Source organism: Gobio gobio (assembly GCF_949357685.1).
Source record: "Gobio gobio genome assembly, chromosome: 3".
NCBI lineage: Eukaryota > Metazoa > Chordata > Actinopteri > Cypriniformes > Gobionidae > Gobio > Gobio gobio.
The window spans coordinates 7,927,635-7,999,723 of record NC_137099.1 but is presented as its reverse complement, the minus strand read 5'-3'; the positions used below and the strand labels follow the sequence as shown (position 1 = coordinate 7,999,723).

The 72,089-nt window shown below is 37.6% G+C and overlaps 1 protein-coding gene across 1 annotated transcript; it reads right to left on the bottom strand.

Annotated features, from left to right (window-relative positions):
• Positions 1-43,676: 43,676 nt before the first annotated feature.
• slitrk6 (SLIT and NTRK-like family, member 6) lies at positions 43,677-62,820 on the bottom strand. Its single transcript, XM_079813349.1, has 2 exons — positions 62,376-62,820; positions 43,677-47,477 (listed from the first exon to the last, which is right to left on the bottom strand). The coding sequence occupies exon 2, from the start codon at positions 47,471-47,473 to the stop codon at positions 44,978-44,980; it is 2,496 nt and encodes an 831-aa protein (XP_079669475.1). The 5' UTR covers positions 47,474-47,477; positions 62,376-62,820; the 3' UTR covers positions 43,677-44,977.
• Between the last annotated feature and the right edge of the window lie 9,269 nt (positions 62,821-72,089).

Below are 72,089 nucleotides of genomic sequence, written 5' to 3'. Positions count from 1 at the left end.
CTTACATTTTCAGTGCATGAGATTGTCTTGTTAATGCCGGTAAGCTGGAGAACAAGCTCTTGAAGCTCCGCCCTCTTCTTGAAAGGGGGCCGGAAGCACCAGCTTTGCATTTAAAGGGACACACACAAAAAACGGCGTGTTTTAACATGCTTTAAAAAATTATCTGTAGGGTATTTTGAACTAAAACTTCACACACACACACACACACACACACACTGGGGACATCAGAGACTTATTTTACATCTTGTAAAAAGGGGCATAATAGGTCCCCTTTAATATGTTCCCATGTTAAACAGTGAAATTCATGCATAAATATATCCCTGAGGTTCTCCCCGATTGGAGCAGAGCTTGCGGCATCAATTAGACGGTGAATTATATTGGCACCAGGTTGCATCAGCAATCATCCCACTGGCTCGTCTTTGCTTCGTCTGACAGGCTTGACATTGATATTCACGAAGAACCGTGGTCACTCAGATCCTGGCTGGGGAATTAATGCAAAAAGTTGCAGAAATATGTCCCTGTCAAACTTTGGCATCAAAGTGCCCTTGAAGTGGTACAACATGCAAGGATCTATGTGTCAACAGAGGTCAACAAAGCATTGTGCACAGTGCACACACACACACAGAAAGATCTAGCTAACACTGTCTCGTCTCGTACGTGTTTATCCCCCATGTAGAAGCACCAGCATCCAAAATTGACCCCTGTCAGCGAGTTCAGGTAGTCACAGCATGGCTTTTGCGTGTCATGCAACACTTTTCGTCTCGCATAAGCATCTGGGATTCTTTGAAAAAGGTCACCGAATGCCTGAATGACGTGCATAATTCATTCTATACAAACTTTCTTTTAAAATGTACTGCACTAATACATATCCAACAGTCATTTGCAGCTTGGTCTATTAGGCAGTGCTCATCCTCGTCTGTCTTGGACCAACATCAGATTTTCAAGCCTCAATGACTCATTGATTTTGAATTACAGGGCATGTTCATTGTCTGGGTGAAGTAATGATCTGATAAGACTGATCCACTTACATCACCCAGCTGACATCAAGACGAGCCTTTTGAATTTTTCAAAGTGAATATCTCATGAATAGGGCACTCTGTTCACAGGAAATGCCAGCATGGCACCCAAAAGATCTTAGACATGGTTACCAAAAATGTGACATGACGCTGACAGTGTTTACTGTAGTTTTCCAATTGGACTGGTCACCACATCAAATGAAAGATGAAAATAGGACGCAAGTAATGAGATAAAAATGTGCTGTGAAAAGTAGTGTTGTCCTTTGTTTTTGGGGGCGCACAAGACCTTAATTCAGAATCACCTGCTTTGATCTGTTCATGTCAGTCATAGAGAAAATATTTAGAAAATCTGCAGTTTAAACTTTTTAGTCGTTTTTTTTATTAATTAGGTCACTAGGATTCAGAAGATTTGGCTCTGTAAGATTTTTAAATGTTTTTGGAAAAAGTCTCTTATACTCACCAAGGCTACATCTTTTTGATCAGAAATACAGTAAAAGTAGCAATATTAGATTAGATTAGATTAGATTAGATTCAACTTTATTGTCATTACACAAGTACAAGTACAAGGCAACGAAATGCAGTTTAGGTCTAACCAGAAGTGCAATAGCAGCAAGTGCAGGATATACAACGTTTGCATAAGTGCAGGACATGGATATGTACTGAGTATATATAAATATGTCTATAAATAGAGAGATGGTTATTACTATAAACAGAATTTACAGGTGAATATGTACAGTGAATAATATACAGATGGTTAATACTATAAACAGAATTTACAGGTGGATATGTACTATGAATATAATATAATATACAGATGGCTATTACTATAAACAGAATTTTACAGATAGAGGTATACAATGATATGTTAGGCTAAAATTAGGAATATGGCAGTGGATTAAGGTAGTGCAATAAATTATGGACAGAAGCTATCCGAAAAAAAGTGTAAAAGTGCAGTGGAAGTGATTGCATATTACAGTTAGAAGTACGGTGCAAAATACAAATGTAAACAGTAGGTACTGTAAATAACAGTCGGCAGTGCAAATGAGCATAATCCAGTTACGGTGTGGTAGTGCAAAATGAATAAGTAAACAGTTGTTACTGTAATAAAGAGTCGGTAGTGCAAATAACAAAGTGAAGGTGGATGTGAGGTAGGAGAGTTATCAGTATATGAGGGGAGTGGATCAGCGGGGGTTTGAGTTCAATAAAGAGACAGCTCTGGGGAAAAAACTGTTCTTAAGTCTGCTGGTCCTGGTCCGGTGGATCCTGAAACGCCTGCCGGAGGGCAGGAGAGAAAACAGTCTGTGGGCTGGGTGAGAGGAGTCCTTGAGGATGCTGCGAGCTCGATGCAGACAGCGTTTCCTCTGGATGTGCTCGATGGCAGGCAGTGGAGTCCCTGTGATGCGCTGGGCAGTTTTCACCACCCGCTGCAGTGCCTTGCGCTCCGCAACAGAGCAGCTCCCATACCATACTGCGACACAGTTGGTCAGGATGCTTTCTATTGCGCAGCGATAGAAGTTCACCAGGAGAGCCGAGGAGAGCTGATTCTTCCTCAGTGTCCTCAGGAAGAAGAGGCGCTGGTGAGCCTTCTTGACCAGGCTGGAGGTGTTGGTCGTCCACGACATGTCCGCTGAGATGTGGATCCCCAGGAACTTGAAACTGGAGACACGTTCAACAGCCATTCCATTGATGTGGATGGTGTCGTGTGTGCCTCTTGACTCCTTCCTGAAGTCCACGATGAGCTCCTTCGTTTTGGTGGTGTTGAGGAGCAGGTTATTTTCGGTGCACCATGTGGCCAGGTGCTGGATCTCCTCCCTGTAGGCAGTCTCATCGTTGTTGCTGATGAGCCCAATCACCGTTGTGTCGTCCGCAAACTTGACGATAGAATTAGATCCATACACAGGCTTGCAGTCGGAGGTGAAGAGGGAGTAGAGAAACGGACTTAGCACACAGCCCTGTGGTACACCAGTGTTGAGTGTGATGGATGTGGAGCAGGTGGATCCTGAACGAACATTCTGGGGTCTGTCAGTTAGGAAGTCCAAAATCCAGTTGCACATTGAGGTATTGATGCCCAGGTCTCCAAGTTTGGCTATTAACTTGGTTGGGATGACAGTGTTGAATGCTGAGCTGAAGTCAACAAACAGCATGCGTGCATAAGTGTTCTTATTGTCCAGGTGAGTGAGCACAGAGTGCAGTGCCATGGAAACGGCATCCTCTGTGCTCCTATTGCTGCGGTAGGCAAACTGGTGTGAGTCCAATGTGGATGGTAGAGAGTCTTTTAGGTGTTCCAGGACCAGCCGCTCAAAGCACTTCATGACGATGGGTGTGAGTGCTACAGGGCGGTAGTCGTTAGGGCACCTCGGGTTAGAGTGTTTTGGCACTGGCACAATGGACGTGCGTTTGAAGCATGAAGGTACAGCTGCTTGGGCAAGAGACAGGTTGAAAATGTCTGTAAAAACCTCAGCGAGCTGCTCCGCACATGCCCTGAGAACACGACCAGGGATGTTGTCTGGTCCAGCAGCCTTGTGCGCGCTGATCCGGCTCAGTGACTTGCAGACATCTGTGGAGGAGAGTGTGATTGGTGGGTCAGCTGAGGGTTTGAGCTTGGTGGCAGTATCTCTGTTGTCTCTTTCAAAGCGAGCATAAAAGTGATTTAGCTCGTTCAGGAAGTTGACATCAGTGGCTGCGGGGGTGGAGTGGGTGGGTTTGTAGTCACTGATGGCCTGGATGCCCTGCCACATGCGTCGAGGGTCAGAGTTGGAAAAGTGACCCTCTATCTTTAGCTTGTAGCAGTGCTTGGCCTTTTTGATGCCCCTCTTCAGGTTAGCTCTGGATGCGCTGTAGGCTTGTGCATCTCCTGATCTGAAGGCAGTATTGCGTGACTTCAGCAGGAGTCGCACTTCCCTGTTCATCCATGGCTTCTGATTTGGGTATGTGGTGATCTGTTTCTGGGTTGTAACACTGTCAATGGTGGTATTGATATGATCCAATACAGAGGAGGTGTAGGAGTCAATGTCCGTGTGAGCGCCACTGGTGGCTTGAGAAGCAAACACACTCCAGTCTGTGTGTAGAAACCTTTCCTGGAGTGTGGAATCAACCCCCGCAGGCCACACCTTGATGGTCTTTACTGATGGCTTCACACGGTTGATGAGGGGTGAATATTTGGGGATGAGGAACAAAGAGATGTGGTCTGACTGTCCCAGGTGGGGGAGGGGTGTCGCAACGTAAGCACCAGCCATGTTTGTGTAAACATGGTCTAAGGTTTTGTTTCCTCTGGTGTGGCAGGAAACATGCTGGTGAAACTTGGGTAGCACTGACTTTAAGTTTGAATGATTAAAGTCACCTGCAACAATAAAAGCAGCTTCCGGGTGATCAGTCTGTTGTTTACTGATGGCTGCATGAAGTTCTTTCATAGCAAGCTTGGCATCAGCATCCGGGGGAATATAGGCTGCAGTTATAATGGTGGAAGTGAACTCTCGCGAAATTTTGAATATTGTGAAATGTTAAAATAACTGATCTCTATTGTGTATATATATATGTGTGTGTGCGTGTCTGTGTGTGTGTCTGTGTGTGTGTGTGTGTGTGTGTGTGTGTGTGTGTGTGTGTGTGTGTGTGTGTGTGTGTTTGTGTTATTGGGAGTTTTAGTTTTTTCTGGTTTGATGTTTAGGTTTTCTGAGTGGTTAAAACCACCAGCCTCTGTGATTTTTCTGGTCTCAAATCCTCCCTTTAATGCAAGATCAAAGGATTTTTGGCCAGTTTATTTGTCCACCAAGCTAAAGGTTCAAGAAAACTAATAACACACGTCCAAAGCACAAATAGTGTAGGGCAAATTACATGTCCCTAACCCCAATTATGAACAATAGTAATAGAGACGCTTGCCATAGCAAGCCCCACTTATTAAACATCACTTAATGTGCATCTACCCATTAGTTCAAATTACCATATTGTGCTACAGTATGATTATGCAAACACATCACATGCCGTTCAAATAACATCCTGGTTTTCTCTGGAGCTCTGGGTTGGAGCCAGTGTTTCTCAGCTGCTTTGGTACCACCACATCCTGCCTGATACATAAACACAATCATAAACCAAGCTGAAGGACTTATTTCAGATCAGTTTGAGGAGGACAGAGCAGCCAAACAGCCTGGTTTGTGTGCTTCAGGCTTGAACTCTTATTGTCTGATTGTTTAAGGTTTAGGGGTCTGTAGACCATCAGCACTCCATAGCTGCCAAGTCTGGTCTGTTTTTAGTTTTGGACTTTAGCCCTGACTTACAGTTCGCACTGGCTAAGAATGTATATACGATCAGTAAGCACCATAAAGGAGAAAGAGTCTGGAAGTCATCCAGATGCAATGAGCTTTTTGGGCAAGCGTGAGCATCTGATACTAATTTTAGAGCCGGATTGTGTACAGTGCTGCATGAGGTTTAGCTGCATGGGTGACTGGGAAACATTCACAAGACGCGATAAACGCAAAGCATGTATGTATTACACCAAACGTAACCGATTCCAGTTGAAACAGTGCCTCATTAAACTGAATAATACGCTGGGCTGGCGGGTTTATGCTGTTTGAAGTTGTTTCATTTGCAGTACCAGTAAAACTAGTTATATGTAGGGCCACTGAAGGTGTGTAGCTCCTATTATGTCTGTTGATTTTATTCTTCTTCTTCTGACAGTCAATAAAACAGTAGGAATGTTTTTATCCACTGTAGGAGAACAATCCCTCTCAGGCTCTGTTGTGCCACAAACTGATGAAATATCACTTTTATATGCTTATAACTCCTGGCCTTGACACTTTAAACTTTAATTTGGATTCCACTGGTTATACTCAAGAAACCAACACTTGGTTTTCAATTGTTTATAAATAGAATGGCGCCACCTTGAAATTTGACTTTTTCTTCACGACGACTCCAACACTGTTTTCATCACAATGAGAACAATGGCAGCCCAAGACAAAGTGAGCATGTCTTAATAATATTTTTGTGCATTGAAATGAAAGGTAAATGTCATTGCCACCGTTTCTTGAGGTTTCCTGAGTAATTTGCTGTTAGTGCCAACTGCTGACTAATTTGAACTTTTAATTTTCCAAATTTTCATACATATGATTGAACTGCTGTATTTTCATAGCAATAGTAAATTATTTTATTTTAGTTTTAGTTTTTAATTCTCACCGAATATATATTCCAAATTTTTTGGAAAAAAATTATTTGGAGAACATTTTCTCAGCTATGTTTTTGTGCCAGCCCTCATGTTATCAATGGATATTTCCAGTTTTGTCAGTTCTGGACTCTGCAGACACGTACTTCTGATTGTATGACTTCAAATAATATGCAATGAATCATTCTTACCAGTTCAGTTTAGATCTGTCTGGAAATATGACAGTTAGTAACCTACAAACCTTTGAGCTCTGTTGAAGTTATAAATCTTTTTTTTTGTTTTCCTATGACAATAAAATCCTGAAATTCTTGTTATTTATGTCACCAGATCTACTCGAATGATTTCTCAGCAGCTGGACACACCACACAAAATCCAGCAGTAGTCGAGCTCTCTAATGATTCCCTATTGTCTTCATTGTAAACTTGTTATTTTGAGGAACACAGAAGTGATGCAACAGTATGAATATAAAACTGGGCTATTTTAAACCCATCAGGCAATGCTACTCAATGTATTCGTTGCCCACAATCCTTTAAAAATGTCTGTGTGTTTATAGGAAACTAGGGAGTGTAATCTGTGACAGCTTCAGCTTCAGGTTTGGGAAGATCTTCTAAGTCTAAAAATAAACGGAAGACCTTGTCCCATATCCATGGAAGCTTGTGGGATAAGTAGGCTGGTGTCAGTCGTGCGTTTACAGCAGTCTCGTCTGCAGGGAACTGGGTTCCTTGCTCATTCATCAATGTAAAACGCACTCATGGCACAAATGCTTTGACTTGAGTTGATCCATTCAGAAGAGAAGCAACATTTGGGATGGAACGAGTCCGCTAGCTTCTGGAACCATCTGCTCCAAAACAAACTGGGAAACTCTTGTGTCACCCAAAGACACGAAAAGAGGACACAATGTGTCTTTAGTATACTTTGTATGTATACAAACCCCTGCAGATGAGTGTGTATTTATGTATGCAGTTTGTTGTTGATATTTATAATTGGTCATAGTTGGTCTTCTAACATTTTTTAAATGCTTACCATCTTACAGATTTTTTCGAGAGGTGAAATTAGGGGCACATCAGTTTATTAAAACTACATGGTAATAATAGGAGGCTTTCAACAGAGAGGGACTGCAAATATAATTTGGCCTTTACTAGGAAAGTAATTTGCTGTTGAAGATAAATGTTTAATAGCATTGGATCGATCCCTCAAAAAGAGGACATGCTGTTCAAATTCATCATGATGAAATGACATAACTGGTACATTAAAATTAAACATGCACTTAACCTAATGTTATTTCCATTAAAAAAAAATAATAATTTATTTGGCCTACTAAAATGTTGTCATGACAAGAAAGTATGGGAATTCTGTGAGTTTATTAAACCAAGTGAAAATATTTCCCTCCAAAGTTGTGAATTTATCTTATGCATAAATTGGAATTTTGCATTAAAAAATTGCGAATAAAACACTGTTTCCATCCTATACGCATAGGATGGAAACAGTGTTTTATTCGCAATTTTTTTCAAGAGAAAAAAATGTGTCACTTCCTGGGAAAGTGGCCGCGATCAGGGAAGAAACTTTGTCTCTTTTTTCCGGCAGACAAAACGCCATGAGCACTGTCACGTTATCTTGCGTTCCGATGCCTGGTGTTTGGGATCGCAATCATGTGAGACTCTTCTAGGAGTGAATTAAACCAAATCATTTTGATGACAGACTTTGGCTCAGGCATTTCAGAATGACCAAACCAACATTTGAGATGCTGTGCAATGTGGTCTGCTGGTGTGTCCAGTTCACATTCCAATCACATTCTCTGTTGAGGCAAAGTCACCTGAGTTTTTTTGTTGCGCATTGAGGGATTTATTTGGTAAATGCGACACGTTCTCACTCCCAACTCGTCCCATATTGACATTTGGTCAGGACCCCTCAGCGTCACTTTGGCCCCTTTAGCATCTTTTTTAGAAGCAAAGGGTACTCCATTGATTTCAGTTCATTGATCAAGACGCATCTTTGCATTTGTAAAAGTAGACATGATTTTATAAATATTTATAGGCTACATTTATATTTTGGAGCAACCAGTGGCGTAACTTTGCTTTGAAAAATGGTGGGGACACCGGGACACCGCACAACTCGTTTTGCTATGTGTTTATTTAAAACACACACGCGTTTATTTAATACGGAGACGCATTTCTGCCACATACATATTATTTTTCCACTCAATTATGTTTCTTATGTCATAAAAACGACAATTTTCTCGTAATAAGGACATGTGTTGTATAGTGGTGTGTATATATGTCTGTATCCATATTAGAGAATTTAATTAGCCCATGCCTTTGTCACACTTGTTTGAAAAGCAGAAGCAAGCTCAGCGTAAAATATCTCATCCGCTGCCTGAATCAGTGGCAATGCCCATAGCACGAAATTGTTGTAGCTTAATTTATTGATGTAGCCTATAGTTCTTAACAGAGCAGGTGGCCATGGACCGCTCATGTGGCGTAACTTCAACCTTGTAATGACGGACCCCGGTGCAGCCACAAATATCATAACTATCTATAAGGCCTACTGTAATTAAGACATTCTAGAAATGTATTAAAAAGAAAGATGCTTTCAGCTTTACTCAACGGCCGCGGAAACAGGCCAGTGGGTTCAATGCATTCCCGGCGTTCTTATTTTGCTTCCGATGTATTAAATATAGCTACAGGCAATTAGTTTATGAAACCTTGATCAAAATTAAAATACAATTCACTTTTCATCATCAACATATAAAAATTAAAACAATAATATAATAGGCTAATATTTAAACATATAGCCTAACTATGAATCTAAATAGGCTACGTTTTGCATGTAGCCTACTCCACTCCAAACGCTTAAAAAATTTATTTTGTTTATTAAACAAAAAGTTTTTAATTTCAAATTTAATTTCTAAATTCAGTTCACATTTCCAACAAACGAAATTCCGAGCCAAAATAACGAAGTGGTAAAAAAAACTGCAACAATGAAAAATATTAAAGAATTCGCGGGAGCTTTAGTCGGCATGGAGTGGGGTCAGACATGATTTCTATTGAGTGTTGTTTTGCAGAAATCATTTATTTAAAGTGAATTTCGTTTTCTATAAATTGTATTTTAATTTTGATCAAGGTTTCATAAACGAATGGCCTTTATATTTAATACATAAGAAGCAAAATAAGAACGGGATTGACGTGCGTAACGAACCCACTGGCCTGTTTCCGCGGCCTTTGAGTAAGGCTGAAAGCGTCTTTCTTTTTAATACATTTCTAGAATATATGTAGCTATTACAGTATAGCATACAATATATTACAGTAGGCCTATCATAGAGTTATGATATTTGTGCACCGGGGTCCGTAATTTTATGCCACTGATGCTAACATGAGCAGGCACCTGTTATCCGTAACGAAGTGGTAAAACTTTGAGTTACCACCATGCAGATTCAAACATTTCGCTGGTCTCTGTATGTGGCAGGCTGGCAGCAATGCGTCACAATAACCTGGCCTAAAAGTCGATCATTCTTTACAGATGGCGTGGTATGTTTGGTTAAACTCATAAAAAAACAATAGAATATAAAATGCCACAATTTATCAAGACCTTGAAGCAGATAAGAGAGAGAAACACCTCGTATGTGCCGCTCAAGTATAAGGGGCTTTCCTTGCCATCAGTGCTTGAATAACACACGCGTCTCCTTCCAGTAAAAATAATGGTGTGCGGTGGCTGGGATATACATAAACCTAACAACATACGTGGCATAATATTTGGAATGACTTATCACGTGAGGAAAAATTTTTTTTTAGCCGCATATCAGTTAATGGAAACGCTGTCATTTCGCAATATTTTATTTAACGACTATTAGGAAATATGGCAAAAGTTTTGCAAAAATCTGTAATGGAAAAAAAAGCTTCTGACCGGCACAAAAAATTGCGATTTGTAGATCGTGCTTTTGCTTTAATACACACCTTCCGCAATCTATTTTTCAATTACTTTTAAAAAGTGGTGGGGACAATATCGAGCCTGGCAAAAAGTGGTGGGGACATGTCCCATCCGTCCCACCCGTAAATTACGCCTATGGGAGCAACTAACCCCACTCCTACCTTAAAGGGTAACTAAACCCTAAAACAACTTTTTTAGTCAATGATCTGCAAGGGGCTTTATTAGTGCTGTTCATTGATTCAAGTAAATGTTTTGACATTTGGGTATAAAGTGTTTTAATTGCTGGCCTCTTAAGGTTGAATGGTGGCTACTGCAGTTGAATTTTCCTATTGGATGTTGTTTGCCATCGGGATATGTTGTTTCTTCCAACGGCTCACTACCCATGCCCCTGGCACGAGCTCACCATGCTCTAGTACCCCTTTTTCACCAAGGCAGTGCTGGTGCTAGTTCGGAGCCAGAGCCTAGTTTCAAATCGGTTCTTTGTGTTTCCACACCCAAAGCACCAGCTCCGAGCCAGGAAAAGTGGTTCTAAAGTAGCACCAAAACATTGCTGGGCTAGAAGTAAGAACTAGAAGCCTGATTACGTCAGGCGCTGGGGGCGGGGTCAACAAGACGAACACAAACTTGAGATCCGCCATTTTTGAAATAGCAGCTAATGGAGCTAACAGCTGCTGCTCGTTTGTAATCTCCGTCTATATAAATTACGGCGAACTGCATGAATGCGTTGGATTCGCTGTGTTTTCTCTGTATTTTGATGCCGATGTAGTATCGTAAAGCCATGTGAATCAATAATAACGCAACGTTTGCATTGTTGATGGAAGGCTTGTTCGCAGCGGTGCTGTGCAGACCGATCGCCGTATGACAACGAGTCCAGAGAGAGCATACGACTCCTTATGTTTTTGATTCACTCATGAGTTTTTTTTATATCATACGTGGATCAGTCTGTGCAGCGCGGATGCATCTCGAACAAGCCTGGTGTGTGTGTGTACCGCTGCCTCGCTACCATTGCTGAGAAAGATGAGACGTATACAGTGACGTAAGACTGGCTCTGTTGTGGCTCTCAACATGTGGAAAAGCAAACGGTTCTTAGAAGGCTCCTCAGTCGAACTAACTATGAACTGGGACTAGCACTGGCTCTGAACTAGCACCCGGTTCATTCTGGTGGAAAAGGGGTATGAGAAATGTTTTCACATTAGAAACATAATATTCTAATGAAGAAAATACGGTTAAATAATGCAGTTGTCAGTACACGTCAGGCTTTTCTTGCGATATTTTTGCCGCCCGTCATGTGCACAGAACCTTTCATACATGAGGCGCGCTTTCAAACCCTGACACGCAAGTGGTTGCCAACAAGAATACCGTAATGTGCTGGTGTATATAGTCTAACTTTTATTTGAGGAAATCTGTTTATAATAAGCTATTAGGTTTGAACTTATTGGTCCTGCACTGCCTATTGATTCAGTTAATTTGAATAAAAATACATTGCATGGATATTATCTATTTTTAGTGGCATTCAGTATAAGGAATTGACTGTTCATAGATTAGGTCAGTGGTCCCATTCTCCCTTGCGCTGCTGCTTCGCTAGCAACATCGGCATCGGGAATTAACGTAGTTTGAGTCAGTGGCTTGAATTGATAAGGTTCCTGCCCTGTGTCTACAGGCAATTCACCCTCCTCCACTTCAAATAACCGCTCTGTTGCAAAGCTACTGGCATCACTGCAGTCACTCTCCATCTTTGTGAGTCTGACAGCTGTCAATCAATCCGTCACTGCGGGTCTCTGGTGCACGCCCCCCGCTCAGTCCCGCCCTTTGTTCGTCCCATCTGTCTCCGCTGGGCTCTGGCCACTTTTCCAGCATTTTTCAAATATTGCAAGTGGGTGGAGTTAGGCTGTGACCTGGGGTTGAGTTACCCTTTAAACCTACCCACTTCTCAACAATATAAAACACGTAACAGGCAAATAAAAGTACAGTAACAGGTATTTATTGCAAAAACTGACCAAAAACAGTATAAAAGTATTAACTAATGTTGTATTCCAAGTCTTCTGAAGTCATACAATATCTTTATGTGAAGAACAGAGTTGATCGCTGAAATGATGATCCTGCTGCTCCATGAGCGTACACACTCAGTCAAAAGATATACCCGATTCTTCACACGAGAGCCATTGACATTTTACAATCAAAGCTGACGTAATGACGCAATCGGTCACGAGACACACAAGAGCCAATGCAATTTCACTATCCAAGCCGCGTATCACTGCTTCGGGCGCCTTTGAATGTGTGCATTGGATGTACGGCGGATGGCCTCATCGTTTGGCCTTGGAAGACTTGGAATATTTGTACTTTTTCAATCAATTGTGCCTGTAGTCGTTTTTTTGCATGTTATATTCTGTGTTTTATATCATATAACATGCAAATGGGTAGGTTTAGGGTTAGGGTTGGGTTACATGCTCAAACGTGACTAAATAGCGTAAAAAAAAAAAAAAAAAACTTACATAAAATGATGCTAACTTGAGAATCACACTCCAACATGTCATAACGGCAAAATTATACCCCAATATACAATTTCATCAAGACGGTAACATTGCCATGTCCAATGCGTCTGTGTATGACGCCAAAGGTTTCTCATTGAAAGCAATGGAGTACCCTGCGTGTCGAAAAATTACTTAAGGGGTACCCTGTGCGATAAAAAGTGACGCCAAAGGGTCCTGACCAAGCGTTAAAGGTCCCCTTCTTCGCGATTCCATTGTTCAAACTTTAGTTAGTGTGTAATGTTGCTGTTAGAGCATAAATAATACCTGTAAAATGATAAAGCTCAAAGTTCAATGCCAAGCGAGATATTTTATTTAACAGAAGTTCCCTTTCAAAGCCTACAGCGAACGGCTGGCTTGGACTACATCCTGGTACTTCCTTCTTTAATTACGTCAGTAGAGCAGTAGAACAGACTAACCTCCGCCCACAAAGAAACGCGAAAAAGGGGGCGTGGTCTTGTTGCTGTCCCACGTGGAGGAGCGGACGGTCGCGTGGAGAAAAGGAACTGTTGCGTTGAGTGTGTTTATCGCCATGTCATCGAGACGCTGTTATTTTCATCCAGGAGGCAAATCACCTTTGTTTGGCTTTCCCAGGGACGCTGTAGAGATTATTGAACGCATACATCTCTCCGTTAAGAGGCGTGACCTTTCCAACGTGCGCTAAGCTGCTGTCAAATTACAACACAGGAACCGCTTTCACGTGCGCTAAGCTGTGGTCGAATCACAGCACAGGAACCGCTTGCACAATCAGAACTCGTTACGTGTTTCTGAAGGAGGGACTTTATAGAACAAGGAAATCACCAGCCGTTTTTAGGACAGTGGAAACAGCGGTATACAGATAAGTAAATAGTGTGAAAAATACTGTGTTTTTTTACACACGAAACATGAACACATGTTATATTGCACACTGTAAACACAATCAAAGCTTCAAAAAAACACGAAGAACGGGACCTTTAATATGTGACGAGTTGGCAGTGAGAACGTGTTGGTAAATGTGTTTCCATTGTAGTTTGTGTTCATGTCTCGTTATCGGATAAAAAACCGTATCCGTCTCAATTTGCGCGCATACAGTACATTTTTTATGTGCATTTTTAGGTATGTTATGCACATCTTGGCATGACCATCAAACATTTTTTTTATGCGATATCCCAAAATGTGCATAAAAAAGGTGGATGGAAACAACTAATGTCAGACTCCAGCCTTTGAGACCATAAAAAAAGTCCTATTCTGTGGTCTCCTATTACCTCTATATTTCTATTTGAGTAGCAGAAGTAGCTTTCACGGCTGTCTGGATCTGTTGTAAAGTTTTCAAAAGATTTGCCACCTCGACTCCATCACACATCACCCAAAGGTGCTTCCTACTGCGACAGTAAAGCCATTTATCCTCCTTTTGAAAACTCCAGCACAAAAGAGTGTCGGATGAAGGTTGTGTTTTGTTTTTTAGTTTGGCACTTTCAGTTTGAGTCTAATACCTCCAAAGCTTTTTTTCTTTCATAATTTATCCTCATTTCACGTATATCCATCCATCCAGGTCTTTTCAGCAGGGTTTATTCATGTTTGTGACTGATTATTATTGCTTGTTTTGTATATGATGCTTTTTTTTCCTGAATGGATAAGCGTTATGTATGTTGTTTGTGGTATTGTCACATTGTGTGCACAGTGCAAGGTAACTCGTCTTTCCTTGAACTCTGTCAAATTGATATTGATTTTCCCTGTGTCTATACAAATGTTGTATAAGAATGCTCTGATCACAATTACCTCCATCCTTTGTGCGATTTGCTTTGTGCCATAGAACTTTTCTTTCACAAGAGCGGGAGAGTATAAATCAAAGTATCATAGGGTTTTAAAGTACTCACCTGCAACAAACCATTTAAATTCCACCCCAGGGGCTAAATGTTATTGACTTCAATTAACTCTCAAGATTGTGACTGTGAAAAATCAAGCTGTGATGCTACAACTCGCAAGAGTGAGCTATTCCAGCACCTCGGAAAATATCTGCTGACCTGGTTGCCTTTTTCATTCCTCTTTGGATTTTATTGGGTGATTCAGCTATTTACATAATTAAATATAATTGTTTCTCTGGACCTAATGGTGCGCTCCATCACACTGTTTATGGATCGAATGTGATTGGAGAGTTATAAAAGCTCTTAAATATCCACGAGCGCATACAGTATAGCCCTGTGCTTATGGATATAAGAATAGCACTGCGGGGGCTGAAGTGCATTTCATGCATAATTTAATTTTTTTTATATGTCATGTGTTCACTTTCAAGGCTTTTTAAAAATGTTCAAATTATAAATTTGTTATTTGCATTAGTGTATAGAATAATTCGTTTATACACTTTAAATGAGCTCCAAAAATAAACATAAAAATAAACACAAGATGCAAATATACTCCTTAGTCTTCTGAAGTCGCTATTTACTGAAAATCTTCACAAAATGGGACAATGACGCTTTGCCCCATTTTCCATCATTGAAGATGTCATAAGATTACTCAGAAATCCCCCATCTGTGTTATTCTCAAAACAAAAAAATAACAGCATATGTGTTTGGAACGACACACGGGTGAGTAGAAATAACAAAATGTCAATTTTTGAGTGAACTTTAATTCGTTTTATTTGACTGAGATCTCACTAGTCATCATTTGGCACCAGATTTAGCGTCCAATCTGTTCAAACATCCATGTGTATAACGTCAACAATTTGATGTTAAAGACAAATATGAGGGTGCAGGTGAATTCGTCCTAACTTTTTTTGTGAATCCCAGATGCCCTTATCCTTATTCAGGAAGGCAATACTGGCATGTCTTTTCTCATCAAGCCACACGGCTGAGCTAGTGTTAATATTGTATGATAGTGTTCTTCTCTGTCTTCTTCATGAGGCATTAATGGGGCTGGACTCTGTGTACAGCTCTGGGGGAACAACGAGAATAAACATCTGCCATTTGTTTATATCCGTCTTCCTCTGAACGTCTTTGGTCTTGCTTGCTTCCTTCCAAATGACTGAACTGCTTGTGGATAAAAAAATAAAAAAATTAATTTAAAAAAAATATTATCAGCAGCATATATTATGGGTGATTCCACAATTTTTTTTGTTTCTGAAAAATCTATCAATACATTTACAATAAGTACTCCCCCTTTATGGTGTTTTATCCATGTTAATGTAAGGGATGTTCCTGCATAATAATAGATTTGAATCTAATTTTAGACCCACGATTGCACGGCTACAAATTTATCCATGCAAATTTGTATGAGCTCATGTACATATAGTTTATATTTATTGTAATACTTGCAGTATTCTGTTGTATACTTTTTTTGTTTAATGATCATTAAATTGTGCAGGTGAGCATTGTTTCAGACAACTGATTTCTTTTTTTAAGGGGGTGTTTACACAACCCCGTTTGCAACTAAATACGGAAAACTTATTTTGCATTTTGGCCGTCCATTTATGTGACAACTGCGTTCTGTGGTTCCTTGAAAACGGGTTTCAAAGTGCAATGATTTGGTTTTTGTCTTTGTGTAAACTACAAAAATGCAAATGTGTGAAAATGACATGTGCATGTGTATTATGAGTTCAGTCTATAGGCACGTAGTGTTTTGTCGGTTTCATGGATCCGGTGTGTACGGGGATCGTTGAACGTTGTCATCTGTAAGTAAAGTGCAAAGGAAAAACATCTATTTTAGTACATTGTTGTTGTGTAAGCGTACCTTTATCTTTTTCTTCTAATTATAAAATAATTCCAACTCAAATCAATGTTTCCCTTCCATTTATTATTTATTTGACAATTAGCCATATAATTAGCAGAATATTGTACAGTTGCAAAATAAACCCTCCATGGTGATTCAAAACCTTCTTGCAACCCTGTCAGTGTTTATTTTGTATTAATGCCCTGTTTGTATATATTCTCTTATTATCTAGTATTTGTATATGTACATGCAAATTCACATGAATGACAAGAATAATACCATATTGGGTTGCAAACCTTCTTTTAGATCTTTTTGGAAGGCACAAAGCCCAGATGTTTACTCTAATCTAATCTAAACTAATCTTTTTTTTGTACATCTGCAGGCCAGATTTGGACTCCCTTCTTTTCCCTGCACTAAAATGTTTTTAGTATTTGACTAATTATGGCTGCAGTGCAGAGATGCTCGAATGGAACAAAATTAACTCCTGTTATGCTTTTTTTCCCCTTGGTAACAGTTTAGGGTCCAATTCTCACTATTAACCAGTTGCTTATTAGCATGCATATTACTATGATATTGGCTGTTTATTAGTACTTATAAAGCACATATTAATGCCTTATTCTGCATGACCTTATTCTACATCCCTTAATCCTACACAATACCTAAACTTAACAACTACCTTACTAACTATTAATAAGCAGTTATAATGAGTTTATTGAAGCAAAAGCCATACACTCTAAAAAATTAAAGGTTCCATATGGCACCAAAAATGGTTCTTGGCTCGAAATCATAGGGGAACCATTTTAAGTGCTATATAGCACCAATTTTTGTGCTTCAGTGGTTCTTCAGCAGTTCTTCAGAGGTGCTATATAGCACCTTAGTCAAAGAACCTCTGAAGAACCGCTGAAGAACCGCTGAAGAACCTCTGAAGAACCGCTGAAGAACCACTGAAGCACCAGAATTGGTGCTATATAGCACTTAAAGCTACACTGTGTTTAAACTTTTTTAGTTTATTCTTAGCTAAAAACACTTAGTTCTTTCAAAAATATATGTGCTCATTAATGTATATTTACTTCTTTCAAGTAATAAAGTATTCTCTTAAGTTTATAATATGCCATTGAAAATACATACGGGTAATGGGTTCGAATGCGGGTCGCCATGTTGCCCCATCATCTTGAAAGTACATTAGCCAAAGAGGGACATACCCGTAAATTCAAGCTTCGCCTTTCGCGTTTTAACACTCGATGGCACCGTGTCGAATGTGGACGAGGTCAAACTGGAAGCCATGTTAATCTTGGACCAAATCGGCCACCGTAGGAGTTAAAACGAAATCGGAATTGAGAGGAACAGAAACTAATATTCATTGGATGGTCATATACCTTTTCACTTATAGATGGGGGAAAATATCACACAGTGTAGCTTTAAAAAGGTTCCCCTATGATTACGAGCCAAGAACCATTTTCGGTTTCTGCGCGAAGCGCCGTGATGAGATTAACAATGTTCTCCACATGGATCATATAGCACATATATAGACCAGAGCAAGCGTGTTTACATTTTTTATGGACCTATTTCATATACTCTAGTGCTCTAAACATAAACCATCATATTTTAATATTCATGTGTGTGTAATGAGCGTGTTGCAGGTTTGTGTTTTATTGGTTGTTGTCTCCCCACAGCATCTTATTGTGGAGCTTTGCAAACCTGTATTAACTCTAGTGTGGAATTTTTCTACAATATTCACTTATCCTGACAGTAAAATAGGGCATTCTAGTCAATCTACTGCAGTATTTACTCTCTCAATTAGTAGAAAATATGGTTAACACCTGGTCATGCATAGGGGAAAAAAACCCCTGTCATATACCGTGAAACTGGTATAATTTTGAAAAATACCGTGCACTATCAAATCCTATACTGAATGCCACTAAAAATAGATCAGATACATGTGATGTGTTTTTATTCAAATTAACTCAGTCAATAGGCAGTGCAGGACCAATAAGTTAAAATCTAATAGCTTATTATAAACAGATTTCCTCAAATAATAGTTTGACTATAAACGCCAGCATGTAACGGTATTTTTGTTCATTACCATGGCAACCACTTGCGTGTCAGGGTTTGAAAGTGTGTCTCAGGTATGAAAAGTATATGTACACATGACGGGCGGCAAAAATATTCCAAGAAAAGCCTGACAGTAACTGCATTATTTAAGCTTATTTTCTTCATTAGAATGTTGATAGTAAGTGTCAAGTAAGTTTCATTCATAATGTTTGTACTTCATGTAACATGGGAGTTAATACTGGAGTGAAGCCGTTCTCATCATGTGATGTGATTGGGGAAAACATTTCTTAGGGCGTGGTGAGCTCGTGCCAGGGGCGTGGCCAGTGGAAAAACCATCATACATCACGATGACCTACAACGTCCAATATGAAAATTGAACTGCAGTAGCCACTGTTCAACCTTGGGCAGCACTCAGACGTTTTTACACCATATATTGTAGAATTAAAACGTTATACCCAAATGTCAAAACATTTACTCAAATCAATTTTGGTCTTGCAGATCATTGACAAAAAAAAAGTCGTTTTAGGGTTTAGTTACCCTTTAAAAAAGAAGCTTTTGTGTTAACACATAGACTATACTTGGAAATTAAATCTGAAAGATGCAATAAGTGATTTCTGAGAAACGCTGTTGAAATTTGAAATCAACCAAAACAAGCACGCCTCCCTTCATTGCTCCGCCCCCAAAATACACGAAAACACAATGCGCGATGTCTCTTTATCATAGCTGAAGCAAAGAAAACTAATGCTTCACCAGAAACAAAACAAAGATGACGAACGACAAGGAAGAACAAAAAAATAGAAATTATACAAGCAAGCATTGGTTGTTAGTTGCCAGCATCTCCAGAAAAACAATGACTCTCAAAACTGTCCGGTTACTATAGCTAACATTATAACAACAGCATATCTTGGTTCTGTGAAACTTAGCAAAACCAATGTTACTCAGTCTTGGAGCAGAAACAGCACAGCCTTGTTGTGCCATTTTCAGGCCTTTGCTCTCTCTAATATTGACCCAGGTCCTAAATTTGTTTCTTCTGCTGAACAAAAAGGAATATATTTGGAAGAATGTTTGTAACCAAGCAGATCCCGGCAGATATTGACTCCCGTAGAGCTACAGGAAAGCCAAATTGGAGACCTGAAATTGGAGACCTGAAATTGGAGACCTGAATTTTTTTTACAGTGTACACAGAACTCTACATAATATTTGCAACTTAAAATGTTTAATTAAAACAATAAATTAGAATTTTTAACTTGCAACCATGCATTTATTTAAGTTGTGGTGACAGGTCCCTTGAATTTAGATCCCCAGGTCCCGAACCATCACAATATATTTACAGTGATTTCAGTTTGCGCTTATTCTCTCTGACCAAACAAACACCTCAATTAAATGCTTTTTTTGGCGTAGTTCATCACTTTACCCCTCCTTTGCAATCAAAAGAGTACTTTTTGTAATATTGTTCCTTTAATGAATCATAGTTTCGTTCCTGTGGTTGGGCGTTTTATGTTAAAACTCTGCCTTGGGAAATCCTGTCACTCAGGTGGGAATCTTACCTTTTCAACGAGGTGCGTAACATGCTTTTAAGCCTGTCTTGAGCTGGAAATGACCTTTTTTATATCTTGTTTTAGAAGCTGACGACGTTTTCCGTGACAGCCAACGCTAAATCGGGTAACTTGAGAGCAGTTGATGTGAATGTCATATGTGCAGTGTTGTTTGTTAAAATAGTGACAGCGTTTATATTGAAAGGCAATGAGCTTGGCGATGAGGAGGAACGCCGAGTGCTATCCGAGCGAGTGTTTCTGTCAGGAAAGTGAAGGAAGACCACTGTCACGAAGCCCTGTGACAGGTAGAGAGGATCCCGTTGAAGGCCATTAAAAATATAGGCAGTGACAGGCCTCCAACACTTGAAGTCATTAGCAGGCACTGGCTAATGATAACTGGGTGTAAGTTAGCTGGCCATCACAACTGTGACTCTGACACATTGAGATATGCTCTTGTATTTAAAAAAAAAAGAAAGAGTTTGATGGTAAAAGAGAGAGAAAGAAGGAGTGCGATGGAGAGAGAGAGAGAGAGAGAGAGAGTTAAATGAGGTTTGTGAGAGGTGGAACATCCTGCGGTAAACTGATGGCTATGTACCTTTTTTGATAAAGCTTGATGAAGAAGTTTAGGCTGGATTGAAGTATTTACTCACCCTCTTGTCGTGCCAAACCTTTATGACTTTCTCTCTTCCGTAAAACACTGAAGGAGAAATTTTGCAGGAATCTCCAGTCTGCTCTTTTCCATAATAAAAAGCTGATGGTTACTAGGGCTGTCGAGCTCTACAAACGTTAAAAAGGTTCATATAAGAAGACCAGACTGAAATTTAAATGATCTTCCCCTCCGGCGTAGCTCTCAAATCTCATTTGTTCCAGAGCACATTAAAATACGTTGTGTCACGACGCATTGCATGATGAAGCTTACAAACGTTATTGTGGGTGTATAACTGTACTTTTACTACCTACATTTTTCATACGTATTGAGCATTACAAATGAAACAACACTTTAACAAAATAAAAGTGATGGGTGAAACCCACAGAGGGTTCTCACATTTTATTTTGCCTCCAAGACCAGAGGAAAGCAAAAACAGATTATAAACTATAAATCAAGTCCTTTGGAATCCCAATTAAGACTCCTTCTTCTTCTTTTTTTTATATTATATTATATAATATATTACAGATACATTGTATGTATGTATGTATGTATGTATGTATGTATTTATGTATTTATTTATTTGTTTGTTTGTTTGTTTGCATTGTGACATTCACATTACCATAAAAATATCTTAAATATATTTTAGAAAATATTTTTGGAAAATGCTCATTCCTTACACTGGTTACCAGTACATTTTTTAGTCTTTTTTTGCATTGTGACATTGTCATTACTTTAACATAAAATGCATATATAAAACAAATATTAAATTATAACTTTCACTTTATTTTCAAGAAAAATGCACATACTGGGTACTATTACATTTTCTTTATTTTTTATTTTCTTTAATTTAGCCTTTTTTGCATTGTGACATGTCTCTTTACTTGCATTCAATTTAACATAAATGTATATATATATATATATATATATATATATATATATATATATATATATATATATATATATATATATATATATATATATATATACTCACCTAAAGGATTATTAGGAACACATACTAATACTGTGTTTGACCCCCTTTCGCCTTCAGAACTGCCTTAATTTTACGTGGCATTGATTCAACAAGGTGCTGAAAGCATTCTTTAGAAATGTTGGCCCATATTGATAGGATAGCATCTTGCAGTTGATGGAGATTTGTGGGATGCACATCCAGGGCACGAAGCTCCCGTTCCACCACATCCCAAAGATGCTCTATTGGGTTGAGATCTGGTGACTGTGGGGCCATTTTAGTACAGTGAACTCATTGTCATGTTCAAGAAACCAATTTGAAATGATTCGAGCTTTGTGACATGGTGCATTATCCTGCTTGAAGTAGCCATCAGAGGATGGGGACATGGTGGTCATAAAGGGATGGACATGGTCAGAAACAATGCTCAGGTAGGCCGTATCATTTAAACGATGCCCAATTGGCACTAAGGGGCCTAAAGTGTGCCAAGAAAACATCCCCCACACCATTACACCACCAGCACCAGCCTGCACAGTGGTAACAAGGCATGATGGATCCATGTTCTCAGTCTGTTTACACCAAATTCTGACTCTACCATCTGAATGTCTCAACAGAAATCCAGACTCATCAGACCAGGCAACATTTTTCCAGTCTTCAACTGTCCAATTTTGGTGAGCTTGTGCAAATTGTAGCCTCTTTTTCCTATTTGCAGTGGAGATGAGTGGTACCAGGTGGGGTCTTCTGCTGTTGTAGCCCATCCGCCTCAAGGTTGTGCGTGTTGTGGCTTCACAAATGCTTTGCTGCATACCTTGGTTGTAATGAGTGGTTATTTCAGTCAAAGTTGCTCTTCTATCAGCTTGAATCAGTCGGCCCATTCTCCTCTGACCTCTAGCATCAACAAGGCATTTTCGCCCACAGGACTGCCGCATACTGGATGTTTTTCCCTTTTCACACCATTCTTTGTAAACCCTAGAAATGGTTGTGCGTGAAAATCCCAGTAACTGAGCAGATTGTGAAATACTCAGACCGGCCCGTCTGGCACCAACAACCATGCCACGCTCAAAATTGCTTAAATCACCTTTCTTTCCCATTCTGACATTCAGTTTGTAGTTCAGGAGATTGTCTTGACCGGGACCACACCCCTAAATGCGTTGAAGCAACTGCCATGTGATTGGTTGATTAGATAATTGCATTAATGAGAAATTGAACAGGTGTTCCTGATAATCCTTTAGGTGAGTGTATATATATATATATATATATATATATATATATATATATATATATATATATATATATATATATATATATATATATATATATATATATATATATATATATATATATATACATGAACAATACTGCACATTTTACAATAGCGAGCATATACAAATTATTAAGTAAAATGTCCTGAAAATAATGTCACAACGCAAAGCATTCTATGAGTGCTGGTAGATTATATTTTCTTTATGCAAATTACATTTTCTTCCTGTATAATTTTTTTTCCCCCTGTACATTTCTTGACAGGTTTTGTGAGAATTATCCAGATAGTTCTGGCTCTGTAATGATTGGATGAGTCACATTTGAAGCAGGCAAGAAATGCACAGCTGGAAGTGCACGTCAATTAATTCTATATTGCTGAGCCAAGTCTTTAATATCAACTTCATTAGCTATATTAATTGGCGGAAAAATTGCTTATTGGGATTAATATTGAACCTTGTGAAAGTTGTTCTCTTTTTATTATTTTTGTTGCCCCGTCTGCTTTGTAAAAGAAATAAAGAATCTTGAGGCAGTGCAGTACAGAGACCGTTATCATGGTTAATTATTTTGCTTTGCTTTGCATCATGCTAAACAGCACCCAAGAACTGTAGTAATGAGAATGTGGAGACTATAGTCAAAATAATACTGGAGTAAGTCTCCATTTAACCTCAAGATATGATGAAATACTTGAGTACTAAGATGAAATTTTGCCACTGTACCGGTCACAATCATTACAAACCTCAAAAAACAATTTCTGATGGCCTGGTGATATGTTGACCTGCCATCAGGGGAAGATGATGGCTTTTGGCAGATCGCGACACGGTTGACCAGAGCGCCATTTCAAACGCCAATCCGTGAGACGGTAAGAATGACCTTTCGGATGGGAATCTCATATCTCGCTTATATCTGCGGCTTATCTACGGGCATCCGATGCTCATTTCCAACTGTAGATGTCTAAATTTACAGCTGCTTGCTTCATCACCCCCATCCCGCCATCAGTGTCCGGCAAATAAAGCAGCGCGTAGGCAACTTTAAGGGAGTCGAGGACTTGACACAGCAGCCAAATGAATCTGCAGGAGAGACATGAATTGTGACATTGACTGTCCACTCGGTTTTTAGAAGGGATATAGTTAGATTCGCATGAGAGACCTTACGACTGGAGCACACACTCACATATACATACAGTACATATCAACCCATAAACCTTGTGAGCTTTTTCTATTTCACTGTATTCCAGTGCAGCCACGCCACAAATTTGACTTTTCCACATGACTGATCGCTCTAATAGTCAGCCGTTCGCTCCTGCACATGAGTGCTAAAACCTTGTAATTTCCACATTGCTTGTTGGAACATTTCTCTCTGTCTTTTCGGATTATTTCTCTGTTCATCATGTTCTGGGGAACGTAATGGATGAAGTAATTATGAAAAGTCAATGGGAAATTCTCTTTATTAACGCTGAGTCGAAACGCTGTTCATATGTAGCGGAGAACTGGCTGTTGATTCAATAATAATGTTAAAAATCACTCTGTGACAATTTGATTGTGTCCTTTTGAATCACAGATACATATAAGGTCCATGGCCAAGTCTCAGCCCAGAAAGTTTTCCCAGAAAAAAAAAAGAAATCCTTAGATGTAGTCAGCAGTCCTTAGTTCTTGAAGGATAATGCCATTAGTGCCGTTTGCTGAGGCAAGCATCTCGATTACTATCACTCCTGCATAGGGTTAGGGGTTTTCAGAGACATTGACCTTAAGTATTAGATTTGGCTGTGTAACTTACCTAACACTGTGCACTACAGACATGAATGCCTCAAATCAAGTATCTTGTTGAGGAGAGATGTGCTGTTACTTTTCGAAGTAATTGGACTTTGTGATTTTTGCCTTGTAGACAGTAAACAGCAAAGTATTCCACCGGATACTGCATTGACTTGAATTTTGTAGAGGGGGATATTGTTGACTCAGGCCTGAAAGCAGTCACCCAGAAGACCTCAGCAACCACATAGTATCACAAAAAAAAAAAAAGAAACACTCAGAACACTTTAGCAATCACATTGCAAAACTTTGGCAACCATGTCAGCATAGGAAACATGCTACATTTGCTTCAGGTAATATACAAATGTAATTTAGGTAAAAAAAAAAAGGCAATTTCAATGCATAAGTGAATTATCCATCCATTCATCTGTAACCAATCCTACGTGACCCGCTCCGAGCGGGATTTGAACCGGTGTCTTTGGCATGTGAGGCGGGCACTAATAAGGACACTAAAGACTGCAGTCGCAAATATCAGACTGAGGTTAACTAGCACAGCTCTTACTCACTTGACTCCGTTACACATCCATCCATCTATCCACCTACCCATCCATCCATCCATTCTGTTAAAAAATGTTAACAGATAAAGAATTAAGAATGCTTTTAAGTTGCTGAATATTTTATAGAGCTTGCAGACAGATAGACAAAAATAGATCTGAATGCCATCTATACATTTTGGACCAATGTGGATCACTTCAATTCCCAGAATGCCATTACCTGTTGAATTTCTTAGAATTGTAATCCAAAATCCACCCATCCATCCATCCACCCATCCATCCATCCATCCATTCGTCCGTCCGTCCGTCCGTCCATCCAATCCTTCCGTCCGTCCATCCGCCAACCCATCCATCCATTCTTGTAAAAAAAACTGTCACAGATTAAGAATTAAGAATGTTTTTTAGTTGCTGAATATTTTATAGACCTTAAAGACAGATATATAAAACTAGATCTGAATGCCATCTATACATTTTGGACCAATGTGGATCACTTAAATTCCCAGAATGCCATTACCTGTTGAATTTCTTAGAATTGTAATCCAAAATCCATCCATCCATCCATCCACCCATCCAGCCACCCATCCATCCATCCATCCAAAATCCACCCATCCATCCATCCATCCATCCATCCATTCGTCCGTCCGTCCGTCCATCCAATCCTTCCGTCCTTCCATCCGCCTACCCATCCATCCATTCTTGTAAAAAAAACTGTCACAGATTAAGAATTAAGAATGCTTTTTAGTTGCTGAATATTTTATAGACCTTAAAGACAGATAGATAAAACTAGATCTGAATGCCATCTATACATTTTGGACCAATGTGGATCTCTTAAATTCCCAGAATGCCATTACCTGTTGAATTTCTTAGAATTGTAACCCAAAATCCATCCACCCATCCATCCATCCATCCATCCATCCATCCATCCATCCATCCATCCATCCATCCATCCATCCATCCATCCATCCATCCCATCCATCCAACCATCCATCCATCCACCCATCCATCCATCCATCCATTCGTCCGTCCATCCAACCCATCCTTCCGTCCTTCCATCCGCCAACCCATCCATCCATTCTTGTAAAAAAAACTGTCACAGATTAAGAATTAAGAATGCTTTTTAGTTGCTGAATATTTTATAGACCTTAAAGACAGATAAATAAAACTAGATCTGAATGCCATCTATACATTTTGGACCAATGTGGATCACTTAAATTCCCAGAATGCCATTACCTGTTGAATTTCTTAGAATTGTAACCCAAAATCCATCCATCCACCCATCCATCCATCCATCCATCCATCCATCCATCCATCCATCCCATCCATGCATCCATCCATCCATCCATCCATCCATCCACCCATCCATCCATACATCCATTCGTCCGTCCATCCACCCACCCACCCATCCTTCCGTCCTTCCATCCGCCTACCCATCCATCCATTCTTGTAAAAAAAACTGTCACAGATTAAGAATTAAGAATTAAGAATGCTTTTTAGTTGCTGAATATTTTATAGACCTTAAAGACAGATAGATAAAACTAGATCTTAATGCCATCTATACATTTTGGACCAATGTGGATCACTTAAATTCCCAGAATGCCATTACCTGTTGAATTTCTTAGAATTGTAATCCAAAATCCATCCATCCATCCATCCATCCACCCATCCATCCATCCACCCACCCATCCATCCACCCATCCATCCGCCCGCCATCCTTCCACCCACCCATCTATCCATCCTTCCGTCCTTCCATCTGCCAACCCATCCATCCATTCTTGTAAAAAAAAAAACTGTCACAGATTAAGAATTAAGAATGTTTTTTAGTTGCTGAATATTTTATAGACCTTACAGACAGATAGACAAAACTAGATTTGAAACATTTATACATTTTGGACCAATGTGGAGCACTTCAATTCCCAGAATGCCATTACCTGTTGAATTTATCAGAATTGTAATTCAAAATCCTGGAATTCAAATTCAAACGCTGGCTAATTCAAACTACAACTTGTGAATTAAAAGGTCAGTTCTTAAATTGTAAATTTCACCCAAACCTGATTTCTAACCCTTACTTTGGGAGCAGGTCGTCGCCTAGTTAGAGAGTCAGACTGGTAATCCAAAGGTTGTGGGTTTGATTCTCAAGACCAGTAGGAAATGACTGAAGTGCCCTATCCCCCAATCTCTCCCAGGGCGCCACAGCAAAAAACAAATGGCTGCCCACTGGTCCGGGTGTGTGCATCCATGGTTTGCAGTGTGTGTGTTCACTACTCACTACTAATGTGTGTGCACTAACTTGGATGGGTTAAATGCAGAGGACAAATTTCAAGTATGGTGTGGCGAGGTTGGCGAGGGACATAGGAGGAGCGAGCGGGATCGGTGGGTCTCGCCACATAGGGTTACCAAACTTGGCCTTCACAACTCACTATTCCTATACTGTTTTTAAAAGAAAGACAGTAATAGTTTACACAAACCAAACCACATCAACCCCTCAACAATGCATTTTCAATGCTTCCATCATTTGCCAGTGTATACAAGCATTAAGCTGGTCAAAAGCTTGTGCAGGGTGAGTTCATTGAGAAAATTATTGTTTAAAATCCTGTAATAATAATCCTGTGGTATGTCAATGGCAGTTCTATGGCACTCCTTTTTTTCCTGTAAAAGCTTTATTGACTGAATCACACAATGCCATTTATAAGGATTAAAAAACTAAATAATCTGTGGCCGACCCAAAGCCTATTGAAAAAAAAGGGTGTTGCACTAATATACTGTAAATGTGTATGGCTTCACTTTGTTCTTTCACATCAGAGTAATCATTGACCTGGATTTGACATGGCATGCACACACATGTGCGCTGGTAATTTTCATCACATTATCAGCACTTATCACAGCTCTTACCTTTTCAGGGCGGAATGTGTCGTTTTGTTTGATGTGCAATCCTACGCAGACTGTCGGTGTCACGTGACATCAGGAATGTCGTTCTGAGCTCATCTAACATTTTAGTTTGCCTGTGGTTTGGTGTGTGGAACCCCTGAGGGCTCATGCCTTTTGTTGTGCATTAACAGACAGCTGCCAGCAGCTCTTCTGGTCACACACCTGCGTAACATAATGCCCTGTACGGGTCACAGACAGATAGACGTCTCCCTCCACAGTTTAATACATGCTCTGTGCTCTGGCTATGCCGATTAAAGCTAATGTTCAAAAGATGACTAGTATTAGATTTAAGTATGGCTGAATATCATAGAAACATGTCCAGGCCATACACTGTAAAAATATATAATGGCAGAAAATTACCAGGACATTATCCAGTAATTTTAGGGACATTTCCGTTAACCCTTAAAAACACAACGCAATGGCGTTCAAAATTCAAAATACACGTTAAACCTGTAAAAAATAAACTCTGTCAAATTAATACAGTACATTGTTCCCTATTTTTAAAATGTTTGTAAAGTATACAGTATACTGTATGTAAGAAAAAAATTAATGATCATTAATATATTTGATTATATATACATAGTGGAAGCCTTGACCAAACTGGATGAAATACAGTGTGTTCCAAATTATTATGCAAGTAAGATTTCAGTACAATAACATTCCGCTTTAAGATTTTCAAAGAAAGTGTCTGTTTGTTTTATGTGTCCATATCTTTTTAGATAACTGGTATAGATCTCAGACAGGTTTGTTAAACCGTTTGCCAGGTCTACTTAGGTAAATGGAAACCCTGCCTAAAGAGGTTGTTCCACATTGTTAAGTAAGTAACAGTTCTCATGCAACATGGGGAGGAACAAAGATCTTTCAGAAGATAATAAGCATGAAAGGGTGCAATGTTATGCAAAAGGCATGAAAACAACTAATATTGTGTGAAAACCGAATGGAGATGATCAAACTATCATACGATTTGTGATTAATTTACAGCACAAGAGAACAACATAGAAATTTGTTAAGGAAAGTTTCTGTCAACAAAATAATTGTATTAAAAAGCCACTGTTGAGCAGCAAACTGGTATTTGAAGCTGCTGGTGTCTCTGGAATCTCAAGAACTTCTCCATGCAGGCTGGCAGTAGTGCCTAAATTTGCATTTCAGCCACCTCTAACCATGGGTGTAGAAATACATGAAGATTAATTGGAATTTTTATTCACTGACGAATGCCATAATACAATGGATGGTCTAGACCACCCTCCAACAAGACTGCGAGGTCAGCAAGGAGCTAGTGCTAGATGATGCGGGTTTGAGCTGGAATATTGGGAAGTGAGATGGAAGGTCCTATTAGGGTCTCTGAGGGTGTCAAAATGACTTCTGCAAGGTATGTGGAGTTTATAACTGCTATGCTATAAAAAGAAGGATAGTGCCTTCTGAAATAAAAGGACCTTCATTCAGGAAATCACCTGCTGCAAAAAACACCACAGCAATACAACCGTTTGAAAATTTATTTATACACCCACTGTAAACGTTTCTCTTTGTAAGCTTTGGTTAGAGATGGATGAAATGCAACTTGTACTGAAATCGTACAATCGAAATCGTACAAATCATACTGAAATTTGGAACACCATGTGTAATTCCAGGTTCCGACTACACAATTCAGTCGTGGTGATTCCTAAACGACAATGGGTGTCGGGACGCAAAAATCAATCGTTTTACAAGATAAAACGATTTAAAACGTTTATATGACAAACCGACACTGGCTGCAGCGCTTCGTGACATCCCGACAAAAGACTAGTATGGTCGTCCACGATGGGTTCCATCAAATCTGTGATCTTGACCAATAAGAGCACAGAAGCTTTTCCGTACACAGCTTTCAAATATGGCGAAACACAAAAGACACAATGGTATTGGTGCTGCTATGTGGAATTATGCAATGAAGGACAGGTTTGGCAACAATACTACTTTCTTTAGGATGTTTCTTCAAGGGAATACCACGACAGAGTGAAAAAAAAATGCTGGTGAACGATAGTGGAGTGCTGGAATTAAGCTAACACGCCATTGTTTGTTTACGCTCATTTTTTGAGGAAAACTTCCTACACGATCCCAGCCGTGGAATAAGGGTCTTATCTAGTGAAACGATTGGTCATTTTCTAAAAGAAAAATACAAATTTATATACTTTTTATCTGCAAAAGCTCGTCTTGTATTGCTCTGTGATGCGCACTACGTAATCACGTTGAAAAGGTCACGTGTGGCGTAGGCGGAAGCAAGGCCGTAACCATGTCTTCAACATAGGGGGATCATTTTTTTTATTTATTTTTTAAGCATAAAGAAACAGAACAGGGAACGAAATTCTAGGTCTAATGCTAGTTGGGAAATAATCATTTTGGGACTATTTGCCAATAATATTTGCATTAATTTGCATCAAATATATTGTTAGTCTCAAGATTCTTCCAGTTAGCGAATCCGCTGTTAACATTAGAATTCCTTACTGGTCTGGTTTTAGAATATTTGCAAACAGTGTCAAAGTTTACAGGTTCTAATCCGCCCTAATATAGTTTTTTTCTTCATTAAAATCAAAGATGTGAAATGCTTGTATATTAAGAGCATGGACACGTTTATGTGCATTTTGTTTTGTGATCTCACCGGAAAGAATAGAGTCCCCACAACGGGATTAAGCGATAGACTGACACGCCCACCTACATTGATTTGATTGGCCATCTCAATCATGTTGGCATTGACGAGCGCCGTTAGACTGCTGAGGCAGTCTAAAAGACTAAAATGTGTACTTTTAAACCTTTTTGTCATCCTACCATACAGAGTGCTGCGTAAGGAAGTGCTGTGCAAGAATTTCAAATATTCGGGGGACAATTTGGCCATTTCTAATTATTGGTGGTGACTTGTCCCCCTCAATGTCTATGGTGGTTACGGCCCTGGGCGGAAGTACCGAGCCAGTGTTTACAAAGTGAACGTGCAAAGACTAAATCAAACACCCTTTACAAAAAAAGTTAAAACAACGTTGTCGGACGATTTTGAAGTTGGAGGAGAAAATGAGATGGAGTTTTTCAGCACTGGGTCGGTACTTCCACCTACGTGTGAACCCAGCAGGGCCGGCGTTTGCTATAGGCGAGCTAGGCGGTTGCCTAGGGCGACACATGTGTTGGGGGTGTAGGCGCCAGGCGCCCTCTAGTGGCGCCCTTAAACTTACTTCCCATTAAGCATAGAATTAAAACAAGCGAAATAAAACATACTGTTTATTAAACATGATCATCCTTGGGCGCCCCCTCCGCCACACGTTTAATTACTTAACCTGATTATTAGATGGAATTGATGGTGAGTATTGTCGCGTTCAGGCATTAGGTCAGGCAAGTGCTCATCACTGGCGCGTTCTTCAAAAAATGAAGCGGTCTAAACCCTCGAGTGCACAGGGACGGAAAAAGAGAAAGGCAGACGATCAAAAGAAAGCCCAGTATAGAGGTAAGTCTTCTCATCTCAGCCATAAAGGTGTCAAACGAAATAAATTTACTTCGTATTATCGATATTATCAACTAATATTGGACGGCATTGGACGTTTCATTGCTGTCACTAAGCTATCACTAGCTAGCTAGTTAGTTTTCTACATATTACTATGCATTTCACTGACAATAAGGAAATCCAGACGAGCCAAATTTTAATGCTGCGTCAATTTTGAAGGTGAATAGAAATGCCAGAAACAACTGTTCATCTTTTATTATTTGAGATAGGGATAGAGCTACAAGAACTTATATATTTTAATTTTGTAGTGGTAAGTACAGTGTATCCATAATAGCACTTTTGTTTGTAGAGGGTATAGTTAATCCAGTTTATGGGTCATCATTTGCTTAAGTGTCTTTACAGGTGCTTAAGAGAGTTTTTGCACAGTTTATGAAGTTCATATTTAGTTCATTCTTTATTTGTGTATGAACAATTTATTACAGTTGGTCCTTCAAAACTCAATCTCACCTAGGGCAACCAAAGAGCTAGAGCCGGCCCTGGAACCCAGAGGGTGAAATTTGATTAGACACGTCTGACAAACATTGCAAGTTTCACTTAGACAGGTTTTAAGTGTACAGTTCAAAAGGTTGGGGTTGGTAAGATCTTAATTGTAGTTGAAAGAAGTATTTATGATCACGAAGGCTGCATTATATGTTTCTATTTTAGAATAAAATGGAACTTGTTCCCTTGATGCCAAAGCTGTATTTTCAGCTTCATTACTTCAGTCTTCAGTGTCACATGATCCTTCAGAAATCATTCTAATATGCTGCTTAACAAACATTTCTGATCAATGTTGAACACAGTTTTTTTTCAGGATTCTTTGATGCATAGCAAGTTCAAAATAACAGCATTTAAAAGTAAAAGTTGTTACTGTCAGTTTTGATTAATTTCATTGATGATTCAAACTTGTGTCACATGCATCATATGACAGTTTGAAAGCACCTGATCTTCCTGTTTGATTTATTTCAATCACAATATGCATTAATCTTTCAAGAACACGTTCTAAAGGATGCACCTACTTTTGGACACTGTCCAGATGCATACCGCCAAGAGTACTTTTCAGATAAACAACATACTGATACATTCACCCTGTACCAAGAACTTGACAAAGGACACACCCCTGTAAGAAATAGCACATTCGACTTGTCATCCTGTCCCACCTCCATCTGGCTTTCATTATTCCTTTGTGTTTACACTGGTAACTCAGACGAAAGGTAATCATACGTTTACACTTGTAAATACAGGAGAATTTGGACAGTTGAGATCACTGACACTTTAAGCCCTAATCCTAAGATTATCCCTGTCAGGTACCCGGAGAAATGAAAATTTTAGGAATTATTGCTGAGCGGAAAAAAAAAGTCCAGCTAGGGAAGTGGGAAAAAATATATAAAAAGAACCAAAGCCAAGGCAATGAATCAAGATCAGGAAATGATATGTGACGTGAGAAGCGAAGTCGTGAGACCACAAAGTTGGTTCAAGTGCATTGGGTGACTGCGTAATACCCAAGATGAATTGATCATACCCTTTTTTAAACCATCAAAAGAGAAGGCTGCATTAGGCCATTTAATCTAAAAAGGAAAGGCTGGTGCTCATTTTGGAGGTGCAGTGAAGCAGCTAAAAATAGCCGCGGGGTTGGTCAGGCAGGCGTTGTGAGAGGGACAGACTCAGTAGTGTAGTAAAGAGAAGCTTTGAGACTGACATTGGTTTCCAGTGCTGATCTCAAACTGAGACTGACAGACCAGTCTACCAGAAAAACTCCAGACGAAGTGGGTGACAGCACAGAGTTCACAAGAGGTCACTTAAGCTTGTGCCCACTTGCCCTTTAAATCTGGGGAATTCTTCAGTGGAACGGAGGTTAAAGGTCGGTGGGATTTATTGCTGACCCTTTGGTTTTGTGAGCGGCCTTGTTACTCTGTCAAACCTGACTGAGTGAGCTACTTTATATTATGCAATGTTTTCCCCTTTACTCTTTTCGTTTGCTAAGCCCTCTGGGGTAAGATGTCGCTCTCTCCTTTTACTTTTCGCCTTGACCATAGATAAATCTCATCTCAACAGTTTTCTTTAAATGGTTATGCTCTTATTATCTTCCCATCGGATTTTCTCATCCCTGTTTGTGAGATTTATTGCAGATTATTAAAGTTTGATAATAATATGCCACAACAGCGTTGCATCATGGCAACAAGTTTTGCGTGGATAAGCGCTATTTGCATTTGTGATTCATAAGCAAGGACAGTTCTCATCACCTGTCAACACACCATATAGCACAAATCGCATGGCAGCAGTGGTTCATGGGTCAAGGTGGGCATCGAATTCCTAAATGAGCTGCCTGCTGACAAGGGATAAAACACATGCCATAATGCTTGTCTCCCCATGGCAAACAAGAAAAGCACTGGACAGGTAACATGTCAAGCTAATGTTAACACATGCTCCTTGAAAGAGGACTGCATCAATTACATTCATAAGGCGGCACATCTAGAGTGGGAACTCATCAGCTGTCTCAGGGGGAATGAGATACAATCTGTTAGTTACATATGACCTTGAATACTAATGTATCTAACGCAGAGAGCAAGAGAAAAAGATGAAGTTATAAACCTTATGCACCAGAGGAACAAGCGCACAGCCATCTTTAGAATTTTGTCTTTGAACTTCGTTTTTTTCGTCTTTGCAGTAGCTCTGTATATTTCTATGGCATCGCTATTAAAGATTAATGAGATGGTAAAGTGTATTTACTTAAGTTATCATGAGCATTGTAATGTTCGAAGTGGATGTCATAACAAATATCAGCTGCAGGTGCATTTATAAATCCATAAGATCTTACCTTCATGCTGTGGAAACACAAACCAGACGACAGAACACCACAAGCGCAGCGCTGAAAAAGGGGCAAAGCTAGTGAGGAAAATAAGTATTTGAACACCCTGCTATTTTGCAAGTTCTCCCACTTGCTCCCAATTGTCATCATAGGTGCATGTCCATTGTCCACTGTGAGAGACATAATCTAAAAAAAAAAATCCAGAAATCACAATGTATGATTTTTTAAACAATTGATTTGAACACCTGTCTATCAGCTAGAATTCTGACCCTCAAAGACCTGTTAGTCTGCCTTTAAAATGTCCACCTCCACTCCATTTATTATCCTAAATTAGATGCACCTGTTTGAGGTCATTAGCTGCATCAAGACACCTGTCCACCCCATACAATCAGTAAGAATCCAACTACTAACATGGCCAAGACCAAAGAGCTGTCCAAAGACACTAGAGACAAAATTGTACACCTCCACAAGGCTGGAAAGGGCTACGGGGAAATTGCCAAGCAGCTTGGTGAAAAAAAGGTCCACTGTTGGAGCAATCATTAGAAAATGGAAGAAGCTAAACATGACTGTCAATCTCCCTCGGACTGGGGCTCCATGCAAGATCTCACCTCGTGGGGTCTCAATGATCCTAAGAAAGGGGAGAAATCAGCCCAGAACTACACAGGAGGAGCTGGTCAATGACCTGAAAAGAGCTGGGACCACCGTTTCCAAGGTTACTGTTGGTAATACACTAAGGCGTCATGGTTTGAACTCATGCATGGCACGGAAGGTCCAGGCCCGCCTTAAGTTTGCCAATGACCATTTGGATGATCCAGAGGAGTCATGGGAGAAAGTCATGTGGTCAGATGAGACCAAAATATAACTTTTTGGTCATAATTCCACTAAACGTGTTTGGAGGAAGAAGAATGATGAGTACCATCCCAAGAACACCATCCCTACTGTGAAGCATGGGGGTGGTAGCATCATGCTTTGGGGGTGTTTTTCTGCACATGGGACTGGGCGACTGCACTGTATTAAGGAGAGGATGACCGGGGCCATGTATTGCGAGATTTTGGGGAACAACTTCCCTCAGTTAGAGCATCGAAGATGGGTCGAGGCTGGGTCTTCCAACATGACAATGACCCGAAGCACACAGCCAGGATAACCAAGGAGTGGCTCTAGCCAGTCTCCAGACCTAAACCCAATAGAGAATCTTTGGAGGGAGCTCAAACTCTGTGTTTCTCAGCGACAGGCCAGAAACCTGACTGATCTAGAGAAGATCTGTGTGGAGGAGTGGGCCAAAATCCCTCCTGCAGTGTGTGCAAACCTGGTGAAAAACTACAGGAACTGTTTGACCTCTGTAATTGCAAACAAAGGGTACTGTACCAAATATTAACATTGATTTTCTCAGGTGTTCAAATACTTATTTGCAGCTGTATCATACAAATAAATAGTTAAAAAATACATTGTGATTTCTGGATTTTTTTTTTTAGATTATGTCTCTCACAGTGGACATGCACCTACGATGACAATTTCAGACCCCTCCATGATTTCTAAGTGGGAGAACTTGCAAAATAGAAGGGTGTTCAAATACTTATTTTCCTCACTGTACATAAAGTCTATAGGTCAGGATTCAGACAATGTGATTAGTGGCTTCTTGAGGACGTCTGTGCAATTAGTTTTCTGATGGACATGACACCCTAGCAACCCCCTAGAAACCACACAAAATAGTATATCAGCCACATCGCAACATTCTAAAAGCTTGGCAACTGAGTAGCAACACACACAATAGTTTTTCAGTCCAAGCACACAGAAAACCATATCAATCACATAGCAACAGTTTAACTAAAAACAGCATCCAGCAAACGTATAGCAACACTGACAATGCTCTAGCAAGCTCCTAACAACACCCTAGTAACCACAAGAACATCATACACTGTTTGGGTCAATTATGAAGAGTTAATTTAGTTAATAGTTAATTTATAACAACAGATGGATTTGTCCATATTAGACCCACACATGGGTTAAAGCAACCCAGCATTTTTAGAGTGTAAAAAACACCAAAGTTCCTTAGAAATCACAAAGAATACCATTGTAACAGGCTAAAAACCTACCATACACAGAACCAACCTCTTAGAAACCACACAGAATACTATATCAATCACATAGCAACATTCTAAAACAAAACCTTAGCAACCATATGGCAACACAATTTGCTCAGCAAACACCCTAGCAACAACAAGAACACCCCAGCAACCACCATAATTAGATTAGATTCAACTTTATTGTCATTACACAAGTACAAGTACAAGGCAACGAAATGCAGTTTAGGTCTAACCAGAAGTGCAATAGCAGCAAGTGCAGGATATACAACGTTTGCATAAGTGCAGGACATGGATATGTACTGAGTATATATAAATATGTCTATAAATAGAGAGATGGTTATTACTATAAACAGAATTTACAGGTGAATATGTACAGTGAATAATATACAGATGGTTAATACTATAAACAGAATTTACAGGTGGATATGTACTATGAATATAATATAATATACAGATGGCTATTACTATAAACAGAATTTTACAGATAGAGGTATACAATGATATGTTAGGCTAAAATGAGGAATATGGCAGTGGATTAAGGTAGTGCAATAAATTATGGACAGAAGCTATCCGAAAAAAAGTGTAAAAGTGCAGTGGAAGTGATTGCATATTACAGTTAGAAGTACGGTGCAAAATACAAATGTAAACAGTAGGTACTGTAAATAACAGTCGGCAGTGCAAATGAGCATAATCCAGTTACGGTGTGGTAGTGCAAAATGAATAAGTAAACAGTTGTTACTGTAATAAAGAGTCGGTAGTGCAAATAACAAAGTGAAGGTGGATGTGAGGTAGGAGAGTTATCAGTATATGAGGGGAGTGGATCAGCGGGGGTTTGAGTTCAATAAAGAGACAGCTCTGGGGAAAAAACTGTTCTTAAGTCTGCTGGTCCTGGTCCGGTGGATCCTGAAACGCCTGCCGGAGGGCAGGAGAGAAAACAGTCTGTGGGCTGGGTGCGAGGAGTCCTTGAGGATGCTGCGAGCTCGATGCAGACAGCGTTTCCTCTGGATGTGTTCGATGGCAGGCAGTGGAGTCCCTGTGATGCGCTGGGCAGTTGGCGCTGGGCATAATCCCTGTGCAACCATGCAGAATACTATAGCTGTGTCCCAAATTATGCACTATACACTATGCCCTTATACACTATGTACTCAACCATGTTGTGTATCAACTTTAAATGGTTATTTTGTCATTCAACATCGGAATCTAGTAGTGTCTCCCCCTCCACTACATAATTAAAGCTGCGACAGTTGAGTGCATGAAGTGTCCAACATTCCACACTTAATTTAGTGCATCATCCGGGTATTTAAAGTGCACTTGTTCTTTTGGGAATTTTCAGTGTGAACACGCTACTTACACTATACAAATATCATATAAAAATGTTATAGAATAGTGCGAATTGGGACGCACCTTAGATCATTATATCAACATGCAAAAACTTAGCAACCATACAGCAACACCCTGATAATCATACACAATACCCTAGCAACCAGATAAACAACAAAGGGATACTATATCATTCACATAGAAACATACCAAAAAACGAATTAAGAAACACATTTCATGGTTCGATTAGATTTCGATTCACAAGCTTGCGATTCGATTTCGATTCCATATTGATTAATTTGAATATATATCAGATACAGTACATGGTAAATTTTCGCAAGAAAAATATTGAAGGTTAATATTAACTGATTTGTATACAAACACTTAAATTACACATAATGAAGATTATAGATTATTAAAGTTATAATACTAGCTTTATAATGACATTATTATGTTCAGTTTGTTTTTAGAAATATAAAAAATAGGTCTATAAACACTGTCATAAAAACTTGATGGATTTATTCAAACATACACTAAATACTGAAGAACATGAATGTGTAATATGATGCATATTTTGCTAAATCCATGCTCCTCTCTAGAGTTTTTGGTCACTAAATGGCTTTTCTGAGGTGAATACAGCATTACATTATATTTACATACAGTATTTGCACAATTAATTTTTTTTAAAATACGGCCAATGGAAACGTCAATTTCGAAAAAAACCTCCCATATGTCGCGAAAAAAGCTTTTTTGCTCTCATGAGGGGGTTTTTCAGGCAAACGAAAAAGGAATATCCTGCAAAACTGCAATGATTAATACTGGATTAAACGATAAATAAATGCCACAATTTATCAAGACCTTGAAGCAGATATGAGGGAGAAACACCTCATGCATGGCCACTCTCAAGTATAAGGGGCTTTCCTTGGCATTAATGTTTGGATAACACGCATACGTCTTCTTCGATTAAAAACAATGGCTAGTGCAGTGACTGCGATATGCATAAACCTAACAACATCTGTCATCTGTCGCCATGATTTGCACATATCTGTAAAGGAAACCCAGCTACTGAGCGAATACATGAGACATGATATGGATTTTAGTAAGTTGTACTGTATTTTTAAACATACCTTCTGATGTTCATTCATGTTTATTTCATGCTGTAACTAGTAGTAAAGTGGGAAGAGATGATCCGTTCACATGCTGCTCTGCTTCAACATGTGCTACAGCAATCTGTCACGCCACATTTAGGAGCGAATTTCATAATAAAATGGACAGAATTTGAAATCTGAGACTTTCATCTAAAAAATTAACAAAACACAAAAGTAACAAGCTTACTGCAGTTTATTGGATGGGAGGCACATTGCATTGTCCTGTTCAGTCATCAACTGAAAATGGCATAGACTAAAAGATCCATTCTTGGGATTTAAGAATCGATATCGGTTCACAAAAATGAGAATCAATTAAAATCGAGAAATCAATATTTTTTACCCAGCCCTACTAAAAACCCCAGATCCCTAAATACCCACAAATCCCCACACTTAAAATCACAAGAACACCCATGCAACCAGCAAAATACACAATTTACAAAAAATACCATTGCATCAGTGTTATTTGTAGTATTTTACTAATTAATACTGTTAATAATTAATAATACTAGTACTTATACAAAATTTTAATTAGCTTTTATCTTTATATTTTGAATTATTTTTTCATTTTAGTTAAAATTTTAGTCTGTTTCTGTAATTAAAAACATGTCCAATAAAGTTATATATTTCGGTCAAATTAGCTTTTATGCTAATATTACAAAAACGTTCTCTCGTAATTATTCTCTCGTTGGATTGTGTGGTTTCCTAGAATTGTCTGAAGATAAAATTTGGAAAATCTGTATCTTGGACAACATTTAAGGACAGTCATTTTGATGGAAAGCTTGCTCGACGTGTTCAGTTTTTTCGGAAGCCCCCCATTAGCAGATGATGCTTGACAAAATCCTGTCTGGAGAGGTCAAGGGTAAGGACTCTGACATTTTGGAGCAAATAGCTTCTCATTCAGCTTGGGCAGATATGAAGATCTGGTGAGAAATCTGTCAAACACTTGAGGGGTAGCCCAAAGAGACTCTGTTGCGACTGACAGGAAGGAATATGAGATCAGGCATTTGTGATGACTTGCCCCTCACGCCGTCAAACTAGTTTGCCACTTTGTCAGTGACTAAAAACAGCAAGCAAATTAGCCATGAGTAATAAGTACTGTGGAACAAAGTCTTACAGACATCTGACAGAAGATCCACCATGTTGCAAGAAACAGTTGTCTTGTTCTTCCACCCCTTTTTTTCTTTTTTTTTTGTAGATTTGCCTCAGGAGATGAACTCATTGGACGCCAATTTATCACCAATGGGATGGAAAACAGACTTCAAGGCTTGTTTTTTACTCCACAACATACAGCCGCATACAACAGCTTTTGCCAAAAGTTTCTTTGATTCTCATATAATCTCTAAAATATGCACTGAACCAGTCGCAACATGGCATTGCGTGACTCAACCTCTGAATGCAGTTATTGAGGAGAAGAGCAGAAGTCATATGTTGGCAAGAAACAACATATTTGATTACTTCTTCCACACAGCATCTCTGGACAGATATTTGACTAATAAGTATTATCATTATGAAATCAAATAAATAAAGGCTATAGTTATATGGGTCAATAATAGCAAGCTATAGCCTTCACTTTGGGATTGCTAGTTACATGTAAGAATTTATGCTATCCATTGGTACTGTATGCTCTTCAATATTTTAGTAAATTAACTGAAAATATAACTGGAATAATATGGCCTACTCGTACGAACAGAATTTCAAATATAGAATGTTTTTCAACGCAATTCATGTTGGAGCTTTAATAATTCATGTTAGAACAATATTAAGATACATTAATTTGTTTCTGTTTAATTTGACTACATGCTCATTCAGTACTTGATTAATTTAACAATACTTTTAAAAAAGTATTGTTTTATTTTAATAATTTTAATATCAACAGGCTATTAATAATATATGTATACAAATTAAAATATTTTTTTAAATTAATTTGAAGATACAAACTGATGTGAATTTGTGTTGTCCTATTTGTAGAATATTACACGTTTTTTTTTTTTTTTTTTTATAATGTAATTTTTTGTCTCCATGTTTCTATGGTACTTCATTAATTTTACAGTACTTTTAAAAAATATTGTATTATATTATAGCAATAATATCAATACATGATATTAACAATACGACACAATGTTTCTGTCTATTAATTTGACACTGCACAACGCAGGTGTAAATACTTGTTGCTGAATATTACTTAATTAATATTATATATTATTAAAAAATATATTTCACATTCATTTTGCAGTATTTTTTATTATAATTTATTATAATGATTTTAATATCAGTATTAACCATACATGATATTAACAATACAACAACATACAATTTTTATTAATTTGAAAATGCACACCATTTTATTTTTTAAACAAAAAAACAAATGAGATTTTTTTTTTAAGATAATTTCCATTTGTTTGACTGCGTGTTCCTTTGGTTCTTAATTCTTTTAGAGCCATTTCTATAATAATTTTGATATCAATATTAAAATTGCATCAAAAATAAAGTTATTTTCTATTAGATTTGAAGATGCACACAGCAAAACAGATGTAAATGCATTTTTTGCCATATTTTGCTTTAGTTAGTTACAGTATAAGTGCATGTAATATAATCGTTGATATGTATTGTTTATTTGTTTGTGGATTGAAATATTCTGTGTATTCGAATGGTCAAACATATTCTCTTCTCTTCAACTATATCTGTAAAATCTTCAGGAATAATATGCTTAATTTTATGTCTATTAATGTGTGTGTTTGACCAGACTGGATACAGATAATTCATATATATATATATATATATATATATATATATATATATATATATATATATATATATATATATATATATATATATATATATACAATGTTTATTGCAGCACTGGATGGTCCAGACATTGGTATGTTTAAACAGCAGGTCTAAAAGTACATTATATGCTAAAACAGACCTGCCACTACTAATCATTTCAAGCATGTTTCAGTTTAGATATATTCTATGAAAGATGCATTGATGTGCATTAGAGGTTACATGGATTTGTTGGCAACAGACAACAGGAACGATTCATCTATAGACCGTGAGGGCAGACATGCCGAGTTCATTACTCAAGATCTCCCCAGAGAAGGAGATATCGCTATGCCTATTTGCTGAATTACATCCAGAGCCCACTAGTTGCATATGACTCTAATGGAGGCCATTTCATTCCGTTCTCTCAGACATTTGCACATACCCTCCTGTGCTTATATAGAGAACCGTTAAGTCATGGAGCCTCCGACGATTTGACAAACTAAAAAGGTCTACATATACCATGTTCGAATGGCACTGCTGTGAAGTATAATATAACTTGTAGGTAAGAGAATACTTTTTAAAGCCCTTGAGAGGTAAAATCAGGATGTGAAATACCTGCAAAATTGCGAAAAGGCTAGTGAAAAACCTCACTGTTTTCAGTAGAGCAATATTGTCCCTTAGAATATCATCTACTACATAACCTTTATCAGTTCTACACATACTCTGTAGAGGATTTGCTGTTATGTGAGGTGAGTTCAGGATAAAAAATCAGGTATGTGCACTGAAGCGCAGAGGACTCGCCCTAAAACTGGTGTTTAGAGGGCACAATAAAGAATAAATTGCAGGTACCAAGCTCTCAGTGTCTATTCTGGTTTACCCTTGCATGCAAAGAAAAAAAAAACTGCATTTAAATCTATCAAGTACAAGTGGAAGTTTGCAATACTCGTTTCCAGCAATGTGAAGGAGCCGCTGGCTTTGTTTCCTTGCTGAAATATTCACACCACAATAATTGACATCCTTGAAAATAAAGAAAACCAGTCCTGAAAGTGAACACTGTTTTGCACTTTGCTGGAATATGCAACAACCGACTTGTCAAAAGTCATTGGCCGCCCTTTTTGAAACCATCCATTTTGTTTAAATGCTCTTAGTCTTTCCTGCTCAGGTGACTACCTTTTCTCAAGGGAGTGTGGAAATTACTCAGGTTGATGTGAATGATTCTATTTGATGGTTAATGGAAAATATTGGAAAGCCACTTAAGCGAGTAGAGGAGGAAGATGAAAGTGTGGAGAGGATGAAAAGAAACCTTCAATGTTCTGAGCAACTGAATGCTGCATGCCGCTTGCAAACTCATAAAAGGCTCTTTTGAGAAACGAGGGTCTGACAGAATCGTGTTTCGCAATGGCAAACTGTCAAGTTCACAAACTCTTTGTTGACATGTGCGACTTTTGTGATTAACTGCTTCACTGTTATTAGGCATGAAATAATCTTGGTGCTATTTTTGAAATGTCATATTTCAACAACTTTAAAACATGTTTATTCTCATAAAAATATGACTTTATTACTGTTAGTTCACAAACCACAAGAAAGTATAAATCATAGATTAGTGGATCACAACTTGTTTTGCTTCAGTGTAACCCATATTTAATGTGGTCTCGGTCATATTTATGCTTGCTTTGAATAAATGTGCTCTTGGTTTGAGTATGAGGACATGTCAAGCGATCTCTCGTTGTTGTCACCTGTCTAATTGTTCAGCTTCTACCAAGTGACAGATGCATTTGCACCAAAATACTAATTGGAAATCTCTTTTAAAAGCTGAAAAAACAACAACAACAACCCATTTATTTTGTTATCCTCCTAACTGCACAATCGAATGTTTAATTCATTTAATTTTTTTGCAATTAATATTACCCCCCTACTGTCTGAAATGCTATCATTGTCATCAACCCGTTGAGAACCACTGGCATAAAATAATATGATTTTTCTATTTTCCCCATAGCCCCCCCCCCCCCCCCCCCCCCCACTTATTTACTTATACCATGCTATTCATGTTACTGACCATAATATTGCAATGTTCTCGATTTATTTATTTATCTTTTATTTACAGCTTAATTGGTACCACATTAAAGGCACACAAACATATAAATGTTAAATTATGTACAAATATACAGAATAAATAACTCTCATCCACACTTGTACAAAATAAAGCTATGGTGCTCTTCCATACAGTAAAACATGTCAAGGCTCAACACAATAATTTGTGTGCATATTTTCTCTATACATGTACATATATAGATATATATATTTTTTATTTTCTTCTCCAGCCACATAATGAAGATAAAACACCCTGCATAATTGTCATGCTGAAAGAAAATAGTCAGATATGATTTGTGTCGAAAGGAACTTTAAACAACATTATTTTACAAACCAGACGCTACACTACTCGGTTTTCCTATGGGAATAGACTGTGCGGCCCCACAACGTGATTGTCATCAACCACCTTTAAATAGTATTTTAAGTAGTGCAATTCTTTCCTTTTCATTTTCTCCAATGATGCCCAGCAGAGTTTTTGTCCATATCAGAAGCAGTGGAGGTAATGAGCAAGTGGGTCTGTATGACATAATTTCTGAGCAAACTCTCCAGGCATGTTGACAATTCCAGGTGAGACGCCAATTTCAGGCACGATAAATGAGCCCAGTCATAAAGTCTGACCTCAGGGTCAAAACAATAGCCACTTGGCAAGCTACTTGCTGTTGATGACGCCTTATTTTTTAATAAATGCAATTTTCAGACATCTTCAGATCTAAGTACCACCATTATTTAATATTTAATGAAGATTAATGTGTTGGGCATGTTTAATTCAAAGCTTAGCAAATCAGGGAATGTTTCAACTAGCCATAAATGTTCTGTCTGACAGAAAAAAAGAGAAGGAAAACATGTTTTCTTCCATTGCTACAGATAAACAGAGCTTCTGCCACGTACATAATACGAGATACACAGATAGAAATGTGAAGTGACTCTATGCTAGTCTCCCCTACCAACTAGCAAACATAAAGAGAATGCATTAACCACGATGCAAAACAAATGTTCTGGTATCAAAGCCAATCTTGTCCAACTCTGTGACTCTTTCTGTGTGATTGGAATTGTGTCAGAATGTATAATCCATCATCTGCAATGTCCAATAGCATGCTAACACTAAAGGTCCACCTGAAATTAGACATTGTGTCAGCGTCAAATGATTGTATCATGAGAATTGCCTCTACTCTGACGTTGTTGTATTATATCTCTCGGGCTAAATCAGAACTCAGAATGGACTGTCAAGGCACTTGGAGTATCATTTGTCAAATCAAAGTATACAGTGTACTTATCTCAGTTGAAAGTCGTTTGATGCTCTAAGACTTCTAAATAGTCTGGCTCGGCATGTAAGTTGGCTTTGAGCTCAAAGTACTCATTTTTAGTCTGTTCCACCATGACCTTCCTCGGCCTTGTATAAACAAGAGTCTCCATTAGCTTAAGCTCTTTGTGGTGGTTGGGGACTTGCATGTCCACAGCTGGTTGTAGCTGTGATATGTTTTTCCTGAGGTATTCGGTGAGGCTGAGCTGTTGGAGCTCCCGTTCCCTTTCTAAGATGTTCTTGTACAAGGAGCTCGCATCTCCCAAACTCACAAACTCAGTGGGGTAGTCGGTGACGGCCCTGAACTTCACGTTAGGGAGGGATTCGTTGTCCTTGTCAAGGATGCTATGGCAGATATGCTTAGGTTTATCGCTATTGTAGTCATCTAACTCGTATTCTTTGTGCTGAGAGCAGTAACTGGGGTTCCTGCAGACCTGAATGATGGGGCTATGGGGAGATTCGTCGTACATGCTGGGTCCTTGCCTTTCAGTTACGTGGTGGGTGGTTTTCTGGCCATACATGCTGTAGTGCAGGTGGATGGGACTGCTCTCGCGAGGTTGCTCCTCGGCCTGTTTCTTTTTGACATGTCTCCGCCGACGGTGTAGCATAAACACAACAATCCCAGCAGCGCAGAAAATGAGGGTCAGAAAGAGGATAAGAAGGCAGAGGATGAGCACAGATAGTGGCACTGCATCTGTCAGGGACTGGAAAAAGCCGCTGGTGCCGCCCTCCGGTGCAGGCGTGACTGGGATACCATCCTCGGTGCCTCCAGGTAAGGACTTATAGGTTACCAAGCCAGGGCAGAGAACATCATGCTTTAGGTTTCTAACCTCAGCAGTAGACAGTTTTTGAGGAGTGTGGCATAAGATGGCACCCACCACGGTGTCCTTGCTAAGCTTTTCCACCCACTGTTTGAGGCTGACCAAATCACAAGTGCAGTCCCAAGGATTGTCCTCAAGATAAATTTGCTCTAAATAATTGAGTTGGTCCAACACATTACTCACCGGTAAGTGCACAAAGACATTTTTCCTTAGGTTCAATTTCACCAAGGGCACATTACGAAATATTTGGGCAGGGAGAGTTTTGAGTCGGTTGTTGTTTAGGAACAGGAGCTTTAGATTTGTCAAAGGGTTGAACGATCCAGCCTCAATCTCTTTAATGACATTATGCTCCAAGAACAAATATTCCAGGTTGTGAAGGCCAAGAAACATTGTTGCAGAGATTTTCTCGATCCTGTTTCCATTCAGGTACAGCTTTTTCAGATTGCTCAAACTCAGAAAAGTTTCATTGTCAATGTAGTCTATTTGGTTGTTTGCCAAACTGAGCATCTCCAAACTGTCGTATGTCACAAAATCATATTTGAAAAGCCTTTGTATCATATTTCCTGTCAAAACCAGCATGGTTGGGCTTTGTTCAAGAATGCCTATATCAGATATCCTTTGAATGCCTTGGTCCTCACAGTGCATTAAAAAACCTGTACTGTCACAAGAGCACAGTGACGTGCAAAATTTCCCTAGGCCATTTGCAGGTGTAGGTATCTTTGCATCATCTTTGGCATTCGGTATCTGAACAACCTTAGTGGATGGGGTGACAACCATGTCTAGAGACTTTGATGGCTCTTCGAGGTTAATGTCAGCATGAGAGGGGCAAAGCAAATCCCTTTTGACCCTAGCCAAAGGGATGCCTCTAAGTTCTTCGGGCCTGTTGCAAACCACCTCGCCGATGGATGACTGTGCTCGCATGTTCTCAATCCAGACCTTTAAATGTAAGATTTCACAGTTACACACCCAGTCGTTGTCCTCCAACAGGAGCTCCATGATACGACCAATATGCTCCAGGAAACCCACGTACGGCAGTGTCTGCAGCTTGTTCCCACGCAGATCCAAATGTGTCAGAGGCACAAAGCGGAAAATGTTGCTCGGAAGGAACTCGATGGAGTTGTCATTGAGGATCAGAACTTTAAGACGGACAAGCTTGCTGAAGGCCCCAGGCTCCACGACCCGGATGAAGTTGGTGTCAGCCTGAAGGTATTCCAAATTTACCAAGCCTTGAAATGTGTCCTCCTTCAGCATGACCAGGAAATTGCTGTTTATGTGCAACTTTTTCAGGGATCCCAGAGCACTGAACACGCCAGGTTCAAGCTCCTGTATGCTGTTTGCACCGAGATGTAAGGTGACGGCGTTCTTGAAAGCATTCATATCCTCTTCACGTAACTCCACCAAGTCATTTTTGTATAGATTTAGATGAAAAGGTTTATCTGATGGTACTTCAACATCTGACATTTTGCTTATGTTTCTCTCCTCACAGTTTATGTACAACTGTCCATCTTTCTCTTCACAGGTGCACAACGACAAAGAATTGCAAGCTCCATCGTGCAACACCTTGGGCTCAGTATCTCCAAAACTAGCACCAGCAAAGAAGAAGCAAACGAAAATAATCCTGGCCAGCATTTTTTTTTTGTCTTCTTCCATGTATCTAAAAAGACAACACAGGGGAGAAAAGGAAAGTTAATTACTGAGTGCAGTTAGCAAAATCATAAAATGTGCAGAACACTGAATTTTAGGAATTATTGCAAGGAGTTCACAGGGCTGAAACTAATGAACTGATATTCACAAGTTGCAAAATTATTAAAGCTATTAAAAGCATTGCTAACATATTGTTTTTTTATTATTGCATACAAGCAGTGAGTGGAACTCCAGAACTCTATAACTAACACGGTAATAGTCCTAAATGAATCATTTGGTTGCGTCATTGATGGTGATGATAATAGTGGTGATTATATCGCATTAGGGAAATAATTAAGTATTTCAAATTACTGGGATAATTAAATTCCAATCAAGAAACAGACTTATGCACATATGCCTCATAATTTGTAAATCAAACAATTGCACAAATTATTTCACAATTTTTTTCACAACAAAGGCAAATAATTGGTATGCAGGCATAGCCTATATTTTACCATGACAAACTGAATGACACTCAATGTACTTTACATCAATCCTCAGCAGCAGAAACCCTGTGAGACTTTTCTTTGCATAATTAGGTTTTCCTGACTCTGTTACCTCTAACATCTGGATGAGTGTGCTTTAAGATATGTCCTATAAATCTCTCTTTATGCCAAAAGTTATACCTCAAAATTTGAATGAAGCAGAAGTGTGTTGTCCATAAACAATACAAGTCACTACAATCTCGCAAGAACAGGTTCCACATGAATGTTGTAGATCTATATTTTTTTGTCTTATTTGTATGGGATAGGAGCCAAGACTCTTTATATCTGACTGGTGAAGAGCATGTCCAATGTCTTTCAACAATACTGTATATTCAAGTCAACAATCAAAAGTAAGAGAACTCTGTATGAACTAAAACATTTCTCAAAATTCTTCAAAGACCAAATGATCGGATCTGCTATCCACATTCATATGTCAACAATTGTTTCATTTTTATCTTTTATGCGACACGTCTAAGACACAGCTGATATTTAGATGAAAAATAAATCCCCGGAGCAACCTCTTCCTCACACATTTCCACTGACGGAAAATAACCACGTGCTTACTCTTCGTTATAATGTTATTTAAAGTGACATAACACAGTTCTATGCAAATGAACTGAAACATAAAACACCCCAGAGTCCCAGTGAATCTTCGAGGAATGAAAGACTTCCCAATTGTATTGACATGAAATCAAACATTGAGTGGTCCAGCATTGCCACATGACACCGACAGGCTGCGTGCTCTGACAGCTCCGAGCAAACACAGCGTGTGAAGACAACAAAGATGGTTTTCGTCGTCTCTCTTGAGGATGCAGGTAGAACAGCAGTGGAAGGGGCGGGGGCATAAATAAAATTAGATTAAAAGATTACAAAAACTGTGGAGAAAATGAATGCTTGTATGTCATGCTAGATGACAGGACAAAGAAGGGAAAAAAACAGTCCCATTCCTATTTTTAGCAAGCAGTGTGTGGTTGACAGTGAGGAGAGAATTTGTGGTCCATTAAGAGCCAGTGAAGCCTACATATTGTGCTCTCATGCATTTAAGCAGAGCCTAATATCCATCTACTTAACTATCTGTCTATATACACACACATACACACGTATAGCTCGACCTGTGAGTCCTCATCCCTCAGGTCTCCACCCACCCTGCCTTTCTAACCCGCTCCACACACCCTTGGAGGGGAATGGGAACATCTGTCCTGATACAGCACATTTTCCTGTCTTTCTCTCGCACGTTTACCCAAAGCAAGATCTCTTTGGGATTTTCTTTCATACGGCCACCTTAATTTTTTATTATGGACTATGCACTTTTGTTTAATTTAAATGAATTCTGAGGATGATGCCTTGTTGCAATAATCAATACGGTAGATCTTAAGGTATTCTCACTAAAGTCGGGTGCATACTGTGCGATTTTGGCCAAAATTTGAGACAAATTTTGCAAATCCTAAAAGATTCCTCTGATCCAAGGCTAATATTGGAAGTCGTCAGGGGTGTGACAAGACACTTATCTCACAAGACAAGACGTGACACGAGATTGGGTTCACGAGAACAAGACAAGATTTCTAAATAGTATTTTTAAGAAAAATCCTCAATTATGAAATACATGACTAGAAAAATTATTTGTAGGTGGATTTGAAATGTTTTAACTGATGATGATCTTGTAATGAATGTCAATTCAGTTCTACTTTCTGAGTATGAATTATCATATGCAGTAAAAGACAACAAGCACTGTAAAGGTTTTGCCAAAAACTCAACTGACTGGCTTCTCTCCTGTATGATTGTCTCTTCAGACCTTAGAACTGCACATGAGCTTCTTTTGACCTCCTAACTGAACTCCTTCCCACAAATTTATCATAGATATTAAGTGCAAACAATAACCATAATACCATAATCAAAGTACTCAATATTCAAAGTGCAAATAGAGACCACATTTTTATTTAAGCATGATACAGAGCTACGAGATGCTTACAACGAGATAGCTTTTATATTGGGAGATATTCACGTGCCTCAGGGAACCGCTTTCAAACAGCGGTAACATATTGAAATTGCGTTTGAATGCGCGCTCCCGTTTATTTTTCACTTTCAATTTCGCGATCCTGCGTACTCTGTGAATAGGGAGCGGTGGTCCTGAATGCACATTTTAAAATATAAGTCACTTCTATAAGACGCTTCTGCTGTGCAACTAATCCTCCGCCACGGTCCAGTCCACTAACATGTGACACACACTCGTAACACACGCTCAATGCGAGAGCTTCACTAACACGTAACACACACTCATAACACACGCTCAATGTCTTCTCGTAGTGTTGGCATATTCTATCCGAACTTCACCCTCACACTCCCTCATGACCAGGTCAAGACAATATCACTGTAAAACGTAATAAGTTGACTTTACTTAGAAAAAGTGAGGAAACCGATTGCCTTAAAATTTTCAAGTAAAGCAAAGTATTATTTTTTTGTCGGCTAAACTTAACAAAATTTGTACAGGAAACTTGTTAATGAAGTATACTTAACTCAAAATTATTAGTTATGTTAACTTGTTATTAGTGCTCACATTACTAGGAAAATATTAGGAAACCGATTGCCTTAAAATTCTCAAGTAAGCTGAACTTAAAAAAATAAGTGAAGACAAAAAGCAACAACTAAACTCCATTCAACACTTACTTATTACTTATCAATAGTCTACAGGTACTACACTGTAAAAACAATTAAGTAAGCATTACTTAATTGCATTAAGCTGTTCTTACTTAAACCGTTTAAGTTTTGTCAACTTAATTCTATCTGGGATCTGAGGAAGTGTACTCCCAGAGTGCATTGTGGCATGAATACATTAATTGCTTCGTTTTACTATTTTTAGCTTTATTTTACTATTTGTCTTTTGTCAGTATAACCCGAATAATGACAGCAAGTAAAATAGTAAAGGTTGTATTAATAATAAAAATAAAAAAATAAAAAAAAAATCCTTGTTACCATTGTTGTGTTTTGCATGCTGAATGTTGAAGTCTGTGTGTGACACACTCAAGCATGGTCAAATGATATTGTGACAAATATATATATATATTACTTCCCTTCTTTTGAAATCATACAACTATGATTTCTTGTTGCATTGCTGCATTAATAGGAAGTAAATTACCATAATATGAATGAAGTTCCAAGTGTCCAACCAAAGGGAACACTAATCACAATTATGGTGAGAGGAAGTGGAGGAAATTAGTGATAAGTCTATACAAAATTGCACCACCTCAAAAACACTTTGCCCGTCCGCCTGCTTGTTTTTTGCTTTGGCAAAATGGTACTCAAACCAGTCAAGTAATGTTTACTTGAGTTTTCTAAGTAACGAAGGCATAGCATGCAAATAGTTCAGATTACTTAATTGTTTTATGTAAGTTCAACAAATTATTGGACATTAAGTAAAGTTTACTAAAAAAGTCTTAGTAAGAACAACTGTTGGATTTTTACAGTTTTCACCTCGACGAGAAATCTCTTGTTTAGTCTCCCGAGATCTCGTGGCACCCCTAGAAGTCGTTGATTGGTAGTTGTCAGAAGACAGTCCTGCTATGTGACTTTTCCTATGATGACCGTCAAATTGTCTTTGTTTTTCAAGGCAAACCATGACCAAAATGGGCACTGGAGATTTCTTTGTAGCCACCATTTCAATCCGGCGTGTAATGCAGCTCACTGTCACTGAACGCGTCATTGATTGATTATATAAAACCCCGGACGAGTTTTCTTGCATGCGTCCGTTTTTAACGCACCTTGACTATCGTACAGTCTGACATTAATGTCAACTGAGATCTTACTGTGTGACATGGCTCACAGCGAGGATCATGTTCGTACAGTCTGACAAGGAACAATCGTAAAGGACTATTATAAAATGCACAGTGTGCACTCGGCATAAGACTAAGATAATCAATTGAGATATTAAAGAGATTTCATTTGTGATTTTTTAAATTCTGAATTTCGTAGAAGACAAATTCATGCCCCGGTATCTTGTTTGTTCCAGCTGAACTGACCCAGCGAGAATGGAAGAGATCAATAGAGATATACTGTATCTACCCCAACACCATGCCATTTCATGGGACTTTTTGTGCGCATATGTATGTATAGATATGCAAAGTTGCCAGTTCCACTGAACCTTAGACCAGAATGCAAAGATTCACAACAGAAAGAATCCATCCCAGCAGTACATCGGTGAATGTTTGTTTGATGACATAACATGTTATATGTACCGTGAAATGTTCAAATAAATTAAAGCAAAGAAAAATAACCCTCAAGGCTATTTTGTATGACTCTAGTGAACTTGTTTGTGGCTGAGCACTTCATATATCCACAACAGAGGAAATATATTGCGTGCTCCTCATTTCCACTATCTTATCTTGGCATCACAATTCAGTGTCTTGTTTTGAGGCAATACATTTTCTGTATGGTCCCATTTGTGCTGTTTACCTGCAATGCTGAATTCCAATTGCTTGCAAGCCTACAGCAACACAAGCATCTTTTTAACCAGCAGCCCAATATAACACATCTAGACCAAGCTAGTTTGCAAATAACTGCAAATTGCAAAGTAAAAGTGTTTGGGTTATTTATTTATTTGAATATATTTGAAACTCATTTGCATCTTAGTAGAAACTCATGACGCTAACCTTTTTGAAAGGGAAATTATATTTTGATCCAGCCCCAGGAGAAGTATTGTTTGTAGACAGCAGGCATTGTCTTGCTTGAGCAGGTTGGGAGAATGGCTGCTGTCTTAGACACAATTCTAAGGGTTGGTCATTCATTATTTATCTGATCAGTAATGAAACACCAACAGAACAAGGTTGGCCAATGAAGCATGGCAATCAATGGCTGTGGTCCTGTCAAACAGGAGCAAATCAACTGCTTAAACCAAACCACAAAGCCATCCCATCATTTGCATAATCTGCTTACCTATGCTGTATAAGGGACAGGTACAACTTTAATTTTCTCAGTCTTTTGCACGTATTGTCTTATCGATCATGCCTGCTGTGGAACTGGTGTCAAATCCATTCAGTCCTCCGGCTTTAAACATGACAAACGTGACATTTTTATGAGACAATACGTTAAGAGGTTGCAGCCTCATTCCAGGTAGAATAATTTAGGTCTAGTAAGCTTCCATTATACAAGTATGTTAAAAATCAGGACACTGAGGCATCAGACCATTTAATATCCACACCCAAGGTACATCAAAAGGACTTTAATTTAGTTTTTTAAAGGTAACTGGATAATTGGGATCAAAGTTCATATGCATAAATTAAAATTATTAGCGGAAGTACCCGTTTTTTGGTGTGTTCGCACCGCAGGAACTGGGAATGATTTTAGTAATAGGAACGCCTTTTGGTAGGGTCTAACCCAGCACAATAGGAACTACCAGTGACGTAAGTGTACGTCCATTGGCCTAATGCATGTCACTGTAAACCCAAATAATTTGGGAAAACTCAAAAAAAAATTTTGGTAATCAGTTACATAAAAAAAATTAAGTTAAGAAATTCACCCCCGGTTTCAAAGACAAGGCAAAGACAAGGCCTAGTCCCAGACTAACATGCATGTTTGAGCTGTTTTAACTGAAAGAAACTTGCAAATATTTTAAATATTTTAAATATGTCAGTGCCATTGTTTTGTCTCAGGATGCACACCAGTAATGTTGTTTTTTTTCCTTTTTTCTAAGGCACGTTCATAAAAGCTACTTACACGTCCTATGTGAAATCTAAGCCCGGTATGTGAAACCAGGCCTCAAAGCAGATTTGTATTTTTTACTTGTATATTTGAATTGCTCTTAACTTGAAATATTTTAGTAAGCTAACATTTAACTTTTATCCCGCGAAAAAACCCACATAACAGAAACTCTTCTAAATTAGCATAGCTAAACATTACATTTAACACTTAATTTTAGCATTTACTCTCACATTTGAGCATGCTGGGAAATAGAAATCACGGCCCAGTTTCGGTTAAATTTAATTGTGAACTCAAAAAATAAATAAATAAATAAATAAATAAATATATATATATATATATATATATATATATATATATATATATATATATATATATATATATATATATATATATATATATATATATAATATAATACACAAGTTAATTTAATTGAACTCATTTTTTTTATTTAAGTTTATCCTACTCAAACCAATCAATTATTTTGAGCTTTAGGGTTTACAGTGCATACGAAACAATTTTTAAAAAGCTGCATAAACACACAGCTTATATTCTTACTCCACGGACATAGACATAAACATACAGAAAGCTAATGTTAACGGCATTTACCTGTCGCCTTTCTCTGTGGCGTTGTGTTCTTTCTCAGCCTCGATGATATGTAGCACTGCAAGTTGTTGTAGGGGATATCGTCTCTTAGCCCTCCTTTTTGCTCTTTCAATCGCATAACTTACAGTATATGTCTACATTCCATTTCTGTTATCACGAAACCCACGATACACAACAAAAACAGCTATGATCATGACGTCCTTTTTAAAGTCTAAAGACTCTGTTTTCACTACAAAGAACCTTATGTGCAATGGAAATGTTGCTTGGAACCATAAAGAACCTTTATTTTCAAGAGTGAAGAAGACAACATAATGTTGCTGCCAATATTTCGGAACAGCTTTAGTGTTGTGAGTGTGCCTATGATGCCCATGTAGGTTTTGGAGCCAATAAATCATATGTGTTTCTAAACAAATCATCAAATTTGTAATTTCTCATATGACATGGATGAATTTATCACAGCCCGGAGGGGAAGAAGTGCTGTGTGCTTTCTTCCAAATGTGTTTCTAAACATCAGCAGTTAGATCTACTGGATGAAACCAAATATGTTCACAGAATCAAACATCTGCATGTAACAGATGTACCTCTCCCTGCAAATCAACTTCACAACAGGAAGTTGTTCTCATTTTTCTGCTCTCCATTTGATTTTCCCCTTCACTGCCGTTTATTCTAATAGACCACGCTTCTGTGATCCCATTTTATTGGGACATGCTACAGTAAATCAAGCATCACTGTAGCTCATACTTATTTAAACTAACCCCTAACCCAAAGTATTAAACTTTGGTGCAAAACCCATCAAATTTGTGCAATGGCCATAAATTGTACCTCAAACTGTACCTATTTTCGAAGTGATTGATTGATTGATTTTGTCTGGCCGACCTCTAAGGGTGACATTGATGAGCAGACTTGGACCAGTTAACATCGTATGACTTGCACTGGTAAACAACTCCCCATTCACCTTAGAAACTGCATAGCAACGCCCTAGTAACCATTCACAACACCCAAACATTTTTCATTGAGCACCATTCATATTTTCTAAAGAAAATGAAAAAAAAAAAAATCTCAGTCTGTCTAATATGGTGTTAGCTTACATGTGTACAAGACAAAAAATATAAATGATGAACGGCTTGTTCAAAACTTTATATAATTTCTTTGGTCACCGAAGCAAATGAAGTGGAAGAATGACAGCGGTGGGTCTGACACAGAGCTGACATCTTAAAATTATATAGTGCTGCATTTCTAGATGAATCATACGAGTGCTCACGTCGTTCAGCTCTGTGAATTGAGTTTTGCCTGAAGCTTATGAAAAAGACTGCAGCTAATGAGACAACCGCAGAAGATATTACAGAGATGTAATCATTTAATAAAATAGCCATCACTTTTAACAGCTTTTCAGCTGTTTTCCTTTTACTGCACTTAAAGCTAGATTTATTCGGCAGCACTTTACAATAAGTTCCCATTAGTTAACATTAGTGAAGGCATTCATTAACTTTAACAATTAGCAGTACATTTGTTACAGTTTTTATGAACTCTTTCCCTGTCATTGAGAGAAATTTCCGACTTTCCATGTATTCAATTTCATACGGTAGGGGGCGCTATTACACATCTTCTGAAAAAGTAGAGAATCTCCTGATCAAAACACAGGCGAAGAAGATGCAGAAATAAGCGATAGCATATGTAAGGAGATGCATAAGTAAAATAACGTGATCATCAACATTAAACAGCATATAAATCAAAACTGCCTAATGTTACTGAATGAAATGTCGACCCAGGGCGAGGACTGTGAAGCTTTGGGGGTGTTGATGGACTCAATCTACTCCATCTGTGTTTGATCATCGTTCTGAATCTGATCTGGATGTAGTCTTTGACAAAAACACGTCTTTGTTAGCTTTTTTGCTCAAATTGTTTTTTTGTTTTATTTTACCCACATTCAAGTGTTGATAAAACGAATGCATGAAGCTAGAATAAAAGGGCTTTTTTTCATTTAAAAGCTAGAGGGTTTGTTCTTTCTTTACTTTTGCATGTTCAGATATTCATACCACTACATATTCTGGGGGCCATGGAACTTTTGTTAAAATTATCTAAAATGCTGGTGGTGGCTGGCAACTTTTTTCAAAAACGCTGGCAGGGAAAGAGTTAAAAACACCCTGTGGTTAAAATCACTTTTTTTTATGTTGTTTACATGCCTATGTGATGTGCTTTATATGCTTTAAGACAAAACATGAGCAAATTCATCATTCAACACCATTGCTGAGTATTTTCTCCTTGAAACTGCAGTAAACCAAAGACATTCCCCTTGAAATCACCCTTGTTCTCTACGTCAGGGGTTTTCAAACTGGGGTCCGGGGACACCCAGGGGTCCTCCAGAAGGTTCTAAGTGGTCCCCAGAAAATGTCAGAGAAGAAAAAGACAAAGCCAAAATGGATAAAGTCTACAAAACATTCGAACGGTTTCATTTCTAAATGTTTCTCTCCTTTCTTGCTGTTTACATACTTTCCAGAATTGTATATGTTTGCTTTGTACCTTTCTAGTGAGTTGTTCTTACTATAGTCCCATTTATCTCGCTCACTGGGGTTGTAAGGCAATATTCTTAATGCATTACGTATGCTGATTACATACATTTATTGTGAAAGTTGCTCATACAAATATTTTTTAACTGAAAATGTTCTTCTTCAGGTTTATACATCTTACATTAAGTATAGCCAATTTAAGTTTGGAAACAATATGTTGTATTTATAATGTCACACTTACTATTTATCTAACAGTTTAAAAGTTTTTCATACATAAAAATATATGACCCTGGACCACAGTCATAAGTCGCACGGGTATATTTGTGGCAATAGCCAACAATACACTGTATGGGTCAAAATTATAAATTTTTCTTTTATGGCAAAAATGATTAGGATATTAAGTAAAGATCAGGCAACATGAAGATATATGTATAAATCTTTATTTAAAAAATGTGACCCTTATGACTGGTTTTGTGGTCCAGGGTCACATATATAGATGCATTTTAGAATTGGGTCCCTCATAAAAGGTTCATCATATTTGGGGGTCCTTGGCATTTACAGTTTGAAAACCCCTGCTCTATATCACAAATATATTGTAACCAATCCCGTCAATGTGTGGGCGGAGCTTTAGCATATAATTAACTGTCCTGCGAAGCAGGGGAGTCTCAAGAGAAGTCTAGTTATTCCGGTATATTTTCTGTTGATATGAAAAATCTAAAAGATTTAGTAATATAGAACATGACGTAATATATATGAATTATGTATACGATGATGTTATGATGAACTATATGCGTTTCTCCACTGACGTTCTATAATGTTCACAACATTTCTAAGGATGCTGATTTTAAGAAGGCAGCTGTCTGACTCTGAGATGGCGAACGGGAAAATGGTTTGTGTAACATTAGCAACACATTATTAGCTGTTTAATAACGTAGTCAAGCCAAATGCTAATTATATCAATTACTGTTACATAAAATACATAAAACGCATTACCATTCTGATACATCGAATTGTAGACGAACCTTTATAACTTTTATAAACTGAATCAGTTTCTGTTTCAAACATATAAGGCTGAATTAAACTAATATTTCCTTTTGCCATTGTGTAGCGTTTGTTACAGTTGAGCAGTGGATCAGGTAATCCGAGCAGCTGCGATTGAGTGGAGGCGGGGCTAATATGCATATTCATGAATCTGCATATACTAAATGAAGCAAGGGTGTAGAGTTACATTCAAGCTACTTTTAAGGCATGAAGAAATCATTTTCACTGGGGGAAAAAAACATTTAAATATGTCATTTTGGTGATCAAAGATGAGTTTTAAGCGATACAATTATTGACTACAGGGGGACTTTAATATTTGTTAACGTTAGTTGATAAAAACTTTTTATTGTTTGTTGATGTTAGTGCTCTTCCCCAGTGTTTTCCTTCAATTCGGCCAAGAAAAAAAGATTTCAATGATACCCAGCCTCAATAAATCTAACTCCTCTAACTGCACAATGTGAATCCTCTAGACAATCACATGTATTTACAAGGGCAACCATTATCTCAATGCAGGGAAAGAAGATCGATGATTTAATTTTCTCAGTGTCGTTTTCATCAACAGACTCTGTCTTAAAAAAGAGCAAAGAGCCTTTGATACTACAGGTGCATTTCTTCCCAACAAAGTTGAGAATAGTTGTTAGTCGCATGGAAAGCATCACTATTACTGTTGGATTAGGAGTTTGTTTAAAGTACTAACATTTGGCATATAACTGTCATTTTTGCTACAGACATGAAGGACTCCAGTTACTTATCGAAGCAATTAGACAAATGCTTTTCACCACGTGGTCGATAAAACAGGCCAAAAACAAAATCCACAGACTGACATTGAAAGAAGGACTTTAGCCTTTTCTAGAAACATGGGGGTGGACTCTTTTAACTTGGGCCAGTAAGCAATGCCCCTGCAAACACCTTTAACACTTTGAAGCATTCGAACAGACGAGCACTGTTACAAAACTAGTTCTCATTACAATGAAAACCTATTTTAACCAAGTATATCATTTGAATCAAGTGCTGTCTCAATACTTTGTAAAATGCACACATAATTTTGCCAATTTGAATAAGATCTAGTCAGGTATCGCTTGTTTTGACACACCAGGGATGTTTGTGTCATTGTTGAGCATGTAAGCACATAGCTCTCCATAAAGGGAAGTAAAGTAACCTAGAACAGATTGTTGCAGGTTGCCATCCGCAGCATATCACTGGGGGGACCTTAACATCCAGCGCAGGAGAATGAGGGATGGAGAGATGAAGAGAAAGAGTGGATACTGGGCTTGGGGCAAATGGATGAGCGAATCAGTGATGCTCCATTTTACCCTGCGCAAATCAGTGGGCTAGCGCAGATGGCCCCTTCATTGTGTCTGTGGCACTATAGAGGAAATGATGTGCTCGCCCCAGGGAGACGCCACAACACCCACATATAAGAACAGGAGAAGGCCCACAGTATGGGGAAGCTAATAAACTCGCCCACTCAATGGCCTTCACTATTGGTAAAAGCACACTGTTTTACCGTCATGTTCTGTTGATTTTACTACTGCTGTTTTAACATACAGATGTATTATCTCGCAATAATTTTAAGTGCAAATAGCGTGCCTTGTTGGCAAGTGCTATTCGCACTGGCTCCACCTAACAATGCCTGTTTGGGAAAAACAAGATTAAAAATATAACAGGTGTATTTCAATGTTTTCAGTGGCGTAGTCAGAAAGCGTAAGGCTTAAAGATCTAGGTTTTGACGCGATCGACCCGGGTTCGAATCTGCCTTTTGCAGAGCTCGCTCTTTTCTCTTTTCCTATCACATATCACATCACAAAGGCATTTACTTTCAATAAAAATTAAGAAAATGTTCTAAAAATGGAAATCAAGTGCCTCACGAAATGTTTCATAATAATAAAAGCATTTATTGGGTATTGTTAGGGGTAGGTGTAGGGAGGGCTTTTATTGTCCCATTAAGGCGGCATCCATTGAATAATTTTAATACATATAATCAGTAAAACTTTATAATACGGGTGCACTAATATGCACAGATAATCACAAGTTAATGTATGACTCATGAAGAACTAACCCATTTATTAATGATTACTGCATCAGCAACTAATGAAGATTCTATATGATTAATATAATACATTAATTGCTATTAATTGAATGTGTCATCATGTATTAATTCCCTGATAACATATTATATTAACTAATTATGTAAATTCATGTGTTGATTACCACAATGAGTCAAAGCCCTGCATTTCAACTTCCAGTTGTCTGCATTAATTAATAATTAGCTAATGATTAACAAAGGTATCATTATGTTCTGACTTTACTTGTTGAGGCACATGACTGTTAACTAATTGTTAAGTAATATGTCTTTGAGGTTATGGGTTTTGAATTAAGTTTGAATTAGTTAACAGTCATGTGCCTCAACAAGTAAAGTCATAACATAATGATACCTTTGTAAATCATTAGCTAATCATTAATTAAAATAGACAATTAACTGGAAGTTGAAATGCATGGCTTCAACCCATTGTGGTAATTAACACAATGTACACTAGTTGATATGTTATTAGGGAATTAATACACGATGACACATTTCATTAATAGCAAATCATATATTACTTAATCTACTGCTGGTGCAGTAATCATTAATAAATGGTTCAGTTATTCATGAGTCATACATTAACTCTTGATTATCTGTGCATTAGGTAAGCATGAATAAATGCATATTAGTGCACACATATTGTAAAGCGTTACCATATAATAAGTTACACTCTATGTTATTATTGCATCCTGTTAATGTACAACAATACTGAGGTGCAAATAGTATGTATCTGTCAAAATAAAGTATAAATTGTATCTAATTACTATTTACACATTGCAAAGAACTAATTTTACATGGTGTAAATAGTGTAAATATCATCTATTGCTAAGGAAATATGTTATTTTCACTTAGAGTAAATAGAATTGAGTCGCTATTAACAATTGGTGTAAACAGCATCGATCACTATTTGCACTTAGTGTAAATAGCAATTATCGCTAAGAAAATGTTATTTTCACTGAGTGTAAATAGAATCTAGTTGCTATTTACACTTGGTGTAAATAGCATCTCTCGCTATTTGCACTTAGTGTAAATAGCATCTTTAAATAAATAGCCGCTGCCTTATTTTTAATCTGTAATTCTGACCATTAGACTGATATTATTGACCCTTATTTTGCAGATGTGACTGTTCTCAAAGGTTTTCCTTTGACATTGAACATTGCACAAAAGGTTCTTAATACTGAAAAGGGGTTCTCAGATTCTCAAAATATACTAAGAAAAAAATGCTTCTCTTAGGAACTGTTCACTGAAAGGTTCTTTGTGGAAACAAAAATGGTGGTTCTAATGCATCGCTACAAAGCATACTGTAATATTATAAAAGCAATAAAACAAATCCTAATTGGCAGGTACTGTACAGTGTGTCGGAAAATGTCAGCATGTGAGAATGCATCTGTTCATGTTAAATACTTGGGGTCTCCAATACCTCAGAGAGAAATATGTATGCTCATAATCAGTGCTTTTAAGGGAAAAGTCATTCAATATCAGCCTGCTGCCCACATGTATGCATTGATCATGCTTTTATGCAAAGTGATTTACATTTAATCAGTTTGCATGTTTCATGAGAATCAAACTCATGACCTCTGTGTCACTAGTTAAGCCACCAAACATGATACATTAATGTAAAATAATAATAATAAAAGGTCCAGGCTCCAGCCACATTAATCCTACACATTAACACGAATGCCTGTACATATGGCTATGTACTTATCCTGTATGTTGCTTTAACTTAAAAACAAACAAAAAAAAACAAAACAATGACAGATGTGCACAAACTCACATACTAATCGTAAATACATTCAGACCAGTTTAAACCACTCTGAGCACCATGGTAGATGTAAGTTGGACCCTGCATATCAATCTCTCTTGAGCATCTGCTGCAAACTCTGCCTCTCCAGACATTAAATTAAGACTTTGCGTTGTCTGTGTGTGTGTGTGTAGGTATGTCTAGCTGAGTGCTCGTGTGTGTCTGTGCCTTTGTGTAAATGTGACTTTGAAGGCGAGCATCTGTGCTGCAGACGGCTGCATCACAATGAAGTCACCTGAGTTCCATTTACAGGGAGGGATTGAATTTGCAGGGAATGAATAAGTAAAATAAACCTTATAAGGTGTCCCGGAGATCACAGGAGACAGTGTTACATTAACACTGCCTGTTGTACTTTTAAATGCTTTCGAATTAACATTAAAACATAGTGTGCTGTTAGAGGGGGTGCATACGAAACTAGCATACCCCATAACTGTTCAAAGGACAAACAAGTGTTGTGCATCTTGCAATCTAGGCTTTGTGCCAACCTGTATATCTTTAAGAGCGTTACAAATGATACAAAAGCCATCGCATCTGTTGTACTACTACCTAGCATTCATTCTGAACACTTTCAGTCCTATAGAAAAAGAGACAGAAGTGCATGGAATAATCACATTTGCTTGCTTTGACTTGGATAGTGCCATTAGTAAGCCACTCTTACCCAAATTACGCAGCGCAGGAGTCTTTGTAGCTCCACTTGGCCAAGTTATTTGTGCTTTGTGGATCAAACAAAACCACCCAGTTTTTCAGCACAAACAGGACGCCTGGACTTCTCAAAAGGCTTCCTTGGCACGGAAGAGCCCACCGCGCAAAAAGACGCATGGAACAAGTCCAGGTCCAACTTGCCCTCAGCTCTCCATCGCGCAATGACGATTTGTTTGATTATTTATTCATGTGTCCAGAAGCGATTTTCAAATGTTTTGCGCCCGCATTTTTTTGGTGGGGCTTCGCGTCTCAGTGTTCAGCACACGGATAGTCCAGTGATTGAGAGTAAAAGTCCGCGATTGAAATTCAGCTGTCCGCGTCCCTTCGGAGAGCGCCTGACCCCCGCGGCTTCCTATAGAAGGTATGATGGAGGCACAGATTCTCCAGCCTCTCGATCTGCCCAGTGAATGAGCTCGTGCTGGAGCTTCACTTCGCTAGAGCTCCTCCCTCCGTACAGTCTTAGGGGCTATCGTTACTCCATACGGAGAGAGCAGAGAGAGAGAGAGAGAGAGAGAGAGAGAGAGAGAGAGAGAGAGAGAGAGAGAGAGAGAGAGAGAGAGAGAGAGAGAGAGAGAGAGAGAGAGAGAGAGGGGAGATCTGAACCCATCCTTGCGCAGCGCGGGCAAGACTTCTGCAGGAGTGTAAAGGTCTGAGTAAACGCAGCCATTAGTTGTTACCTTGTGAATAATTAAGGGAAGTTTTCGCACGTTTTACTGCAGTGAGGTTTATTGTTAAACTTTCATTCCTAGATCGTTTCAAGTTTTGAAGTAAAAAAAAAAAAAAATCTGTCCAAGGAAAACGATACATTCAGTTCACATTGCCTACAGCGGGGCATGTTGTTACACCATATAGCCTACGTGAGAAGTTTCACTCGTTTCAAACCCTGTATATTTTGGATATGGATTTAATATATAGCCTATATGGAATCTCCAATAATTCCAACAATAGTGGGGCGCATTGTCTCACTGTTTAAATAAATAAATACATACACATTGTTTTGGCGACAAATATTGTAATCAGTAAATTGTGTACATTTATAAAACATTGTTTTAAACATGTAAAACCCATGACTTTCATGAAAACTACCCATTACCTGTATAATTCATATCTGTTTGTATGATAATGATCTAAAACTGTTGTTTCACATATTTTCAAACGCAATATGTCACTGTTTTTAACTGATGTAGCTAAATAAGGTAATACATTATATGAATATTAATTATATTTGTTTTGTACTGCATATTTATTATTATTTTTAATTATGATTATTAGTCATTAATATTACTAGTATATTACTAATATACTAATATTAATATTACTAATAGACAAATAATTACTAATATCTTAAGACTCACTTTTAGCGCATGGATTTTTCTTAATCTGATGATATTTGTTGTAATTATTAAAATTATTCTATCATTGTATATCTTAAGTTCTGTATCTTCATATTGTAAAGCAATTTGTAACTTTGTTTTGAAAGGTGCCATATAAATAAAATAATAAATAAATAAATAAATAAATAAATAAATAAATAAATAAATAAATAAATAAATAAATAAATAAATAAATACATACATACATACATACATAAATAAAAATATGTTTTAACCTTCATCTTAATAAGAATTTATCAAAATGACGTGCAAACTGAAATCAAGGTGAAACCTTTAATATATATATATATATATATATATATATATATATATATATATATATATATATATATATATATATATATATATATATATTATTATTTATGTTTTTATCATTTTCCATCAGTTTTCTTACGATCCACCCAACCATACAAACTTTTTTCTCATCATGACTAACCCATCAGCCAGACTGACAAGATCATGTAAAGCACATTATGAGTCATAAAGCGTAAATTCATTGAAACTGTTATTTGTAACTGAAACCTGCCATTACAAATATCACGTTTAATTAATATAGTTCTAATCTTTTTAACCATTAATATTAGGCGTATATAGCCTACCTGAGTGGAAAAGAGGATGACAGCTGTGTCAGAATACTCTTTTTTTCTCTTGTATTCATGTTTTAAGGTGTTGCGCAAACACCCTGAACAGCCCACACCTTCTCTATCCACATTACGTAAGGTGAGTACACCCACGTGAGAGGCAAGAGTCAACTCTCACATCTACAGTATCGGACATAAATCAATACAGCATTCTGACATGCTTTTGATGAATACAAATATGTTTGAAAACATGAAAAGAGATATGCTTTCATCACTTTACAAACATTCAAGTTCCTTTAATGTATAGATAACATTTTTTTTACCCTTCTCTCAGACCCAGAGATATTCATAAAATATGAAAATCCATAAAAAATTATACATTTTATGAATGCTGATCGTTTACTGTGATACTTTTTTTTTTTTTTTAACACAAACTGTGACCCTCAGTTGCGGGGTCTTTTCCATAAGATTTACCAATTTTCCCAGATACATTTTTATTAAAAGTGAGTGTACTTGGTTATTAAGGAGACAACAGTGTTATAGAGCATATTTGAAATTAATGCCGCCTTTATCAGAAATGTCCTACTCCACACTTTTGAAGTTATGATTACGAGCTCATCCCATTCCAAATTTTGACTTGAGATGTCCAATTATTATTTTTTAACCAATTAACTAGGAAACTAGTGTTTACGATAATTCCGATAGCACATGAAGGCAGCATAAATATCAGAAAAACTGGAAAAACAACAAAACAATGTAAATATCACATCAACCAAACCTGCTATGGCTATTATTACCATTTTAATGCTATAATGTTGTCAAATTATGTAGAAATTGTGAAAATATGATTTAAATGGGTGTTTGTGGGATGCATGAAATTCTAGCCATATTGCAAACAAAGGAGTCAACCATTTTATAACAAAAAATGTTTAATGTAATTTCAAGCACAATGAAACACAATTTGACATGATGACATTGTGGTGTTAATATTCATGACTTTCAAAAAAAAAAAAAAAAAAAAACTATCGAAACAAGTCCATGGGATGTATGAGTATATATTGCATGTTGTTAGAAGACACATTAAATAATAATTTGTGTGTATGTGTGTGTGTTTGTGATTTATGAGGGCACAAATATGTATAATGACACGGATATTACACTGGTATTACGACGTAAACATGAAATATGAGGACATTTCATATGTCCTCATATTTAAAATAGCTTTAAAAACATACAAAACAATGTTTTATTAAACGTGTAAAAATGCAGAACGTTTCCTGTGATGGGTAGGTTTAGGGGTAGGGGTAGTGTAGGGGGATATAATGTACAGTTTGTACAGTTTAAAAACCATTACACCTATGGAATGTCCTCACGTGTGTGTGTGTGTGTGTGTGTGTGTGTGTGTGTGTGTGTGTGTGTGTGTGTGTGTGTGTGTGTGTGTGTGTGTGTGTGTGTGTGTGTGTGTGTGCAAAGGAATTCAGGCCAATATAGTCACAATATCAATGCATGTAATTGATGTGCAGAATAGGGTAGAATCTGCATTTGCCATCTGTTTGGGCTGAATTACACTGAGTTTCTTTGGGAAGCAGCATTCCGAAGTTCAGAGTCAGCAGCTCCTAATGAATGCTGAGTTAAGACATGCTCAGCTCAATGCAATCATTGCTCTCCGGCAAATTCAGTCAAAAGTACAAAAGCAGCGCTCTAGTTTGTACAGGATTTAAGTTAAATATAAATATTTGCTGTCAAATCGATTAGCTCTGGAATATGTAATATATTAACCCCTTTACGTACAGAGTACATTAAAACATCATGCTCTTACTTGTCTCGAGTATCATTAGAAAGATTAAAGACTCCAGCTTCGATATTTGACCACTGTTCATGATAAAACCAGGTTGCAGTGACATCAATTTCTTAATTTATCTCAGGAGTGCACAATAATCTGTCATTTTTTAAAATATTTTGAATAGAATATCAACACATATGAATTCAGATTTATTATCACATTTTGCAAAATGTTTTGTCATAAAGAATACCATTTATATTAATTTCCCACTGAATTATGCGATTTGAAGAGCTGAAAGAGTGTTCAGAGCGAGCTCTGTCTCTCCTTTTCCGGGTTTGTGTCAGTTATGAGAGATTCTACAACTGTCAATCATCTTATGTGGCATAACTCCAGCTTCCCTGCAAGACGCTGTCCTGTACACTTCCTCATTCTGAGCTCCGTGAAAATCAAACCTAAAGAAACATTTCTACATGTGAAACAAGAAGCTAATAAAAACACGATTACAATAGTATATGGTTTGTGTGTGATTTTCAAGCAATTTTGGGTATATTCATATGAATAAAGAATATTTACTTTATACATGTTAAGCAGGTGTAGCAATTAGCTGCATATAAAATGTTAAATATAACACATTTCAACATAATTATATGACTAAAATCCACATTAGATCACGATCGGAAGTTAATACAAATATTCAAAGCGAGTTTTGTGTAAAACTGTAATATTAATCTTTTAAATTGTGTTATGTAGCTTAATGCTTATCGTAGCTCTAATGCAATCTAGTCGTGCCAGGAGCGAATCTATTGCGTAAACTGATTTGTTTAAAATAATTCACATAATGTCACAAGAATACTTTTTTGGTTTTGTTTTCTAGAAAGACTTCAGATAGCATGTGGATTATGGTGGGATGAAAGTGGTGTAAATGGGCAAGCCATAATGTCAGAATAAAGGCTAATAATGACTGAATACAAACAAAAGACAATAAAAGAATAATGTAGATTAAGCCTCATACCGGCAGAAGTGTGAAAGGTTCGCCAAGTGAGAACAAAAGAAACGTGAATGGAGCAGATCACCCCGCCAGACATTAGACAATAGACTGCAAGTAGGTGTTTACAGGGCAATAACATATTCTATTAGCATCTTATCAGCCTTCTCTAAAAACTCACATGACATGGTTTTAGGAAATGCTTAATGCAATTGTTTTAGAGATATAATCCTTTTTAGATTCGATTTGAAATGAAGCATGAGCAGACTTGTGGCTTCACTTTTATTGTGGTTATAAGTTGTTATACCACATACACATCATATTTTTTATAAATGTAAAAAAATATATTTAATATTTTTATTTTTGCTTTTATGTTTGAGCTTGTATACACTATATTGCCAAAAGTATTGGGACACCCCTCCAAATAATTTAATTCAAGTGTTCCAATCACTTCCATGGCCACAGGTGTATAAAACCAAGCACTAGGTATGCAGACGCTTCTAAAAAAATTTGCGAAAGAATGAGTCGCTCTCAGGAGCTCAGTGAATTCAAGCATGATACTGTGATAGGTCCATTCGTGACATTTCCTCACTACTAAAAATCCCACGGTCAACTGTTAGTGGTATTATAACAAAGTGGAAGCAATTGGGAACAACAGCAACTCAGCCACAAAGTGGTAGGCCACAGAGCGGGGTCAGCGCATGCTGAGGCTCACAGTGCGCAGAAGTTGCCAACTTTCTGTCAGTAGCTACAGACAATATAAATTATATTGGGTTTGCTCCTCTGCCATTGATGCTCACTGTGAGAACTACTATAGATCCAGCAGAAATAGGCGGAGTGATAAAAGTTTCTGTGTGATACTAATAGAATGGACCCTTTTCACATTTCTGTCGTTCTCAGAAGCGGAAGTCATCATAGTTGGTTAAATCTCTATAGTGGTGAATGGGAGACAACAGCAAATATATTATTTATATTTGTCCCTAGTTCCTGTGGAACATTCCGGTGGAAACGCGGCTTATGTTGTTCAAATTTAGCAGGCGTTTAGCATGAATAAGTACAATTGCAGGGTATTTATATTAAATAATAAATATGTGTAGCAAGGTATGTTGTTATGGGAAGAAGGAGGCGGAAACCGGCAAATGTTTAAACACTTGAATCCAAACTAAACACAAAATGAAAGTAAAAACGGCAGACTCCTCATGGACGACTGCCGCGCACACACATAATAAAATGTAAACAAAACACAACTTAAAATCCAGGCCTGGGGCCCGTTCTTCGTACCTCGCTAACTCAGTTAGCCGGATTTGATTGTTGACGATTTGACATGATCTTGGATTGTTTGGTTCTTCGACGCTCATCCTGGACTTGCTGTCATAGCAACAGGTCCGTTAGCTTAAACCTGCTCGCGAGCAGGCTTATTTCATGTAAACAGGATTAGATTGCATCTTGAGGTAATACTTAAAATCTGTCCCAGCCACTGCTACTTTATTACAAGAGTTCATTACTGAACCAGGGGTAATGATAATCATTTTAAATAATAATAATATACAAATTTTAAATTGTATATGTATATGAGAATGTATATAATATTATAATGTTGTGTATAATACTATAGACACAGCCACTTGATTAAGCGATTTATTTGTGATGGAATAATTACTTTATAATTTTATTGGAAGTTTGCACACATGTTGTACAGTTAATCTGAGCCGTACATTAATTTAAGTGACGGATATTATGGGATGGCTTGATGCAGCGCAGGAGATGCAGAGAATTTGATCTTGACCCTTAAGAAACTTTAATACTGTCACGTTACAAATCTGCTTCAAATTGAATTAAAAATTGAATTACAACATTGAAATAAAAATGTAAAGGGTGTACAAATACTGTATAAAATCGAAAATATAAATAATTGGTAATCATGTAAAAAAAACATTTATCATTGATCTATTATAACTTTTATGTTGGTTTGGTCGTTTAGCTGTTTCCTTATAAAGGTCCAGATATTCGTGGGGTTTTTTTTGTGTAATTTGCCAAGTTTTTTGCCAGGTGGCTTTTTTAATTATATGATGTCATTACGTTGCTCTCTTGACGCCAGCCAATCGCTGCATTGCTGATCATGGTTTCGAGTATCGATGCATCTGCCCTCTTCAGGGAAAACAAGAACGCGCAGTGATCTTAGATCATTTAATCCAGATATTTTAATCCAATCCGCAAATTCGTTTGAAGAATCAAATTAGCCAGACATCAGTTATCACGATTAAAAGATCTGGGATCTGTCAAATCATCTCAGATGTATTAAGCGAGGTACGAAGAACGGGCCCCTGGTCCTCTCTCGTCCTTCACTGTCGTCGCTCTTCCTTTTATGCGTCCGAGCTCCTCCATGACACACGAGACCGGTGTGGTCATTATCACTCTCCACCGGCTTCGCCCCATTCCCATGGTCCCTCGGCCTCGAGTGCTTGCCGCAATATGTAAATACATTGGTATTTGTAATATAACCCCCAATCGCTCCCCAAAACCACATCAAAATGGCTGCCCACTGCTCCGGGTGTATGTGTGTGTGTTCACTAATCATTACTCCTGAAATGTGTGTACTAACTTGGATGGGTTGAAATGCAGAGGAAAAATTCATAGTATGGTTTACTATATTTGGCCTTCACATGTCACTTTCACTTTTCACTTTCACTTATTCAAATCCATATTCGAGGATTGTGTCATGCATTAGCAACATTCTAATGTCAGAACAGAGTATTGCACTGAAAAACATCTTGTGACATTGCAATTTCAAACCTAGTCCATAAATTAAATCAGCTATTCAGATATCACTTTGAAGTCAAGAACAAGCCATAAGCTTTAAATACTTGCATGGCATTAAGGTTTGTTGTTAACCCGGGGCTTGTAGTGTACCATCTCTGATTAGCACCCCTACCTGGTCATGTAATGTTTAAGAACTGCACACAGGTGCAATCGCTCTGCCTCACGTGGACACAAGCCTGCAGCGTCAAATAATAAAACACCAAGAGAAATATGCACTGAAAAGGACAGAGAGGTTAAATGAACAAACAAAGATCGGAAATTAAAGCAATAGCTCATCGAATAGACAAAGAAAGGATTGTTTGCATGTGCATGAGATTATGAGAGGACAAACACAGAGCTGTTGTATGAGGGTTTTTCTTTCCTAAACCTATGTTTGATTAACATGTGTTGAATTATTTGAACATGTGTTCGATTAAACATTTAGAACTAAGAGCCTGCCATAATGATTATGTTATTTGCCTGAGGTGAACAATGAGAAGAATGCGTATATGAAAACTAATATAGCACCTGCTTCTACTTATGCAAATAATCTCTCTGCAGAGCAAAAGGGCAGTGGTGTTATATATATATATATATATATATATATATATATATATATATATATATATATATATATATATATATATATATATATATATATATATATATATATATATACACTCTAAAAAAAAAAGGTTCTATATGGCACCAAAAATAGTTCTTGGCTCATAATCATAGGGGAACCTTTTTTAGTGCTATATAGCACCATTTTTGGTGCTTCAGTGGTTCTTCAGTGGTTCTTCAGAGATTCTTCACCGGTTCTTTGACTAAGGTGCTATATAGCACCTCTGAAGAACCACCGAAGCACCAAAATTGGTGCTATATAGCACTAAAAAAGGTTCCCTTATGATTACGAGACTTTTTTTTTAGAGTGATATATTTTATTTTTATTTTATTTTTTTATGTAATTTTTTTTGATGCGATTAATCACGATTAATCGTTTGACAGACCTAAATTATATATGAACACATTTATAATTATGACTTATTTTTACATTTTAGATTAATAGAGGTCCAAAAATATTCATAAAATGAACAAAAAATGTTACTTAAACCTGAATAAAAATATAAATTACATTAAATTATAATATTGTGAATATGAACATATTCAAAATAATGACTACTTATTACATTTTAGAATAAGAGAAAAGTCCAAAAACCTTCATACATGTAAAAAATAATGTTATCTAAAAAAATCAAAAAAAAAATCTAATTGTTATATTGTGTTTATTTATGTATATGCATATTTTTACATGTATGAGGGTTTTTCGACTTTTCTTTTATTCTAAAATGTAATAAGTATTATTTTGAATGTGTTCATACATTTAATTAATTAATTAAATTAAATTAAATTAAATTAATTTAATTTAATTTAATTTAATTTAATTTAATTTAATTTAATTTAATTTAATTTAATTTAATATGTAATTAATATTTTTATTTAATTTAATTTAATTAAATTAAATATGTAATTAATATTTTTATTTAGTTTAATGTAACTTACATTTTTTGTTCTTTTTATGAATATTTTTGTACTTTTCTTTGTCATAATTATGAATTTGTTCATATATAATTTAGGGCTGTCAAACGATTAATCGTGAATAATCGCATCCAAAATAAAAGTTTGTGTTTATATAATATATGTGTGTGTACTGTGTATATACTTTTTTCGAATATACACACATGGATGTACATATTTAAATTTAAGAAATACTGCATGTATATACTGTATATACACATGCATGTGTGTGTATTTATATATACTGTACATAATATTTATACACAGTACACACACATATATTATATTAATTTATAATTTATATTTTAATTTCTTTTAGATAGCTTATATTATTAAATTTAATGAAAGTTTATAACAAACAAAATTGTATTTGCAAATGTTGATTTGCAGTAGGCCCTAATATATAATATTTCTAGACAACTTCTTGTCTTTGCATGTGGGAACACAATATAAGTTATCATGTTATATGATGCCTCTGATTATGATTTATAAGACTCATCTTACCTAACCCCAAACAATAAGTCCCACAAGTATGCAAAGTTGAAGATTA

Excerpts from the sequence above, each read along its gene's own strand:
- slitrk6 (XM_079813349.1), bottom strand. The coding sequence starts at position 47,473 with ATGGAAGAAGACAAAAAAAAAATGCTGGCCAGGATTATTTTCGTTTGC.